The sequence below is a fragment of the Acomys russatus genome, chromosome X (genome assembly GCF_903995435.1).
Source record: "Acomys russatus chromosome X, mAcoRus1.1, whole genome shotgun sequence".
NCBI lineage: Eukaryota > Metazoa > Chordata > Mammalia > Rodentia > Muridae > Acomys > Acomys russatus.
The window spans coordinates 12563498-12635586 of record NC_067169.1 but is presented as its reverse complement, the minus strand read 5'-3'; the positions used below and the strand labels follow the sequence as shown (position 1 = coordinate 12635586).

General features: G+C 38.4%; 2 pseudogenes; one reads left to right on the top strand and one right to left on the bottom strand.

Moving 5' to 3' along the window:
- Positions 1–44466: 44466 nt before the first annotated feature.
- On the bottom strand, positions 44467–45430 carry LOC127184737 (stathmin-like; annotated as a pseudogene).
- A 10121-nt stretch (positions 45431–55551) lies between these two features.
- Positions 55552–55670, top strand: LOC127186077 (uncharacterized; annotated as a pseudogene).
- The last annotated feature ends 16419 nt before the right edge of the window (positions 55671–72089 follow it).

Sequence of the window (72089 nt, the reverse complement as noted above, 5' to 3'; positions counted from 1 at the left end):
TAATTACTTCTGGTTATATATAATTACATCTGACACTTCTGAGCTAGTATACACACTTTAGAGAAAAGACGTGGCATGAGTGTTTCAGTCTTGGAAGCCTCACTAAGTATAATGTTTCTAGATCTATCCATTTTTAAATTTCATGATATTGTTTTCTTTTACAGCTGAATAAAATTGCATAGTGTGCATAAACACCACATTTTAATTATTCATTTATCATTTGAAGGACATGTAGGTTGTTTCCATTTCCTAGTTATTGTGAATATAAAGGCAATGAACACAGCTGAGCAAGTATCTGTGGAATAGGATGATGAATCCATTGGGTACATATTAAGAAGTAGTATAGCTGGGTCATATGAGAGCTTTAGTTTTAGACTTTTGAGAATTTTCTACACTAATATCCACAGTAGCTGCACCAGTTTGCAATCCTGGCAGCAGTGAATGAGGGTTTCCCTTCCCCAACATCCTCTCCAGCACTTTTCAATTGTTTTCTTTGTTGTTGTTGTTAAGAATTATTTATTTTATGTGTATTAGTGCTTTGCCTACATATTTCGATTGCCCCATGTGCATGTCTAGTCCCTCTGGAGGTAAGAAGATGCAGTTGGATCATCTGAAGCTAGAATCACATATGTCATGAGCCATCATGAAGGTGGTAGGAAAATGGATCCCATGTCCTCTGCAAGAATGAGTGGTTTTAGTCACTGATTCCTCTCTCCAGACACACTAGTTGTGTTCTTGGTTTCAGTCATTCTGACTGGGATAAAATGAAATCTCAAAGCAGTTTTAACGTTTCTTTTTTTCTCATTGCTGAGAATGTTGAGCACTTTTTGATCTATTTCTTAGCCAATTTAATTTTTATTTTGAGAATTCTCTATTCAGACCCCAAGTCAATTTTTTGAATGTTTATTTGTTATCATTTAGGGTCTTTGTCTTCTGGAGGTCTTCAGTTGAACAATGCCAGAGTATTATTGTTAGATAGTTTTTCAGTTGTAAAACGGGATTCTTGTGAGATGACAGATGAACTTTCCCCCTCTGTTATCCTTACTGGTCATTCAAGAAGGAAAATGTCCTTTGGCACATCCTGTCTCACTTTGGGCAAACAGTTTCATGAATGAGAGATTGCAGGAGAGCTCCTCATGGTTCTTTCCCAAGACACTTACCCCACCCCTATGAAGAGTCACAGCCAGCTTTTTCTCTTGGCACACCCCTCAATTTCCTGTGGCACAGAGGCTGTGCCTTATTGTGTGTACTAATAAACACAGTTGTATCTGTTGAAAGTCTGACTCTGATCTCTTTTTGCTCTTCTGTCTCTTTACACTTCCTCAAAAGTCTAACATGGAGAAACACGGCCACCGTGGTGCTAGGGAATCTGACCACGACTTAAAGCCAAGTACTTTAGAAATGGGAAGACACCCCTCTGCCAGTCCTACAAGTCAGGGCCTTCAAGAAGACACAATTATGCCTCCTTTGTCTTGGATTGTGCCTCGCTGCACTGCCCTACAGGTGACCAACATATTTTAATCCTTATAGAAGGGGCCTGTCCTTTCTGGGTGGGAACAATGAATGATTATTTTTCAAGATAAAAGTCTGATATTCTAGAGTCATAAGTCTCTTAAAGGGACAGACTCCAAATCTAACAAATGCTATTTTTTAGGATAAGACTTTTTTTTTTTTTTAAGTGAATGCTTTATTTTCTGAGCTCAGGGAGGTGGCCAGTTTGGGATCTGAACTGAATCCTTGAGGGAAGTTGTATTGCACATTTTTTTCTTTTTTTTTATTATTAATTTATTCTTGTTACATCTCAATGTTTATCCCATCCCTTGTATCCTCCCATTCCTCCCCCCCCTCATTTTCCCATTATTCCCCTCCCCTATGACTGTTCCTGAGGGGGATTACCTCCCCCTATATATTCTCATAGGGTATCAAGTCTCTTCTTGGCTACCTGCTGTCCTTCCTCTGAGTGCCACCAGGTCTCCCCCTATTTTAAGAAAATTTTGGGTTCTATTGAACTGTTTAGGTCAACAGCCATTTGACAGGAAAGAATGCAGGCTCTTTCGAGCCAATCTAACAAATGCTATTTTTTAGAATAAGACTTTTTAGTTTAACAGCTATTTTAAGAAAATTTTGGGTTCTATTGAACTGTTTAGGTCAACAGCCATATGACAGGAAAGAATGCAGGCTCTTTCGAGCCACTGGGATTTCTTGAAAGGTTTGAAATAGACACAGGGGTTGATATCTCTTTTATGATTTATATATTCATAAAAATATGCACTCTTTATGTTTTTGATGCCCTTCATAGAGAATTAAGGTTCAGTAGTCTTGTAATGTTTTAGAGTGATTTCTAAGAACACAAAGGAACAACAACAGCAACAACAACAACAACAACAAAAAACCCCAAAAAACAAAAAACCCTAATCTCTGCCCCTGGAGTTCCTGAAGAAGAAACTCTAGTTCCATTCAGTGTTCATTTCTGTTTTCAATCTACTGTGTGCTAATAATTATGACTGCCCCACCATTAAAACATTCTTGAGTGTTTATGTATATGAATATGTTTACATCATTTTTATATATAAGCGCAATTGCTTTTGTGTGTATTCTATTTTTAAAAACTTATCTCATCCTGAGAACAGTTTTCCCTCCCTCCATTCCTCTCAGTCCCTTCTCTTGCATTTCCCTTCAGAAAAGAGCAGGCCTCCCAGGGATATCAAGTGAATACAACACAACAAGTTATAATAAGACAAAGGACAAACTCTCATATCAAGGCTAGACAAGGCAACTTAGTAGGAGGGAAAGTGTCTCCAGCACAGGCAAAAGAGTCTGAGACAGCCCTCCTCCCATTACTGGGAATCCCACAAGAACACCAAGCTACACAGCCATAAAATATATGCATAGAACCTAGCTCAGACCCATACATGCTCCATAATTATTGCTTCAGTAGTTGTCCCTATGAGCCCTAATTAGTTGATTCTGTGGGCCATGTTCTCCTAGTGTCCTCAACCACTCTGGCTTCTATAACCCTTCCTCTCTCTATCCCTTGGGATTGCACAAGCTATGACAAATGTTTGGCTGTGGATCTCTGTGTCTTTTCCCATCAGTAGCTGGACGAAGATTATGCTAGGCTGTGGTCTATGAGTATAGCAGAATATCATTAAAAATTGTTACATTGACTCATTTTTTGCCAGTCATGTTTGGTTCTATCCTAGAGTCTGGGCTATTCAGACTGTGGTTTCTGGCCATCTAGGCAGTGTCAAGCATGGGTTCCTTTTTTGGGCATGGGTCTCAAATTGGACGAGTAATTTGTTGGCCACTCCCACAAGGGCTGTGCTCCCTTTACCCCGATACATCTTAAAGGCAGGATGAATTATAGGTCGAAGGTTTTGTGATTGGGTTGATGTCCCAGTCTCACCACTGGAAACCTTGCCTGGTTACAGAAGATGGCCAGCCCAGACTCCGTATCCCCAATTACATACAATGAGCCCTTCATAGGGTCACCCTTATAGATTCCAAGGAGTGTCCATTGCACTAGGTTTTCACATCACCCCTCAAATGCCTCACAATTCCAGCCATCTCTCCACATACTCTCTCAATCCATCCCCTGCACCTGAACCCTTTAGTTCCCATCTGCACCTGCCCCAAGTCCACCTACAAAAATTACTCTATTTCACCTTCCGAGGGAGATCATTGCATCTGTCCTTTTTCCTTTTTACTTAGGCTCTGTAGGATTGTAGATGGTAGCATAATTATATTTTACTTTATAGCTAATATCCACTTATAAGCAAATATATGCCATGCCATCTTTCTGGGTCTGGATTTCCTCATTTGGATGATAATTTCTAGTTCCATTCATTGGCATGCAAGGTTCATGATGTCATTTTAACAATCAGATGAGTAATATTCTATTGAGTAAACATACCTTTTTTTAATTCTTTGGTTGAGGGACAACTAAGTTATTTCCCTAATTTATGGATGTTATGAATAAATCTGCTATGAACTTAACTGAGCAAGTATCCTTGTGATAGAATGGAATGTCCTTTGGGTATATGACCAGGAGTGGTATAGCTTGTTCTGAGGTACATTGATTTTCGATTTTCTAGGGAAACACCATATGCACTTCCAAAGTGGCTGTACAAGTTTTCACTCCCACCAGCAAGAGGACGAATGTTCCCATTGCTCCACATCTTCACCAGTATGAGCTCTCATTTTTGTTTTTAATCTTAGCCATTCTGTCAAGTGTAAGATGGATTCTAAAAGTCATTCGATCCACAGTTCTCTGATGGCTAAGGTTGTTGAACAGTTTTATATGTGCCTCAGCCATTTGAGATTCCTGTTGAGAATTCTGTTTAGTACTGTACCTCGTTTTAAGATTTGGATTATTTGGTTTGTTTGTGTCTAGTTTATTGAGTTCTGTATATATTTTCAATATTAGTCCTTTCTCAGATGTGGAGCTTGGAAAAATCTTTTTCCATTCTGTAAGCTACAGTTTTGTCCTTTTGACAGTGTTCCTTGCCTTACAGACGCTTTTCAGTTTCATGAGGTCCCATTTTGTTAGCTGTTGTTCTTAGTGCCTGCACCACTGGTGTTCTGCACAGGAATTTGCCTTCTGTGCTAATATGTTCAAAGCTGTTCCCTACATTTTCTTCTATCAAGTTCAGAGTATATGGTTTTATGTTGAGGTTTTTGATCTACCTGGATTTGAGTTTTGTGCAAGGTGATAAATATGGATCTATTTTTCAATCTTTTACATAAAGACATCCAGTTAGACTGGCACCATTTGCAGAAGATGCTTTCCTTATTCTGTTGTATAGTTCTGGATTGTTTATTAAAAAAGTTTCCATATGTGTTTGGATTTACCCCTGGGTCTTCAATTTAATTCTATTGATCATCCTGTCTGTTTTTATGCTAATATCATGTGGGTTTTTATTGCTGTAGTTCTGTAGTACAGGTTGAAATCAGGACTTTTGATGTATCCTAAAGTCCTTTTATAGTTCAAGAGTGTTTTAGCTATTCCAGGATTTTCGTTCTTCCATATTAAGTTGAATGTTGTGCGGTCAAGGTCTGTAAGAATTGTGTTGGAATTTTGTTGGGGATTGTGTTGAATCTTTAAATTGCTTTTGGTAAGATGTCCATTTTCACTATGTTATTCTTACCTATTAATGAGCATGGGGGCTCTTTCCATCTTCTGATATCTTCTTCAATTTTTTTCCATTAAAGACTTGGTTGGTTAGAGTTACCAAAGGTATTTTATATTATTTGTGACTATTGTGAAGGGTCTTATTTCTTGAATTCCTTTTCAGCCTGTTTATTGTTTGTATATGAGAGAGCTACTGATTTGTTTTTTGAGTTAAACCTATATCCAGTTACTTTGCTGAAGCTGTTTCTTGACTGTAGATGTTATCTATAGAATTTTTTGGATCACTCATATATACTGTCATGTCATCATCAAATAATGCTATTTTGACTTCTTTTTCAATTTGTATCCCCCTGATCTCCTTCAGTTGTTTTACTGCCACAACTAGACCTTCATGTAGTACTGGGGTCCAGCCACTAGTGCAGTCAGAGCCTTAAGAAGGGTGGATGTAAGAGCAATGAGGGAGGAATGAACCAGGCATGGTGATCAATTTTGCAGCCTGATTGACTGGAAGTCAGAGTGCTTTTTTATTTATATAGAACTCAGTAGGCATGGATAGATACACATTGTTCTAAAACATAGATCATATTATTTTTCCCCAGATTCATGTTTTAACTTCAACCTGGTCATAATTTTAGTCATCATTGATAAACCATGACAAAACAGAATTATCTTTTATAATCATTTTACCTCATCAACCTCAAAACACAAAGTTTAACACTCTTGTAGTTTCAAGGGGATAGTTTACCAAAGGATGACAGCCCATTCTCAGGCTGGTAGTTCTTGCTGTTTCAAGATCACTAGACAGAAAAAAAATCTCCAAGCCAGCCTGGGCGGATTTGTCATATCCCAAACAATTTATTATTACCTTTTAATAGTCAGAGTTGTCATTAGGCCTAAGAAAAATCATCAGGCCAATGTTGCTTCAGTTATTATGTAACTTATGTCACAATACAATGCTTATATTTTATATAATTGTAGAATTCATTTATATGTCTAATCTTGGTAATTTTTGTTCCTTGGTCATGCAACACTACAGTGGCCCTGTATGAGTTAATTATTTATAAGAAAGTGAGGTCTTGATCTTTTTATTTTTTTATTTTTTCATTGTTCACTTTACATCCCAATTGTAGCACCCTCCTTAGTCACATCCTTGTCTTATCCTCCCTCCCTCCCTCTCTCCTCTAGTCCTCAGAAAGAGGAGCCCTCCTCCCTTAACATCTGACCTCAGCCTACCAAGTCTCATCTGGACTGCCTGTATCCTTCTTCTGTGGCCTGGCAAGGCCACCCTGCCAAGGGGAAGTGATCAAACCTGTGGGAGCCAGAGTCTATGTCCTAAGTAGTCCCTGCACCACTTATTATGGGGCCCACAGGAGACTGTGCTGCCTATCTACTACTTCTGAGCAGAGGATCTAGCACCTCATTAGGCATGGTCCTTGGTTAATGCATCACTCTATTCAGTACCTCCCTCCTCTGCCAGGATTCATTAGCTCCATCAGTCTCCTTGTAGACCTCCTGACCTCTCCAGGTCCTTATAGTCCCAAACAGAAGGATCACTACCAAGATCATTCTATAAAGCCTCAATCACCTTGATACCTAAACCACACAAAGAGATAAGAAAAAAAGAGAATTTCAGACCAATATCCATTAAGAACAATGATGCAAAAATACTCTATAAAATACTTGCAAACAGAATCCAACAACACATTGAAAATATCATTCACCATGACCAAGTAGGCTTCATCCCAGGAATGCAGGGGTGGTTAAATATACAGAAAAACATCAATGCAATCCATCATACAAACAATCATGATCATTTCCTTAGAGGCTGAGAAAGCATTTGACAAAATCCAATAACAATTCATGATGAAAGTCTTGGAGAGATGAGGGATACAAGGCACATGTATAAACACAATAAAGGCAATATACAGCAGGCCCAGAACCAACATCAAACTAAATGGGGAGAAATATAAGTATAAATCAATTCTACTGAAATCAGAGACATGAAAAGGTTGTGCACTATGTCTGTATCTCTTAAGTATAGTACTTAAAATTCTAGCTTGAGCAATAAGACAACTGAGGGAGATCAAAAGGATACAAATTGGAAAAGAAGTCAAACTATCCCTATTTGCCAATGTTATCACAGCATATGTAAGTGACCCCAAGAATTCTACCAAGGAACTCCTACACCTGATAAACACCTTCAGCTAAGTGGCTGAATACAAAATCAATTACAAAAATCAGTAGCCTTCATTTATACAAAATACAAACAGGTTGAGAAAGGAATTAGGGAAACAGCACCGTTCACAACAGCCACAAAAACCATAAGGTATCTTGGTGTAATTCTTACCAAGCAAGTAAAAGACCTGTATGGAAAAAACTTCAAGTATCTGAAGAAAGAAATTGAAGAAGATATCAGAAATGGAATGCTCTCCCATGCTCATGGATGTTTAGAATTAACATAGTAAAAATGACTGTCTTACCAAAAGTAATCTATACGTTCACAAAAACTTTGATACAAAATTTACCCTGCCTATAAGGTGTGCAGGGATAAAGATAGAGCAGATAGAGCTGAGATTGAGACAATGTCCAACCAATGCCTGGCCCAACCCAAGACCCACACCACGGAAGAAATCTACCTCTGACACTATTAAAGATATTCTGATATTCTTGCAGACAGGAGCCTATCAGAGTTGTACTTTGTGATGCTCCACCCAACAGCACTTGAAACTGATGCTGAGATTCACAGCCAAACATTGTGTGAAGCATAGGTAGTCTAGTGGAAAAGTAGGAGGAAGGATAAAAAGACCCAGAAGCAAGAAGAGCTCCACAATGAGATCAACAGAGCCAACTAACCATGGCCCAGAGGGGCCTGTATAGTCTGAAGCACCAACCAAGAACCATGTATGGAGTTTATCTAGGTCCTCAACATAGATGTAATCAATGGACTGCTCAGGCTTCATGTGGGTCCACTAGTAAGGGTAGTGGGGGCCGTCTCTGACATGGACTCTGTTGCCTGCTTTTCTATCATTTCCTTCTGATGGTATTTCATTGCCAGGCCACAGAGAAAAAGGACAAATTAAATCCTGATGTGACCTGATGAGTTGGGGTGGGTGAGTAGAGGGTCTACCCCTTTTATGAGGGCTAGGGGAGAAGGGAGGTAGAAGGGAGGGTGGGACATGGAGGAGAGGAGGGAGCAGACTATTACTGGGATGTAAAGTGAGTAAATAATTAAATTAATAAAAAATAACCAAGGTAGAAGAATTAAAGAGAAATTACTTAAAGATAAGTAAAAAAAATATTTTATTACATTCTGAAAAAATGTTTTCCATACAAACATAAAATGTAAAATAAAAGATTAGTTTTGGGGCTGACCTGTATGCAGAGATTTTTGCTTTGGTCCATTTCAAAATATCCAAATGTTCACAATATTGAGGTGGGCTAACTTTTGCTTTGGTATTGTAACAGGTCTTGCAGAAATGAAGATATACTAAAGAGACATCTGTGTCTTTTCATCTGACTATCGGACAATGGAGAAATGGGAATTTCTCATGCTGGGAGAAGGTAAGGGCTTTAGCCAGAGAGGGAATTTTACTCCCCCCAAAAAATGATTTGACGCAGTTCTAATAGCTAATCAGACCACTTTATAGCATGTGAAGTCTAGATGACTGCAGGTCAATGGTGGGCAGAGTCACACCTTGAGGAGACGGTTTAGATGTGCATATCCCTCACCAGTTGTTGAATTTTACCTCATTTCAGGACTCTTTACATGGACTTGGCAGGTTCAATGGATTTCTTTGTCTCTCTATTATTCTTCTTTTACGTCTTGTTTTATTTTATTTATTCTTTCATATATTACATCCAGATTGCAGACTCATAATCTCCCAGTTCCCCCAACTCCTGTCTCCTCCTAATCCACTTCTCTATATCCCTTCAGAAAAAAGCAGGCCTCCAAAGACTATCAACCAAATATGACATATCGGGTTGCAGTAAGACTAGGCACCTCCCCTCATATTAAAGTTGGAAAAGACAACCTAGTGGGAGGAAATGGGTCCCAAAAGCAGGCAAAAGAGTCAAATACAAGCCCCACTCACACTATTAGGGAATTCCACAAGAATACTTAGCTATACAACTGTAACATATATGCGAAGGGCCTAGGTCAGATCCATGCATTTATTTATTTATGTATTTATTTGTTTGTTTATTTGTTTGTTTATTTGTTTGTTGAGACAGGGTTTCTCTGTGTTAGCCTTAGTTGTCTTGGACTTGATTTGTAGACCAGACTGGCCTCGAACTCATGGAGATCTGCCTGCCTCTGCCTCCTGAGTGCTGGGATTAAAGGCATGTGCCACAACACCTGGCAATTTTATAGGTTTTATTGTGGTGTCCTTGATTCTTCTGGCTCCAAAAATCCATTGTTCTCCTCTTCTACATAGTTGCCTGAGCTTCAGCTAATGTTTGGCTGTGAGTCTCTGAATCTAATTTCATCTGTTACTGGATGAAGCCTCTCTAATGACAATTGGGCTAGACATCAATCTATGAATATCATAGAATATCATTAGGAAACAATCCATTGACTTTTTTTTTTTGCCAGTCCTGTTTGGTTTTACCATAGGTCTCTGGGGCTATTGTTCCTCTGGTTCCTGGTCATCTAAGCAGTGTCAGGGATGGGCTCCTTCTCATAACATGGGTCTCAAATTGGACCAGTCATTGGTAAACCACTCCCACAATTTCTGTGCTGTCTTTACCTCTGTACATTTTGTAGGCAAGACAAATTGTAGACTCCCTATTTGTAGGGGGCCTAGGTTGAGACATGCTTTTTGTTTGGAGCATCAGTCTTTGAAAATCACCATGGGCCTTGGCTCTGTTCATCTTTTAGCCCCATCCTGGTCCTTCTATCCTTCCCCTGGTACTTCCACAAGACTCATTGAGCTCTGCCCAATGTTTGGCTGTGAGTCTTCTCATCTGTTTCAATCAATTGCTATTTGAAACCTCTCAAAGGACAGTTATGCTAGTCTCCTGTCTCTACAACCATAGCAGAGTACCATTAATGGTGTCAGAGGTTGTCTATCTTTCATGTTGTAGGTCTCAGGTAGGGCCAGGCATTGGGTGAACAAACCCTCAATCTCTGTTCTATCTTTAAGCCTGAAATTCTTGTTGTCAAGGTAAATTTGGGGTCAAAAGTTTTATGAGTAAATTCGTGTTCCCTTGCCTCCACTAGAAGTTCTACCTTCCTAGAAGGTGGGCATTTCATTTTCCATGTTGCCAATTCTAGGAGTTTCAGCTAGAGTCACCACAATATCCTCCTAGAAGCCTGCCATGTAACAGGCCTCCATCTTGAGTAAGAGATGCATACCCTCTTGGTTTCCCTTCTCTCTCCCAGGCCTCTCACCTCTTGCCCCAGCTTTATCCACATCTGATACCCACCTTCATTTCCCTCCCTATGCCATCTTCTACCCAGTTCCCTCTCTTCATCCACTTTTGATGTCTATTCTATTTCCTCTTCTGAGAGAGATTCAAACAACCTTCTTTAGGCTCACCTTGTTTCTTAGCTTCTTTGAGTCTGTATTTCCTGTTTTCTTCCCTAAGTGTTTCCTCTCCAAGATTCCTCAATTTGTGTTCTTTTTTATTGATTCTCTTTCTCTTTTCAGGTCTTGAACATTTTTATTCATTTCCCCCTATCTGTTTGTATGTATTTTCATGTATTTCTGTAAGAGATTTATTAGTTTCTTCTTTAAAGGCCTCTATCATCTTCATAAGAATAGACTTAAGGTAATTTTCTTGTGTTTCAGTTTTATTAGGATATTCAGGGCTTTCTGTAGTAGAGTAGCTGGGTTCTCGTGGTGCCATATTATCCTGCCTCTTGTTGATTATGTTCTTACATAGGCCTTTAGCCATCTGGTTGTCACTGGTATTGGCTGGTTGTTTCTGGTGCCTACTGGACTTCTTGGTAAAATGGGAAGAGTAGTAGGCTAGACGCTGGAGGCTGGATGTTCTTGGGAACTGGTAGCTCTCCTTGGGATTGTGGGTAGGGCCTTGGGCCATAAGCTGGATCTCATGGAATAGCTCACAACTCTCCTCTACTGATTATAACTCAGTTGGATCTACAGGCAGGTGGGGTAGGGTGGGGTGTCTAACATGTATGATCTTGAGGTCTGGCTATTCTCCACTGGAAGGCTGGTATATTTGTGGGCTGAAGGCTAGAACCACATATCAGTGGAGTCCTGTGTGTCTATATAGTACAGGAGGCCTTCTAGGGACATTGGGTAGTGCCGGGACAGGGGGGATCTGAAGGCTGGTACCACGTGTTCCTAGAACTTGGGAGCCATCTTCTGGATTCTGGGTAGTACCTGGGCCAGAGGCTAGTACTATGTGTCTGTAGAGACTGTGAGATCTCTTTGGGATGAGTGTAATGGAGGGGGGCTTCTTTCACTTTTTACTTGGTTCTTTTTAAAATTGTTTTTTAATTAATTAATTTATTTTTACATATACATTTACATAATTACACACATATACAATAAACAACATACAACAAGAAGAAGGATGAAACAATCAGGAAATATATAAATGTTACATTTATAGTGTTTTGGCTCTTTGTATTTGGCAACCTTGAAGAAAACATCTTTTCTATCTTGGTGAGTCTAAAATTCTGAATGTAAATAAAAATCTATCCTATCTAGTCTCTATCAACCTAAAACATCTATCAGACCTAAAATGTCTTAACCCCTACAAATTAAGCTTAATTGTAAAACTAAACTATCTGATACTCAAACTCATCAGAGACTTGAGATGTAATATAATTAATTACCTGAGTAAACAGAAGTGCCCTGCTATATACAAATGACAAATGGGCTCAGGACGAAATTAGGGAAACTACACCCTTCTTAATAGTCATAAATAATATAAAGTATCTTGGTGTAACTATAACCAAGCAAGTGAAAGACTTATATGAAAAAAACTTCAAGTCTCTAAAGAAAGAAATTGAAGAAAATATCAGAAGATGGAAAGATCTCCTATGCTCATGGCTTGGAGGATCAACATAGTAAAAATGGCCATCTTACCAAAGGGAATCTACAGAGTCAATGCAATTCCAATCAAAATTCCTACACAAGTTTTTACTGACCTTGAAAGATCAATTCTCAACTTCATATGAAAAAAAAAAAACAGAATACCTAAAATAATTCTGTACAATAAAAGATATCTTGGAGGAATCTCCATCCCGGATCTCAAGCTGTACTATAGAGCAACAGTAATAAAAACAGCATGGTACTTTCTTGCATAGGAATAGGCTGGTTGATCAGTGAAAATGAATTGAAGATCCAGAAATAAACCCACATACCTATGGACACTTGATTTTTGACAAAAAAACCAAATCCATACAATGGAAAAAAGTTAGCATCTTCAACAAATGGTGCTGGCCTAACTGGATGGCTACATGTAGAAAAATGCAAATAGATCCATATTCATCACCCTGCACAAAACTAAAGTCCAAGTGCATTAAAGACCTACTTGGCTCTTTTTAATTGGCATCCAGAGGATGAGTTTTGCCAGACCTCACTTGAAGCACAGAGTGTGACCCTGAAATCCAATAACAGAGTAGTTTCTAAGAATTAAAACATTGTGTTCTAGAGAATATATGTTACTAGAACTCTGTTTCCCTGGCTCTTATTGGATTTGTTGTGGAAATTTGGAAATTGGAAAGAAAGAAGTTTGAGGACCATTTAGTTTGAAAGAGGGACTAAGCAGGCTTGATACTGGGTCCTGGAAGACCTTCTACATATTGCCTCTATCCAAAAAATAAATCAGGAGATCGTAATTGCTAGAACAGATAGCTTTGTTCAAGTCTGGACTTGGAAAAATGGAATAGAAACCATATGCTTCACAGAAATACAGTCCTCATTTTCAAAGCTGAGAGGTGGCCTCAGGGACTTTGCACGGGTAATAGATGAAAAGTTTTATGATTATATAAGCCTTTTGTTGTCTTGTAGAAAATCTTTTTTTCGAGGGTATAGCTTTACTCTGGCACTTCTGGAGCCTTTCAGGCCTGGCAAAATCTTTCATTCATCTTAACATACTAATAATAGGTAGTGGTATGATGTCTCCAGAAAGAACACCAAGCGAAGAAGGATTATATGCAAGTAAATAATAGTGATCATTAAGCCAACAGGTAAGTCTGGACAGGTTGGTTTTTTAATTTGTATATAAGTGCTTATCTAAAAATAGCTACTTACTGTCTAAAAAGACATATCCTCTTCTTTATATATTTATTGTTTTTCTATACTTTTTAGACCATTTTGCTACCATAAAAACCATAACTTTGCCAAGTGTCAGGACCAACATTGGGATTTGAGGTATATCTATCTATCTATCTATCTATCTATCTATCTATCTATCTATCTATCTATCTATCTATCACCTATATGTACACATACATTTACTTTGATCCATTTAAAACATATATCTATTAAAGAGACAAGCTTAACAGAAAAGACCTGGTAAATAAATGTACCGAGGGAAAGAAGAAAACAGTTTGGTATACATGTACACATGTACACTGGAAAATAGTTAAGATAAAAATAGTACCACTCACAAAAAAGTAGTATTGTATTTAGTCTATATTCATTGGATTATTAAGCTTGATATTTACATATAAAGATAAAATATTCATATGATATATAGTTACATATAATTCTTACATAACTGATAATTTTAATTGTATCAGAGTCTAAGAAAGAATTTAAAAGAATAATGTATGCGTTGGCTGAGAATAAAGATTTCAGTGCTGGGCTGGAGAGATGGCTCAGAGGTTAAGAGCACTGGCTGCTCTTCCAGAGGTCCTGAGTTCAATTCCCAGCAACCACATGGTGGCTCACAACTATCTATAATGAGAACTGGTGCCCTCTTCTGGCCTGTGGGTGTACATGCAGACAGAGTATTGTATATATAATAATAAATAAAGTTCTTTAAAAAAAAAAAAAGATCTCAGTGCTGTGACAGGTGGAGTACAGACTAATCTGGCATGTTAAGGTAGTATAATTATACAAGTTTTCACCAATAGGAAGCTCCCAGGGAACACTGGAGGTGCAGAATTACTAAGGGGTAAATATCATAAGCATTTGGCTTATACAGAAAAATAATATTTATTATGTTTTGTGGGATTGAATAGCTATTGTTAGGGACCATTAATATTGTATAAAGGCATTGCAATAGTGATATGAAGCAAGTGTAATTAAAAGCCAAAAGTCAGATGGCTACATACAAAAAGGATTTTAGTAGCCACTGAGGATAGAAAGCTGAGACTGAGGTCTGTGACTTATAAGATACTATAATTTGGATGTAGGTTGTCTGTTCAAAAACATGTTAATTTTAGTTCCTATTATAAGTAACAACGTTGGGAGAGGTAACGTTAAGCAATTATGTCATTAATGTTTTTCTTGTGTGACTGGCTTCTCATTCTTGCAGAGTAGAATTAATCATCATAAAAGCTGCTTGTTATAATTCAACATAACTCCTTCTATTTTATCTCCTTCATGTGTGGGTGCTTGGTTCTCTACCCTTCCTCCACATTTTAATTCATTACAAGGTCCTTGCTGTGGGGACATCCAATCTCAGGTTTCTATGTGCTACAATTATGAACTGATCTTGTTTTCCGTTACAAACTGTCTAGTTTCTGGCATTCTGTGGTAGCAAGAGAAAATGAACTGAAACCAATTCTATAGGAAGTTAATTTCTGTAAAATCTATTGAAAGAGCCAAGGACAAAGGCAAGATTTAAACTATCATTTTTTAATATTCTCATGAATATAAGCTTTAGTTTTCTTATTTAATATTCTCTGGGTAAATAAACATAGATGCTAGAGTTATAAAAGTTAGAAATATTTGACTATGTTATTACAAAATTATTTTATAAAATAATCTTGATATTGAAAACAAAATAGCAAATCCAATCTAACTTTATCTTAACAGTTATCTTCATTTTCTTCTTTTTTTAAACATCCGGAAAATGTATTCAATTAAATTAACAAATCTGAGGTGCTATATGAAAGACAACAATTCAGGAAAACCTTTCAAAAGGATCAGAATAAAAAATATAATATAATATATTTTTTAATTCAGTGAAAATATAGTTCCCTGATGTTTTTCAATATTAAATTCTCAATTTACTGTAATGGAAAGCCTGAAAAATGAGAAAATTCATTTGCAGTATAAGTGCATATGAAAACTGAAGCAACAACATGGTATTGGGGACAGGAAATTAATATAAAATAAAAAGTGAAATAAAGTGTGTAGTCAACAAGGTTCTGGAATTTTATTACCAAGTCTGTTTCACAGGACACCAGCCGACATCGAAAGGAACAATTTCCTAGAAGTCAATATTGACAGAATAATAGAAAAAGATTGCTTTTACTTGCCTCATGAGTGCAATGCAAGACCTTTTTTGCAATCACACAGGGCAGGAAGATATTGCTTCTTAGTTTTCCATTGTCTTCCTTTTCCAAAATTAAACCAGAAATACAGAGATGTCAATAAAAACTAATATAGAGCATCCTTTGTGGACTTATATTTTTCTAAATGGTAAACTCTCAGAAGATGGCTTGAAAAGCAACCTCTAGGATTTTTGTCTGTAGTAAGACAGAAGGTCTCCTGTCACTTTTCTTCCTATTTTATACAACTCTAGGTATGGTGCTCATAATATAGAGAATTAGTTTTGCCCACGTAGAACTATACTCAAATAGCCACACAGCTTGTCATTTAAAAAAACAAAAATCAGGGCGTAGATAGATGAGTCAACAATGTAACTCCAGTTCCATGGGGTGCCCGGGCCTTCCTTTTGCAGGCACCAGGCATGCACCTGGAACATATACATAATTCAGGCAAAAAACTTATATAAACATATAAAATATAATTTTAAATCAGAAATTATATCTACTATTATATAACCAGGTTCTAATATTAAAAATTCCCACATCTGCTGATTTCTTTCTCTTCCCAATGAGGTTCTTTCATACTTTTCTGTCTTTATTTGTTGTTGTTGTTGTTGTTTTTACCCATATTTCCAAAAATATTCTTTTCACTGGTGATACAGTGTATGTGTATTTCAGATACACCCAGAGATTATAACCTTGAATTTGCTCTTAACTATTGTTACCAAAAGTCTCGTTCTATAAGTAGAAGATTCCAACAGACAGCTAACTTTTTCTCTAACCACTTGAAGATTAACCCAGATAATCAAAGGGCTGTATATCCAGTTGTTTGTTTGTTTGTTTGTTTTTCATTTACCCTCTCCCAAATCTCACTGGTTTTGATTACATTTCAATTTTATGTCTTTGACCAATAATGAGGGACATTAATGAAATGTTTAAAACAAATATTAGTTGTATTAATTTATTGAAATATCTCCTCTGTGTGTGATCTGGTGGAAAAAGTTTCTGTCTAGCTTTCAATGTACTAACACAAGATCCATTACTTTCAAACATTTTATTTTCCTGCTGTCATGAACAAAATACAGTTCTTCCCTCTTTGTGTTGATTTCTAAAAGCTGCGAGTCAAAACCATGTTCCTGTCTTGTGAGAGCTTTACATTACATATTTTGTTTTCTAAATTCACCTCTGGCTTCAATTTGCTTTTTCTCTCATATATTCTCCCTCCCTCATTCTCTCTTCCCCTTTCTCTATCTTCCTCTTCCTCTCTTTCCCCCTCTTCCTTTATCTCTCCCTCCGTACTGTCTCTCCATGTGTGTGTGTGTGTGTGTGTGTGTGTGTGTGTGTGTGTGTGTGTGTAAACTCACAGATATTTGTTTCTAAGTGTGAATTCACAACTTTTTCCTGCCTCCCAGTTTTCCCATAAATTGAGCTTAAAGACTGATATTGGTGGGAGTCCCCACCTGATTCTCATCTGTGGTGTTGGACATAGACTTCATGAAACATATTCAGGGCATTCTGTTTTCTTATTTGAGCAATCTCATTGATGCAAACTTGGTACACAATAAACTGAACGTGTTTACACCCTACAGTGCCTATATTTTGACTTATACATACATCCATGACATAACTACAACCAAGATAACTAGCATACCCATAATCTCTACCACCAAGAGTTCCTTCACATCCCTTCACACATTTTTTGTTATTGTTTGTTGTTTGTTTGGTTTGGTTTTGGTTTGGCTTGAGACAGGACCTCAGATGGTCTTCAAGCTGGCCTGAGAATACAGCTCAGGCTGGCTGCAGCGTCATTATTATCTTCCCTTACCTCCTATGTGCTATGACAAAGGCATGTGTCAGCATGCTTGTCACTTTTCATATTGCTTGTTAAACTTTTGTCATGTTTCTCTCAGACAGCATTCCATGGCTGTGCAAACTTCCTTTCCCTATTTGTATTTATCCAGATTTTTGTATAAATGGAATTGTATGCTCTTGTTTTAGTCTAGCTTCTTTGACTTGGCATAATTAGGTCAAGATTCATCCATGTTGTCATGTCAATAATTCCTTTCTTTGTATAGCTGAGTGATATTCCGCTATAAGAATGTATCCCAATGTGTTCATTCATTCACTTGTTAATGTACATTTGAGTTGTTTACAGTCTTAGGCTGTTACACATAAAATTTGCATGCACTCTTTTGTACAGATATATACTTTCATTTCCCTTGAGTAATTATTAGTTATACATTTTTATCAATTAAATATTTTTGCTTTTTACATATACATTTATATTATTACAGACATATACAATAAACTACCTATAGTAATAAGAACCATGACACAATCAAGAATTCTATAAACGTTACATTCTTAGTGTTTTGGCTATTTGTATTTGACAGCCTTGAAGAAAACATCTTTCCTTTCTTGCTGTGTCTAAAATTCTGAATGTAAATCAATCTCCATCACACCTTGTCATTATCAACTTGAAACACCTATCTAGACCTAAAAGCTTTTTAACCCCTAAACAACTAAGTTTCATTGTAAAACTAAGCTACCTGGTCTTCATCTCCATCAGAGACTTGAGAGGGAATAAATTTGATTACCTGAGTATGCTGGGAGTGTGAGTTAGTAGCTTTCCAAATGACCCTTGGGTAATTATTAATACAGCCACTCCAGCTGTGTTTTTTGGTAGTTTTAGAATGGCATATCTTTTTACTTATTTAACTTTCAACCTGGGTATGATTTTACACTTAAGTTTATTTCTTATAGGTATTATGTTGGCTAGTTTTATGTCAACCTGGGACAAAGTAGAGTCACTTTGGAAATAGGACTCTAAACTGACAAATGCTTCCATAACATTGCTCTGTAGGCAATTCTAAAGAGAGGACGCAGACTATTGTAGTTTGTGTAACTCCTGGGTTGATGGTTCTGGGTAGTATATGAAAAGAGGTGCCAGGCGTGGTGGCACACACCTTTAATTCCAGCACTCAGGAGGCAGAGGCAGGCAGATCTCTGTGAGTTTGAGGTCAGCCTGGTCTACAAAACGTAAGTCCAGGACAGCCAGGGCTGTTACACAGAGAAACCCTGTCTTAAAACAACAACAATAAAAAGCAGGCTGAGGATGCCTCTGCATCAATTCCTGCCTCCAAGTTCCTAATGTGAGTTCATGAACCTGATTCCCTCAATTTAAAAGCTTTAAGACAAAATAAACCCTTACCTCCTCATGCTGCATTTTGTTATCGTGTTTTATCACAGAAAAAGGAACAGTAACTAAGACAGTACCGTATAATGAAAATTATTTATATAATCTGACAATTTCTGCCTTTTGATTGGGATACTTAGATAATTTACATGTAATATGATTATTAATGTAGGCAGGTTTTTATCTACTACCTTGCTATTTGTTTTCTATTTGTCACATGTGTTTTCACTTCTACCCTTTATTCTCCTTTTATATTAGTTAATTTTATTAATTCCATTTTAGTTCCTTTTTAGATTATTATCTGTAACTGTTTCATTTTTTTAGTGGTTAGAGTTTATTGTATATACTTTTAATTTATCATGGTCTATATTTATTTACTATTACATCACTTCAAATAAAGTATAAGAACCTTAAACAGTATTTTACTACTAATATGTAACACATGTAAAAAATACGATAAAGGTCAGTTTTTATTTTGTGAAATTAGAAAAAGTTTTGGCTATCATTTCTTCCAACAATTTTCTTGGCTCTATCTACCCTTCCTATTGTTTAGGAATCCCAATTGTATGTAAATTAGGCATGTGATGTTGACCTATAGATAACTTGTAATGTGTTCATTACTTTTTTAGTCTTTTTATTCATCACAAATATTTACTATCACTGTGTCTTGAGGTGCATCAATTATTTCTTCCACAATCTCTACGCTGTCATTCATTTAGACTGGTGTAGTTTTCATCAAATCAATTATTGTTTTTTTCTCTCCAGTGTCACTTTGAGTCTTTTTAATATATACAGTGTCTCTATTTAACATGTCCAATATTTAGTTTTTTGCACATATAGAATACAATTTTATTATCTGTTTTAATATCATTGTCTGCCAATTCACAGATACATATCAGTTCCAGATCTGTTTGGGTTGGTTTGTGTTTCTCATTATGAGTTATGTTTTCTCCTTTTGCTTTCCTGAGAATCTTTAAAAAATAATTTTATTTTTTAAATTTACTTTTTATGTGTATTGGTATGAGAGTGTCAAATCCTCTGGAACCGGAGGTGCAAACAGCTGTGAGCTGCCATGTGGGTGCTGAGAACTGATCCCCAGGTCCTCTGGAAGAGCAGCCAGTGCTGAGACATCTCTCCAAGCCTTCCTGAGAATCTTTAACAGTATGGATGAGATTGAAAAATTTTATTTGCTGGATCCTGGAAATTTTTGTGTTCCTATTTACATATTCTTGAATGTATTCTTAGCTTATTCTAGAATGAATTTAAATTACTCAAAAACAGTTTGATGTTTTGGGGTCTTGATTTTAAGACCTGTTTGTCAGAAACAGTAGTATTCAGTCTAGGGCTAATTATTCTGCACCACTGAGGCAAGAATTTTTGATTATTCTATTTACAGTCCATGAAGGTTGAAGATTACATTTTGCCAGTGAGACTAGTTCTTACATTGAGGTTTTCTTTTTCACTCCTTTGTGATGTTACTTCCTGGCCCTCAAGTAATTTTCTTATGTGTAATGTGATGGGCAGTTTCTTTCAAAAATTGACATAGACCCAGTTTACATTTCCAGAATGTTTTCCTTGTGCAGCTCTCTTATTGCCATTACTGTTTTGTTCATTCAGACTTCCTAAAGCTATTGAGAAATTCATTATCTCAAGGTCTGGTGTATTCTATTTGGGTTCTTCAATATTATAGTGTCCTGGAAACGCTTTCAAATTAGCAAACTGGGGGATTCATAAACTTCAGTCCAGCTATTTAATAAGTTGTGTTTCACAGATTTTTATCTAGTAGTTTCTTTTGTTTCAGATGAGAAGGTAAATGCAGTTCTTTTTATTTTTTAATTTACTACTTTATTGATTGCCAGCCAAAAAAGCAACTACCCTACCTTTTAATAGCCTGTACATCAAGATCAGACCAACTAAATGCAGCCTTCCTTGCAGGTGGAATAATATGGATCTATGTCCCATGCTGAAGTCTCCATTATAAATTCAAGTTTCTTGATGAGACTCTACCCGCCTGTGGATTTTCTTTTTCTTTTTCTTCCTTTTCCTTTTTAAAAAATTAATTCATTCATATTACATCTCAATGGTTATCCTATCCTTGTATCCTCCCATTCCTCCCTCCCTCCTGCTTTCTTCCTACCCCTGTCCTCTATGACTGTGACTGAGGGGAACCTCCTCTCCCTGAATATGATCCTAGGGTATCAAGTCTCTTCTTAGTAGACTGCCACCCTTCCTCTGAGTGCCACCAGGCCTCCTCATCCAGGGGACGTGGTCAAATATGGGGCACCAGAGTTCGTGTGAAAGTCAAACCCCACTCTCCACTCAATTGTGGAGAATGTCCTTTCCATTGGCTAAATCTGGGTCGGGGTTCAAAGTTTACTGCCTATATTGTCCTTGGTTGGTGCCATAATTTGAGCAGGACCCCTGGGCCCAGATCTGCCCTTCATAATGGACCTCACACAGTCCCTGCAGGATCTCCCATGCGACAGGGTCCACCTAGCTCAATGAGAAAGTGCACAACCTGTCAGGTGGAACAGGCCCAAATTGGAGCCGGAATTAGGATACTGAGCCTGCAGATCCGAGCAGTTAGAACGCAGCTTGGACACTTCACACAGCCCCAGCAGGATCTCCCACACTCTCAGGGGAGGCTGGACACCCCTGAGGTGTCTATATGCTGGTAAATGCAGTTCTTGCCACTCCATCTTTGATGGAAGTTCCACATCAACTTTTCTTTGGTTTGTAACTGACTGACTCTCTTTGAATTGTTCCTTCCGGTTGAGAGTGATGGCCCACACCTATAATCACAGCACTCAGGAAATGCAGGGAGGAACATTATGATTTCAAGGACAGCCTGAGCTACAATGGTGAGACCTTGTAAAAGCAATTTGTCTTGAAGTATGTGGGCTGACATAAAAGGATAGGCACACTCATCTCTGAAGATAATAGGTATTTGTCTTGCTATTTCCTTGGATTTTTTTTTAACTCTTTATATACTATCACCTGAAATAATGCTGACACTGATGATAAGCTATTGTAGCTGGGAGCAATGGATCCAGGGACTGACCATGTCCTTTCTTCGAATTTGCCTCTTGTGATATTATCATTTGACAGGGGGTTTGGATATTCAGAATTTTAACCAACAGCTCTCCATTCTCTATGACTACTCTGGCAAATCTAGTTAGAAATATAGCGGAAAGAAAAATATCTTAAAAAACCATGACTATATTTCCAGTTATAGGTTGTTATATATGATTATGCTAAAGTTAACTATACTAAATTTCTCTCCTAGTGGAATACATTCATTATATCTCAATATCAAGGTCTTTCCATATAAAAAAATCTGTAGATTTGATGATAACAGCAGCTCAAATGAACAGAATAAGCAATTTACAAGTAAATTGAATCAAAATATGCACAATTTTATACCTTAGCATATAGCTACTTAGTACTTACGAAAATAAATATCAAGGATATTGAATATCTATATTTATTTTATTATACAAAATAATGGCTCTTAATATGACATTTTCATACACACACACACACACACACACACTTTTTTGTACCTTGTTCCAATTCACTGTTCTACCTGTTCCCTGTTATTGCTTCCCTTGTACCCCCTGTTGCTTTCATGTAACATGTATTCCATTACTCTTTCACCTCCTGATATTTCGGTAATACTTCTCTCTCATGTCTCCTTTGATAACTGTCAACACACACACACACACACACACACACACACACACACACACACGTCCAGATTTGAGTCTAGCTTATTTTGTTTTACACAATGAGCTCTAGTATTAGCTGCTGTCATACACATTTTTTTCTTTTCAGCAGAATAAAATTCCATTGTGTATATGAAACACATTTTTAATCAATCTGTGGATGGACATCTAGGCAGGTCCATTTTCTAGCTGTTGTAAATACTGCAGCACCACACATCAATATATAAGAGTTTCTGTGGGATGTTGACTTATATTCCTTTGGGCATATACTCAGTATGGTATAATTGGGCCATATGTTAAGTTTATTTTCAGATTTAAAGAAATTTACAACTGACTTCCGTAGTAGGTGCAGCACTTTGCATTCGTCCTAGCTGTGTCAAAGGGATCACTTTTTCTCTTGTGCTGACCACCAGCTATTGATATTTGCTCTTGTGATGATATCTGTTCTAACTGGGGTGAGATGGAGTGGGATGGAGTTTCAAAACAGTTTTCCTTTCATTTTCCTAATATCAAACTTGCATTCAACTAGTGTTGAGTCGTTGAAGATTTCCCTCTCCTCTGTAAGCAGCCACTTCATGCTAATGATTTCTTTTGCTGATCAGAAATATCTTAATTTTATGAAATCTTATTTGTTGATTCTTGGAATTAGTTCCTGTGTTACGGATGTCCTAGTCAGAAAATGCCGAAATCTTCACATGTCTTACCAATATTTTCCTTAACAGTTTCAAAAGTCAGGTTTTGCATTAAGGCCATCATTTCAAACTGACTTTCACTCAAGCTAAGAGACATGAGTCTAGCTTCATGTTTTACATGTGTAAATCTAGTTTCCCCAACACCATTTGTTGAAGAGGCTATCTTTTTTTTCCATTGTAAGTTTTTATGACACATTTATAAAAAAAAATTAGGTAAGAGGCTAGAAAAAATGTTTTAGTGGTCAAAAGTACCCGCTGCTCTTATTCAGGAGCTAAATTCAGTTCCCAGTAAGCACATTGTGTGGCTTTTAGCTGTATAACTCCAGTCCCCATGGTTCACTTATCCTTTACTGACTTACATCAGAGTGCACACATATATTTGTCTGTCTATCATTTATCTGTCTGTCTGTCTATGCAAAACACATAAACATAAATTTAAATTTAAAAATTGTCTGCAGTGGTGTAGATTTATTTCGTGGTCCTTGATTCTAGTTCATTATTCTACAGGTCTCTTTTTGTGCCACTAGTATGAAGGGTTTGATATTATGGTTCTATAATACACTCCGAGATCACGTTCTGTGATGTTTACAGCATTATATATATGTTAAAGATTGTTTTATATATTCAGGATCTTCCATATAAATATTATGCTTTATGTGAATTAGGATTTTTCTAGATTTGTGAAGTATGCAATGGAAATTTTATTGGAGATTATGTCTGATCTGTGTATCATTTTAATAAATATAATTACTTTTACAGTATTAATTATGGAATTTCATGAGCATGTGAGGCATTTCTATCTTCTAGAAGTTTTCCTTAATTTCTTTCTTCAGTATCTTAAAGTTTTAACTCTTTCACCTCCTTTATTAATTCCTATGCATTTTTGAAGCTATTATAAATAGGATTTTTTTCTTGGTTTCTTTCTTAACAAGTTTGTTATTGATTTACTGAAAAGCTCCTACTTTAATAATTTGATTTTTCTGTTCTGCTACTTTGCTGAGAGGTTTTATCAGCCTAAGGGTTTCCTAGTAGATTATTTATTTATTTCAGTTTGGTGCTCTGACTAAAACTTCAAGCACTTTATTAATGAGAGAAACATGTGTACCTTTGCCTCATTCCAAATTTTAGAGCAAATGTTTTCAGCTTTTCTATACTTAGGACAATGTTGTTACTGAACTTATTAAGATCAAAGCCTGCACCTTAACAGCATTGTCCATATGTCTTCAGGAGGCCAACTAAATAAACAAGTAGTAAAAAAAAAAAAGCAGGCTTATTTGTTATGGCCAAATTTGAAGGAAGAACAATAAGAAGGTCCAAAAACATATGGATTACACAGAAGTTTAGTAGAAAGACAGGCGTATGCATAACTAAGCAGTACTCATTAAGGTATGTTTCTGCCAATCATTGTTCCAGCACTGTCCAGTCTCTCCAGCAATGTTGTCTGACAATTGGTGGAACTGTGTGAAATCTCTTCCTCTAACTGACAACAAGGTCTCAACCTTTTCCTTCTCTCAGCATGAGATTATTTCTATATTCTGTGAGCCAAAGGGAGGGGGCATAGCTGCATTTCATTAAAATATCTTTGTTCCTGTCAGGATGTTTATGATATTGGTCATGGATTCTGTCATACTTCACTATAGTGAGGTACATTCTTTTTAGTCCTAGTTTCTCCAGTGCTTTTATCATGAGGAGATGTTGAAATTTGTTGAAGTCTTTTCTGCATAGATTGAGTTGACCATGTCATTTTTGCTTTTTATTACATCTATTTATATGTCTTCCTTCTTATACTTTTATATATGCTAATATAAAATTGTGTCCCTGGAATGGAACCAATTTGACCATGATGTATGATATCTTTAGTGAATTCTTGATTTCAGTTTGCCATAGCTTTATTGAAAACCATCATCCTGATTTGAACCATAAAGGAATTTCTTTTAAAACAAATCTTTGGTATACATAAAATTTTACGCTCTGTTAAAGATGAAAACAAATTAGCATACTAGTGATGTGCTTATTTACATTTTATCTGAAGAATCAAATCTTGGCTAAATATTTGATACTACAAGGTGAAAAAAATCAATGTTTTTAAGACTTGATTTTTCAGTTTCATAAGCACTGATGCTGAGTACTCTGTTCCTCACAAATATGTAGTATAAAAGAGTCATAGTAGTATATTTCATTCTGCTTCAGAAGTTGCTGCAAATTCTGCCCTAATCTCAACCCAAAATTTGTTTAATGATTCCTGCAATTAATTTTAAACTTCCATTGTACAGATTCATGCATGATATTGTGTTATATGAAGACATTTTCATGTATGTGTTTACTATTTGTAGAACAATGCTCCCTTATATATGTGTGTCATATATATATATGTATATATGTATATATGTGTGTGTGTATAATTTTATGTAGCTTATAAAATCTAGGAACAATGTATAAGGAAAAAACAATATTTGTCTTTCTGAGACTGGCTTGATTTGCTTAATATGATTATCTTCAGTCACATCCATTTCCTGCAATTTACATAGGTTTCTTCTTTACAGCTGAAAATAATTCTGTTGTGTATATTATCAACATTTTCTCCTTAAAATCTCTTGTTGATGGACACCTCAGTTGGTTCTGTAACTTAGGAGTAGTATATAGTGCTGCATAAGTATTGATGTGCCAGTGTCTCTGTGATATGTTGACTTGGGGTCCTTAGGGTAAATACCTAAGAGCTATATTGACTGAATCAAATGGTAGAGGTATTTGGGGGGGAACTGAACCTGGTTCTTCTCCAAGAACAAAAAGTACTGTTAACTACTGAGCCATCTCTCCAGGACTAGTTTTATTTTAAGTTTTGAAGAACTTCCACCCTGACTATACTAGTTTACATTTTACGTCCTCATCAGCATGTGTATTTTCATAGTACTGTCATCCTGACTAGAGATGGAAACTCATTGCAACTTTAATTTGCCTTTACAGCTAGTAGCATAGAATGCTGACCTTTAATTTACGTTTCTCGGATGACTGGTAGTATAGAATGCTGACCTCTGGGCATGAGATGGCAGTAACCATGATTATCTTCAGGAAACCTGCACAAGATTGGACCTCTCAGCTTTCTGGTATGGAGGGTGGAACAATAACCAGGACCCATCTATTACAAGGATGGCTGGGCCTGCTAAATGGAAAAATGTTTACATAATCAAAGACTCATAGCACAATAACTTATGACTTCACTCAGAAATGTCTAACTGCAAGAAAGCCCTGGATGAACGAATATTTCAGTTTAGTCTTAAGGTTTGAGTAGTAACTAGAGCCAATGGAGTCAGTGGGTGGAGCTTTTAGAAAAAAAATTAAATTTACAGTTTCTTCTCTGGCTATTTCTACAGCAGTGAAATTCAGGTAGCTGGCTCCAGAGATAATTCTGTCTTTGGCTTCAGGTTCAAGGCTATCAAACAGCAAGGCTATTCTTAGTTGATCACATTTTCTCCATTATGTAGATGGTGGAGTTAGTTTTCATTATGCAAAAGTGAAAAAAAACTGGTACTTCTTGACTTACTTTTATGTGACCTTCCCATTCCCCACAACTGCTTCCCAAGGCTACTCCTCACCATTGGGTACAGCAAACTAAGTTCAGGCACCCTGACTTGTAATTCCCCCCATCTTCTCAGGCCTTTAGAGTAGCTCAGTTTGGAAAATGCATTTTCCCTTAAGATGATACCTTCCCCTCCAAGTTAGATAGAGGGTCAGAGTGGGATTACTCTCTCCTGCTGACATGTCTGTGGAGGAATTCTTGTCTCACCAAAACCTGAAGTTGGTTTTGAGATTTGCAAGGGCTGTGGGGTTTTCCTGAGGATAGAATTGTTAGATCTCTTTTTGCCAGGGCTTTTTAGATTACCTTTGAGAAGCTGCTTTTGCTTCCATCTCACCCGCTAGGAGCCATGTGTCTGGAACTATGTTTGCCCCAGCACACTCCATTTTTGTGCATTACTTATCACGACTTGTGACTTTCCAAAGCTCTTCCTTTCTTCCTCTCTTTCTCATTTTGGAATCGAGTCTGTTTTCCTTACTCCCATTCTTCACCTTTACCAGCAGAGGCAGCTTTTAGTTCATCATCATAAGTGGAAATCCAAGCACCAAAATCTTACACTTAAAATTCCAGACTTTCTCATCTAACTATAATTAGCTTAATTCAGATAGTTTCACAGAAGTTTTCTCATTATAGTCATTCTTACCATTTAGGCAAGAATATTTTGAAGAATTAGTGTCCTAAAGGGGGAAAGATCAACTTTTTATGAGATTATTTCTTTAGGGTCAAATGACATATAATGGTTATTGTTGTCTCAAAAATTATCAATAACTGATAATGTGCAGTGCAAAAGGTATTCTTTAGGAAATAAGCAAATAGATACCATCAAATGCTTGGGGAAACACACTAGAAAACAGTGCACAAAAATTTTTTTCTTCACCTATTTTTCCTTGGAAAGAAAGGCAATCAAGTCATTTATGATCACTCTCTTGAGCATTATGATATAGTCTGGAAGACATAGGTAGGCAGAAGGGTACAGATGAACTACCCATAATTTCTGTATTTAAGCCCAGATGAGTCATAAAAACATGTGTGAGAAATGACTAAAGGCTGAATTACAGCACTTTTACATATCTGCTTTCCTGCCAAGAAATATGTTTCTCATTTACTAAATAGTTATAGCATAGGCAAATTCCAATTACTATGTATCATGAACCAAAAGGCATAAGGACAAAAGTGAATGAAAGAAGCTTCACGTAGAAGAGGCCTCAAGTTTGAGATAATGTAGTAAGTTACTTGACACAGCCTTTGTAATTCATATTTCTCCTTTGCAACATTAGTGGTAAGGAGAAAGCTATATCTTGCATGACCTTAACTATTATATAAAAAGTTATCAGCCTTTAGTTCTATATTGCATTCATCTTTCTTACAAATTAACAATCTCTCCAGAAATAGGACTCACATCTAAGATTTCTTCATTTCTCAATATTTTTCTCTCTGCCAGAACCATAGACAGATGACTGTATAAAGAACAGCTGTCCAGTGCCAAATAGGCAGCTCTGAAAACATACATACAAGTAATATTATACAAACTGAACAGGTTATATTTATAAACACATGCATATACACACATATATGCAGGCAATAACGATTAGTGAAAATAGAAGCCATGAATTTTGAAGAAGAGCAGGTAGACATGGATAGAAGGGTTTGAGAGAGGAAAGAGAAAGAAGAAATATTGTAATTATATTATCTCAAAAGTAAACAAAAGAATAGCAAGACAACCGTGTCATAGGCTTCAGTGAGTCAAGTTACTAAGATTCTCCTTCATGCCAGTAATATAAGTATCCTCTCTAGTTTTGAATGATTTTCTATAATCACTATCTGTCTTATAGTTAAATATTCTTAGCAACATAAAATCAAAAGCTCCCCCTATCTTTCAGAAGAACTTAAAACTGATTTCTAAGACTGTGACAGGTGGATACAATGAAATACTACTCATCAATAGAAACAGGTAGTTAATGATACATATTACACGACAAAGTTCCATTGTAAGTGAAGGAAGCTTAAAGAACTTAAAAAGATATATATATATATATATATATATATATATATATATATATATATATATATATATATACATTATAGTGTATTATGGGAATGCAAATATATGTGGGCAACCAATGTACAGACAATAAAATAGAAGGAGTATATACTTTAAAAAGATATAAGGAAAATTGGGGATCCATAGAAATATTTGGGGTAGTGGTTACTGAATATACTCATTAAAATATATAGAGCTATATAATAAAATGAATTGTTCTGTGTAAATTATACTCTAATTAAACACAGTAGGGCTTAAAGTTGTTTCAGTAAATGGCTAGTGTTCTTTAAGACTCCTCACCATGAATCTCTGTGTGAAAAAGCTGAGAATTGTAAATTTACATTGGTTTCAAACTTAGAGACAATATGTACTTCTATCATATTTCTTAATTTTCACCCAGTTACCAGTAAAAGGGGAAGTAATGGTGTATGTGTATCATGTCAGGACATTGAAGAAAAAGTATTGTTTGTAATTAAAATAAGTCTGAAATACACACACACACACATATATATATGTAATTCTATCATGCAGGTGGCCCAAGCTACAGGATTATTGCAAGTGTGAAGCCAATTTACTCTACATGGTGAGTGCTAGGTCTCTTGGGGCTACATGGAAAGACCCCTTCTCACAAGCAGAGATTAAAATGATGATGCTGGTGTATATAATGCACTTGTCTGAACACCTTACCTTTTATAAAGATTATTTAAAATTTACAGGAGCCTTATAGTAGGTGCTATTACCATCCCTGTTGTACAAAAGAGAAAACAGGTATGACAAAGACAACAAATTCCTAAAAAAAATTACACAATAAAGTGAGACTTAGATTCAAATCTAGGCAGTTTGGTTTCAGATGCCAGGTTCCTGTCCACTCCGCCCCACTGCCTTTGTAACCATTAGAGAATACTAGGGAGAACATTAGAAAATAATTGTTTCCATCTAGGATTTAAGTCAAGCTTAATTTGCAAGATCACTTCCAATAACAAAGTGCAATGTTCTGTGTGCTCAAATCTAGAGGGAGAAATCAGGCAAAATGTTCATAAAGTCATTAATTCCCAGCCATCTTATATCAAAATACACTAAGCTTCACTGTTGACAGGGGAGAGAGAGAAAACATTTTGGAGGAAGGAAATACTTTGGAAAAAGAGAAATGAGAGGCTATATCCCAATTCACTAGTAGTAATAGAACTGCTTTGACCTTAGAATTCAGTTTATTGTATAACTTTTTCATAGCTACCACTTAGGCCATTAGCTTCACACATTCTAATCTTACAGGCAATATTTAGAAAAGTACAATCTAGAACTGGAGACATTGTTCAGTGGTAGAGTACATTGTAGACAGGATGCCTTACATCCAATGCTCAACCATATAAAAACAAACAAGCAAATCATAAGCAACAGCAAAAATAATGTAACACAAGCAAAAGCCTTGGGGATGTTTCTCTCTTTGGACTTGTTTTAATCAAAATATATTGGAAAATAAAATACTTGTGTATTGTTTATTTATATTTTGTTTCAAAAAATACATGAGATGTGGCATTTCTCTTGAAAAGGCCATAAACATGCACATTAGTAATACATACCTGGAATCTCACCATAGACTAGATTCTGACCAAATATGCTATACGTAGAATTCATATTGGATATGACATCTATTTTCAGGATGTAGTTTTATTACATTTTTCTTTGTCAAAGACTTTTTGTAACTGGTATGCTAAAATTAATGGATTTTAATGTGAGCCACAGGTTATCAAAAATGAAAATGTTATAGAAACAGAATGCACACTTCAAAAAATGGAGCTGCATGTAGAAATGGTATTTATTAAGTGCCATTAAGTGGCAGAAGTTTATACTATCTAGCCCATAGTCTGCTGCAGATAGCTTTGGTAGCCAGTAATAGAAATATTTCCCAGTTATTTTTTCTGAGTTTTAAGAGAGTGTGAAAGTAAGAATACTCAGTCAAGAGACATCAAGAAAATAAATATAGGCTGTTTCTTGGATCCTTGTATGTCTCAGCAGAAGAAAAAAGTGGGTCTGTTGTGGGAGGGCCCTTCTGTGTCTTCATTGCTGTGTATTGCTTTCATGTATTATCCATTAGTATTCCTAAGCTTGTCAAAGTTAGCTACATGAACAGTGAAAACCCCCTACCTAGCTGAGAATTCTCTCTCAAATGGGGCTTGTTGTGCTTAGTTTGCTCTGGGGAATAACCTTGCATACTTAAGGAAAGAGTTACTGATGGGACAGCTCCTGTATAACTGCATCACTAAGGGGTGTTTTATCGATTATTGCTCTCTGACTGCAACTCTGAATTGAATATTGCCACAATTTGACTTTATTCTATTAGAAAGGAACAAACAGCAGTTTGGATAGAACATGCACCACTTGGCTTTTATAGCCTACATTTTTTTTTATTACTTTATTCTTGTTACATCTCAATGGTTATCCCATCCTTTGTGTCCTCCCATTCTTCCCTCCCTCCCATTTTCCCCTTATTCCCCTCCCCTATGACTGTTCCTGAGGGGGATTACCTCCCGATGTATATGCTCATAGGGTATCAAGTCTCTTCTTGGCAACCTGCTGTCCTTCCTCTGAGTGCCATCAGGTCTCCCCCTCCAGGGGACATGGACAAATGTGAGGCACCAGAGTACGTGAGAAAGTCATATCCCACACTCCACTCAACTGTGGAGAATGTTCTGACCATTGGCTAGAATTGGGGAGGGGTTTAAAATTTACCGCCTGTTTTGTCCTTGGCTGGTGACTTAGTTTGAGCGGGACCCCTGGGCCCAAATCTGCCTATCATAATGTTCTACTTGTAGGTTTCTAGGACCCTCTGGATCATTGTACTTTGCTATTCTCCCATGCTTCTCTCATCTAGAGTGCCAATAGGATGTCCTCCCCTCTGTCCCAGTTTCCTGGTAAGTGAAGGCTTTCGTGGGACATGCCCCTTGGGCTAGTATGCAGATATAAGTGAGTATATACCATTTGAGTCTTTCTGCTTCTGGGTTAACCCACCCATTATGATCATTTCTAGCTCAATCCATTTGTCCACAAATTTCGGGAATTCCTTGTTCTAATAGCTGAGTAGTATTCCATAGTGTATATGTACCACAGTTTCTTTATCTATCCATTCTTTTACTGAGGGACACATAGGCTGTTTCCATGTTCTGGCTATTATGAATAAGGCTGCTATGACATGGTTGAGCAAATTTTCTTGTTGTGTGCTGGAGCATCTTCTGGGTATATTCCAAGGAGTGGAATAGCTGGGTCTTGAGGAAGCCCTATTCCCATTTTTCTGAGATAGCACCAGATAGATTTCCAAAGTGGCTGTACTAGTTTGCATTCCCACTAGCAATGAAGGAGTGTTCCTCTCTCCTCACATCCTCACCAGCATGTGGTGCCGCTTGAATTTTTGATCTTAGCCATTCTGATGGGTGTAAGATGGACTCTCAGAGTTGCTTTGATTTGCATTTCCCTGATGACTAAGGAGGTTGAGCATTTCTTTAAGTGTTTCTCAGCCATTTGATATTCCTCTGTTGAGAATTCTCTGTTTAGTTCCAAGCCCCATTTCTCAATTGGGTTATTTGGTTTGGTGGTGCTTAATTTCTTGAGTCCTTTATATATTTTGGATATTAGACCTTTGTCAGATGTAGGGTTGGTGAAGATCTTTTCCCAGTCTGTAGGCTGTCGCTTTGGTTCTCTTGACAGTGTCCCCTGCCTTACAGAAGCTTCTCAGCCTCATGAGGTCCCATTTATTAATGGTTGACATTAAGGCCTGGGCTGTTGGTGTTCTGTTCAAGAAGTTGTCTCCTGTGCCAATATGTTCCAGGCTCTTCCCCACTTTTTCTTCTAAGTGACTTAGTGTGTCTGGTTTTATGTTGAGGTCTTTAATCCACTTGGATTGGAGTTTTGTGCAAGGTGACAAATATGGGTCCAGTTGCATTTTTTACACATAGACATCCAGTTAGACCAGCACCATTTTTTGAAGATGCTATCCTTTTTCCATTGAATGGATTTGGCTTCTTTGTCAAAGATCAAGCGACCATATGTGTGTGGATTCATATCTGGGTCTTCTATTTGATTCCACTGATCAACCAGCCTGTTGCTATGCCAGTGCCATGCTGTTTTAATTACTATTGCTTTATATTACAATGTGAGATCGGGTATGGAGATTCCTCCGGAGCACCTTTTATTGTACAAGATTGTTTTAGCTATTCTGGGTTTTTTGTTTTTCCATATGAAGTTCAGAACGGAACTTTTAATGTCTTTTAAAAAATGTGTAGGTATTTTGATAGGGATTGCATTGAATCTGTAGATTGCTTTTGGTAGGATGGCCATTTTTACTATGTTAATTCTCCCGATCCATGAGCAAGGAAGATCATTCCATCTTCTCGTGTCATCTTCAATCTCTTTCTTCAGAGTTTTGAAATTTTTTTCAAACAAGTCCTTCACTTGCTTAGTTAGAGTAACTCCTAGATATTTTATATTGCTTGTGGCTAATGTAAAGGGTGTGGTTTTCCTAATTTCTTCCTCTGCAAGCTTGTCATTTGTGTATAGGAAGGCTACAGACTTTTTTGAGTTAATTTTGTATCCAGCCAATTTGCTGAAGGTGTTTATCAGCTTTAGGAGTTCTCTGGTGGAGTTTTGAGGGTCACTTATGTACACTATCATATCATCTGCAAAGAGGGATAATTTGACTTCCTCCTTTCCCATTTGGATACCCTTGATCTCCTTTTGTTGTCTTATTGCTCTGGCTAGAACTTTGAGTACTATATTAAAGAGATATGGAGAGAGTGGGCAGCCTTGCCTTGTTCCCGATTTTAGAGGAATTTCCTTGATTATCTCACCACTTACTTTGATATTGGCTATTGGCTTGCTGTATATAGCCTTTATTATGTTGAGGAAAGTGCCTTGTATCCCCGATCTCTCTAAAACTTTAAACATGAATGGGTGTTGGATTTTATCAAATGCTTTCTCTGCATCTAAAGAGATGATCATGCTATTTTTATTTTCAGTTCGTTTATATGGTGGATTACATTAATGGATTAAACCATCCCTGCATGCCTGGAATGAAGCCTACTTGGTCATGATGAATGATATCTTTGATGTGCTCCTGTATTCGATTTGCAAGTATTTTATTTAGTATTTTTGCATCAATGTTCATAAGAGAAATTGGTCTGAAATTCTCTTTCTTTGTTGAGTCTTTGTAAGGTTTAGGTATCAATGAGACTATGGCCTCATAGAATGAATTTGGTAATGTTCCATCCATTTCTATCTTTTGGAGTAGCTTGAATAGTATCGGTATTAGCTCGCCCTTGAAGGTCTGGTAGAATTCTGCACTGAAACCATCTGGCCCTGTGCTTTTTTGGTCGGGAGACTATCAATGATTACTTCTATTTCTGTAGAGGAAATGGGACTATTTAGCTTGTTTATCTGTTCTTCACTCAACTTTGGCAAGTGAAATTGATCAAGAAAATCGTGCATTTCCCTTAGATTTTCAAATTTTGTGGCATATATGCCTTCAAAGTAGGATCTTATGATTCTTTGTATTTCTTCAGTGTCTGTTGTTATGTCTCCCTTTTCATTTCTGATTTTGTTGATTTCAATACTGTCTCTCTGCCTTTTAGTTAGTTTGGCTAAAGGTCTGTCTATCTTGTTGATTTTCTCAAAGAACCAGCTCTTGGTTTTTTTGATTCTTTGGACTGTTTTCTTAGTTTCTAATTTGTTAATTTCAGCCCTGAGTTTGATTATTTCCAGATGTCTACCCCTTTTGAGTGTTTCTGCTTCTTTTTTTTCTAGGGCTTCCAGTTGTGTCGTTAAGATGCTTATATGCGATGTTTCCAAATTCTTTTTAAAGGCACTTAGTGCTATGAAGTTTCCTCTTAGCACTGCTTTCAATGTATCTCACAAATTTGGGTACGTTGTTCTTTCATTTTCATTGAATTTCAGAAACTCCTTGATTTCTTTCTTTATTTCTTCCCTGACCTAGGTGTCATTTAGCAGAGAGTTGTTTAGTTTCCATGTAGGTGTAGGCTTTTTGTTATTTCTGTTGTTGTTGAATTGCAGCCTAAGAGCATGGTGATATGATAGGATACAAGGTATTATTTCAATCCTCTTGTATCTATTGAAGCTTGCTTTGTGACCTACGATGTGATCAATTTTGGAGAAGGTTCCATGGTGTGCAGAGAAGAAGGTATATTCTTTCTTGTTTGGGTGAAAGGTTCTATAGATATCTGTTAGATCCATTTGACCCATGGCATTGGTTAATGATGTAATTTCTTGGCTTAGTTTCTGTTTCAATGACTTATCCTTCAGTGAGAGTGGGGTGTTGAAGTCTCCCACTGTTATTGTGCAAGGATCGATGTGTGGTTTAAGCCTTTTTAACAGGTCTTTTACAAATGTGGGTGCCCTTGTATTGGGAGCATAGATGTTCAGAATTGTTATGTCATCTTGGTTGACTTTACCTTTGATGAGTATGAAGTGTCCTTCCTCATCCCTTTTGATTAATTTTGGTTGAAAGTCTATTTTGTTCGATATTAAAATGGCTACGCCTGCTTGCTTCTTGTGACCATTTGCTTGGAATATGTTTTTGCAACCTTTTACCCTGAGGTAATGCCTTTCATTATGGGTGAGATGTGTTTCTTGAATGCAGAAGAATGTTGGATCTTGTTTATGCACCCATTCAGTTAGTCTGTGTCTTTTTATTGGAGAATTGAGACCATTGATGTTGAGAGATATTAATGACCAGTGACTGTTAAGAGTCTTAATTTTGATGTTGTTTCCAGTCGAGCATTTGTGTAGTTGTAGTTTTGTCATGGGATAGTTATCTAGTTCCTGAGTAGTTTTGGTTGTAGCTTGACCCTTTGGGATAGAGTTTTCTTTCTAGTACCTTCTGTAAAGCTGGATTTGTGGCTAGGTACTGCTTGAATTTGTTTTTGTCATGGAATTTTTCTTTCTCCATCAATGGTTATTGATAGTTTTGCTGGATAAAGCAGTCTAGCCTGGCATCTGTGTTCTCTTAGGGTTTGCAGGATTGTTGTTCAGGCGCTTCTGGCTTTTATGGTCTCCGCTGAGAAGTCGGGTGTAATTCTGGTAGGTTTTCCATTAAATGTTATTTGGCCCTTTTCCCTTGCAGCTTTTAATATTTTTTCTTTGTTCTGCATGTTTTGTGTTTTGATTATTATGTGATGGGCAGTTTTTCTTTTCTGGTCAATTCTATTTTGTGTTCTGTAGGCCTCTTGTATGTTTATAGGCATCTCTTTCTTTAGATTGGGGAAATTTTCTAATATTTTGTTGAGTATAGTTTCTGGGCCTTGGAGTCTGATATCTTCTCTTTCTTCAATGCTTAGTATCCTCAGATTTCTTCTTTTCATGGTGTCCTTAATCTCTTGGATGTTTTGTGTCAGGAGTTTTCCAGATTTGGCATTTTCTTTAATGGTTGCTTCAAGATCTGTGATTGTATCTTCTAGACCTGAGATTCGTTCTTCCATCTCTTGGATTCTGTTAGAAAAGCTCACCTCTGTGTTGCTCACCTTCTTCTCTGCAGTCTCACATTCTCGTTTTTCTTCAGTTTGTGTGTTTATCATGGAATCCATTTTCATTTTCAGATCTTGAACTGATTTTTTTATTTCTTTCATCTGCTTGTTTGTATATTACTGAGTTTCTTCCATTGCCTCTTTATAGGGCTTCAGAGCTTGAACCGTTTTATTTATTTCTTTCATCTGGTTGTTTGCATTTTCCTGAAATTTTTCCAGTTCAACTCTGTGCTTCTTTTATGTCTCTCACCTGTTGGTTGCATCTTCCTGCATTTGATTATGAATTTTGTTTGTTTCCTCCATTATCATCCTCATTACTAAGGATTTGTGTTCATTTTCTTGTATTTCCCTTGTATTTGAGCTCTCTGGGTTGTTTTCTTTGGGATAGCTGGAAACTGGAGATGCTATGTTGTTTTGGGGTTGGTTTTTTTTTTTTTTTTTTTTTTTTTTTTTGCGTATGCTTTTATGCTGTCCTTTAGACATCTTGCCATCTTTGTTTTTGTTTTTGTTTTTGTTTTTGTTTTTGGTAGCTTCCAGAGTTGGATGAAGGGAGTGTGATGATAGATTCACTTGTTTTCTCACGATTTCCCTAGGCTGGAAGCTCTAATGCTTCACTGGTGTGGATGGTAGGAGGTTTGCCCTGTTGCTTTGGACTTTCACAGCCAGTTATCCTCAGCTCTCCTGTGCTGTGGGTCCTGCAGTCGTTCTGGGTCTCTGATTGAGCTTTGGGTCAGGCCAAGATATTCACAGCCTTCTGTGTCCCATGCCAAGTCCAGCCAGGAACACTGGCCCGAACCACAGGCCGAACTCAGCTAGATTCTCAGGGCCTGAACCATCTGCCGAACTCAGCTAGGGATTCTGGGCCCAAAATGCACACAGGGTCCAGCCAGAAATTTTGGGCTGGGACTGTGCACCAAGCTCCGCTAGGGACTTTTGGCCCAAAGTGCATGCTGTGGTCAGTTATTGACTCAGGGCCCGAACTGTCCGCCAAGCTCAGCCAGGAATTCTGGATTCAAACTGCACACTGTGCCCAACCAGAGTCTTAGAGCCGGGACTGTGCCTAAAGCTCAGCCAGAGTCAGTGGGCCCAATCTGTCTGCCAAGCACAGTTAGGGACTCTGGCCCCAAACTGCACGCCGAGCTCCACCTGAGTCCCTGGGGTGTAATTGTGCCCTGAGCTCAGCCAGGAACTCTGGACTCACACTGCGCATTGAGATCAGCCCGGGATTCAGGGTCAAATCTGCGTGGATAATCCAGCAAGAGTCTTAGGGCCGCCGACCCTGTGCGCACAGCTCAGCTAGAGTCTCTGGGCCTAAACTGCCCGGCACGTCCAGCCAGGGTCTCTGGGCTGAATCTGTGTGCTGACCTCAGCCTGAGTCAGCACCCCAGAACTGCCCGCCGAGCTGAGCTAGTGTCTCAGGCAGAACTGCTTGCTGAGCCGAGCCAGCGCCTCCATTGGAACTGAGTGCTCTGCCCAGCCTGCGTCACAGCAGGAGAACTGAGGCTGAGCTGAGCTGGTGCCTAGGGTGGGACTGAGCGCTCTGCCCAGCCTGTGTCATAGCAGGGGAGCTGTGGCTGAGCTGAGCTAGTGCCTCAGGCAGAATTGCTTGCTGAGCTGAGCCAGTGTCTCCATGGCACTGCGCACTGAGCTGAACCCGGGACTCTGGGGCCGAACTGTCTGCCAAGTCCAGTCTGGGTCCCAAGGCACCACGCGACCCAAATCCTGCCCAGAGTCCCCTGTCCCGCAGCAACTCTCACCGGCCACCACACCAATTGCCTCCACTGGAAGGCTATGAGCTGCAAACCTCAGCCACTGCCACTGCTGCCGCTGGTGCCGCTGCTGCCTCTGCTGCTGCTGCTCCAATCTGAGAAAATCTGCACTTCTCCTGTGTGCAGGGGCATGCAGGTCTTCCGCACCCTGATCCCTCCGAACTGTGGAGCACTCCCGCTGCCGTGGTGTGGGGACCTCGGTGTTCCTGGCTCAGAAATCTGTGCAATTCCCTGAATTGTTCACTGGAGCCTCCAAACACGGTCCACACTGCTCACTGCCATCTTGGATCTCCAGCCTACATTTTTCATGCTGTAAATCCCGACACTTTACAATCATTAAGAATATATAAGAAGACTTGCCTCTAAAATGTCTCTCCAGAGCTCAACCTGGGCTATAAAACAAGTCACCACAAAAGCCATACACTCAGGCTCACTTCTCTATGAATTCAAATTGACCATTCTAAATAAGTCATATCAGGTAGGAAAGTCATAGGCCAAGTGTTTGAAATGTTTTGTTCCTTTGATCCACATGGCTATTGCTTTCTCCTTGCTCATTTTCTCCAAATTTCAGTGTGCCCTCTTTCTCAGCTCATTAATAATGTAGCCTCTGGTAAGTGGATAGGACTCAAGTGAGATGGTTCCATTGCAGTTGCTAGGATCCAGCTAGATTCTACACTGTGAGTATGGAAGCCTGTACCAAGGTAGACTTTCCCCTCCCAGCTTAAATCTGGAAGGCATTAGTCTGAGGAAATTTGAGAGGACTGTGATAAGCTTCCCCTAACTTCCCTGCAGTTGTCATGGGACCCTTTTACTCCCATCCTGTATCCCGCGCACATGGCTCCTTGTGTATGAGAGCAGTGACAATTACACATAGAACTTTTAGGGCTGGACAGATAGGAGGAAAGCTAATAGGCTCATATTTAATTTTCACACTTGAAAGTGCAACTTTCTTCAAGATATAGGACTGGCCCTCTGGAGAAAAATGAAACCAAGATAGATAGGGCTCTAGCCACACACCTTCCAACGTTATGGATTCTGTTCTTGAAGTAGGACAAATCAACCTTCTTTTCTCCTGACCCTTGGGAGCATCTCTGAGAACACAGCCATGATCAGAAGAAACTATAATTGCTGTAGATTGGGCCACATTCGATTTTATTGAATACTGGTGGGTTTACTGGGTCTTGACTACATGTCTGTATATTGTGCTTCGTGTCATCTTTTGGTTCATTTCATTTCTCCAACAGCCCTTTGAAGTAAGAAATATTCTTGGAGTGGCTCATCAATTATTTTTCTTGAACCCAAGTTCTTTTCAAGGCTGGTTCTCTTTCCTGTCAAACACAGAAAGAAAGAAAAAAGCCTAAATTATGGTTTTCCTTTTCCATCTATCACTCTTAATTCTATGTAACTTTTAGGCAAGAATACTCCAGTTTATTCTTGATATTGTTTCTTTAATATGACTATTAAACCACTATTTCATGATATTATATTTCAATTTAATTCAGAAGTCTATATACCATAGGTAGAAGTCAGCATTTTTTTCTGTAGAAACCATATAGTCATAATTTAAGGGATTACAATCTATATGGACCTGCTCTCAATGACTCAAATCTTCTGTTACAATGTTAATATACAAAAGCCACATAGACAATACATACATAAATGAGTGTGTTTATGCTCTAGTTAAACTTTATTTGTAGAAACAAAATGGTCAGACCCACACAGGGTATGTGATTGTCACTTCAGTCTCTGTGAGCCCCTGTAAGCCTGCTTTAGTTGATTCTGTGGAGCATGTTCTTGTGGTGTCCTTGAACCTCCCCCTGACTCCTATATAATCCATAACACTTTAACCCATACCCTTTGAATTTCTTGTCCTCAAGAAATGTTATATCACATGTTATATACATGTTAATATCACATGTATAAATGAATAAAGCATAGCATACCTTTAAATGTCCCAATGCCTTTAAAACTTTCAATGCTTTAAAAAATAAGGTCTGTTTAAAATTTCAGTTTCTTAATTCCTTTACTGAAAATGCTTCCACTCAGGTGTCTAAGTTTGTGTCAAACTGACAAAAATTACCTATGACACTGATTACTCATTTTAAGCACATTATTAAATAATGATATTATAGTCATAGACAAAAACCTTATTTAATTTACTACCACCCAGGTATTCAAGGACCATTAGTTTCACCTCAAAGAATAAAGAATAAAAAAAGTTATACTGGGTTGACCTTGAAAGATAAGTGAGTCTTTCTTCTTTCTTTCTTTCTTTCTTTCTTTCTTTCTTTCTTTCTTTCTTTCAAGCAAACAGAAGACATTCTAAGTTTCAAGAGCTGGGAGTAAAGAAATAAAACTTGTGTAAAATAAAGTAGATTGCTACTGTCAATTATCCTTCTTTATTCAAAGAGATATGATTTTGTATAATCAAGAATATATATCCAACTAAAATAACCCCATCCTTCAATTTTCTTTATAGTGACAGATGAACAGTTTCAAACAATGAGCTCTAGGAAGATGCTTATAGGAAGAATCTACAAGTAAATAGAAACAACTGTAAGAAAGAAGGCTCTTTTTTGATCTGAAACATATCTGTATCACTTGGAGATTTATAAACTTATTTTCAGCCATGAACATGACATGAACATATTGTCAGTACCACTGCAGGTGAGCTACGGGGCATGATACAAACAACATGACCAAAAAACCTATGTTCTCCTTGGCTTTACTGAACTACCATACCAGCCCAAATTATACTTTTCCATACTTTAGTTATATATATATATAAAAAATGGTAGTCCTTTTACTGGCTTAAACCCTTGTGCATACGTTTTCCATTGTATGAATGAATGATCAACTGACAAACTTTTGTCAAAGGCTTTTGAAGTAATAAAGAATACACTGAATAAAACAGATTAGATTCATATTTTTAAGAGGCCAAACAGAGTGCAAGTTGAATAATCCCTAAAACAAAAGTCTGAAACCTGAAATCTGCTCTCAAATGTGAAACATTTTGATCACTGACTTGTTGGCACAAGTGGAAATTTCCTAACCCGACATTTTCTGATTTATCATGGTAGAAATATAGTCATGCCAAAAATATTGTATATTCTTGTATATACATTACTTGTACGCAGGTGCATTTTATGTCCAGCTGTATGTAAATGTAAATATAAAACTTTATTATTTTTTCCTTTTTTACATATACATTTATATTATTATACATATATACAACAAACTTTATATTACAGCAACAAGAACCACAAAACAATCATTCATAGTTGCATTCATAGTGATTTGTTTCTTTGTATTGGGCAACCTTGAAGAAAACATCTTTCCTATCTTGGTGAGTCTAAAATTCTGAAAGTAAATCAATATCTATCATATCTCATCTCTATCAACTTAAATCATCTATCTAGACCTAAAAACATTTTAACCCCTAAACAACTAAGCTTCATTGTAAAACTAGACTCTCTGGCCTCCAACCCCATCAGAGACTTGGAAAGGAATAAAAATTAATTACCCGAGTGAACTAGAAGTGCAGGTAAGGAGCTTCTGAAATGAAAAAATGACAAAGACAGTTTACTGCCTCAACAGTCACCCAACACTCTCTATAATGTTGGAGATCATCTTCAGCCTACTGGCCCAATATATCTGACAGACATATTTGTGAGGCAGGAACTACTGAGGACTTGCTTACCCTGTCTTGGCAGAGTTTGGTTGTTAACTCTGCCTAGATCCCAGCTTGTTGATTTTTAGGCAGAATTCTGTCTATGGCCAAAACAAGGACATTTTGCCCAGTGGCTGGTTTGCCACATTTGAAGCCATCTCTATAAGGAGGTTCTTTGATGTTCATCATCCTCTTTGAGATATGCTGTGTGTTGCCAGGAGTTAACCTGTCTTATTGTCAAAGAATCTTTAAAATAATAAAAATATCTTTAAATGCTATATTCTGTAGGTCTCTGGGGCTTTTGAAGGCCTTATCTAACGATTTTACCTTATATATCTATAGAATCATATCTATCTATAAAACATAGGATGTATATTCTTGTGCTAAAAATAGACTAGTAATTGATATGACCATGATTTGATCAATTAACAATTAACTTGCATTACTCGATTATTTTAAAAAGCCTGCAATAGCACTTTCAATGTATTGGAAGAAAATATGTTATAATTGAGTTTTTTTGGGTGCAATACCTCATATTAGAGTAGAAATATATGTAATGTGTGAAGAATAATTTGAAATTTGAATTCTATACCAATGTATCAAAATTAAACTTACTCTGTAGCAATATACAAAATTCTATACCAATGAATTAAAAATAACCTTATTTGTGAGTAACAATTGAGGCCTTAGCCGGGCGTGATGGAGCACGCCTTTAATCCCAGCACTCGGGAGGCAGAGGCAGGCAGATCGCTGTGAGTTCGAGGCCAGCCTGGTCTACAAAGTGAGTCCAGGACAGCCAAGGCTACACAGAGAAACCCTGTCTTAAAAAACAAACAAACAAAACAAACAAAAACCATTAAGGCCTTACGTTGAGGAGTATATTCAATAACATACTTTTTGTTCTATCATCCCTATGTAGTTATATATTGCTCATTTTTTCTTTACAACCGCTATCTCCATACCTCTGAAAGGAAGAAAAAGGAACAAGTCAAATTATCATTTTTTCGTGGATGAAGAGATAGTATACATAAGTGATGCTACAAATTCTCATAAGGAATTCTTGCAGCTGATAAATACCTTCAGCAAAGTGGCTGGATACAAAATCAACTCAAAAAATTCACTAGCCCTCCTGTATAGTAATGATAAATGGCCCAAGAAAGAAATTGGAGAAACTACACCCATCCAAATAGCCACAAATAATATAAAGTATCTTGGTGTTAACCAAACAAGTGAAAGACCTGTATGAAAAAACTTCAAGTCTTTAAAGAAAGAAATTGAAGACGATATCAGAAGATGGAATACAGAAATATATAAGGAAGATAGAACAAAAAGTAGACTAGTGAATCTACCCCTCAACTTAATGCCTCAATCATCACTCACAGGGTTATTTTTAATTCACTGGTATAGAATTTTATATATAGATGATAAATAAGTTTAATTCTAGATACAGTGGCATAGAATTCAAAAGTTTATTCTTCACACACTATATATGTATATATACAATATATTTCTACTCTGTTGTACCCATATAGCTCAATTATAATACAAGCTCTACTTCCAATACTTTTAAAGTGCTATTGCAGGCTGTCTAGGATAAATAAGTTATACGAGTTAATTTTTAGTTGATCAAATCATGGTCATGTCAATTACTGGTCTACTTTTATCACAAGAATATATATCTTAGGTGTGGCAGATAGATATGATTCTATAGAAAGATAAGGTAGGATAGTTAGATAAGGTCTTCAAATCCTCAGAGACGTGCAGAATATAGCAATTAAAAATGTTTTTATTATTTTAAAGATTCATTGACAATAAGACAGGTTAACTCCTGGCATCACCCAGCCTACCTCAAAGAGGATGATGAGCATCTAAAACCTCCTTATGGAGGTGGCTTCAAATATGCTAAACAAGCCTCTGGGCAAAATGTCCTCATTTCCACAACAGAAAGAATTCTGCCTATAAAAGGGCAAGCTTGGATGCAGGCAGAGTTTACATCCAAACTCTGCCAAGACAGGGTAAGCAAGTCCTCAATATTTCCTGCCTTACAATTTTGTTTGTCAGATATATTGGGTTAGAAGACTAAAGAAGATGCTCCAACATTATAGAGAGTTTTGGGTGACTGTTTAGATACCAAACTGTCTCTGTCATCTTCTCATTTGGAAAGCTACTAATGTGCACTCCCAGTATACTCAGGTAATCAACTTTATTCCTTCTCAGTCTCTGATGGGGGTTGAAGACACGTAGCTTAGTTTTACAATGAAACTCAGTTGTTTAGGGGTTAAAATGTTTTTAGGTCTAGATGTTTTAAGTTGATAGTGACAAGACATAATGGAGTTTGATTTACATTCAGAATTTTAGACACACCAAGATAGGAAAGATGTTTTCTTCAAGGCTGTCAAATACAAATAGCCAAAACACTAAGAATGTAACATTTATATAATTTCTGATTGTGTCATGGTTCTTCTTGCTATAGGTAGTTTATTGTATACATGTGTAATAATATTAATGTATATGTAAAAATAAAAAATGTTTAATTAATAAAAAAATTTAATATGTTTTACTATTCAACAATTAATACCTTTCTTAGAAAATAGAAGGCATGGAAGTAACATCGTGTATGTATGTGTTTTCTATGTATGTATCTAAGTTGTTGCTTTTCTAGCACGTTGGTGGTTGCTAGTACATGATTAGATTCCAATTTGTATTTTTTTTTCACTAACAGCACTGTGCAGTTTATTAATCATTCAAGTACAATAGCATCTGGTGAGATTGGGACAGAATTGGGATGGCAAAGTAAACAGACATTCAACATCTAACAGGTTGGAAGAAGCCACTACGTACTTGTCACAAACGTCTTCCACAGTCAATACAGTACTAGCCATTAACCCAGCCCCGAGGGTGCTGAAGTGGGAAAGATGCAATGAGAAAAATAGCTACGTAAGAAAGACCAACACTTTAGAAAAGAGTAAAACACTTTCAGTTTCTCCCCTTGAGCCCCTAAAACATCTCACGGTCTGGATCTACCTATATAGTCCTACATCAGCTTCTAGAATAGTTGTTAGGAGGGAAAAAGGAAATGACACTGGCCAGTACAGTCTTTGGATATTTAGGAAGGGGTCGGGGAGAAAGTCAGTTCTCGGAATGCATTAGTCAGCCTCAGTCTCATCCGCAGGGTCTTTGGATTCTTTGTTCTTCCGTACCTCTTCCACGTGCTTGTCCTTCTCCCGCAAACGCTCCAGCTTAGCAGTCATTTGCGCCTCCCGGTTCTCTTTGTTGGCCTCCATTTTGTGGGTCAGCTTCTCCTCTGTCATCTTGCTGAAATTGTTATTCTCCTCAATGGCTTTCTGGAGCACTTCTTTTTCATGCTCCTGCTTCTCAGCGAGCTGCTTCAAGACTTCCGCTTCATGAGACTTGCGTCTTTCTTCTGCAGCTTCTTATTTCTTCTGGATTTCCTCCAGGGAAAGGTCTTTTTCCTTTGGGAGGGGACAGGAGGAAGTCGGGGACAGCCTCCTTTGACCGCGGGCTGAGGATCAGCTCAAAGGCTTGGCCTGAGGCCCACTTCTCCAGCTCCTTTACCTGGAATGTCAGAAGATGCCATGATGGACAGAAGACAAGAGACTGGCTGTGCACTCTACACAATCCAATGGCAAAGAAAGCCCTGTTCGGTCCCAGCAGCCTGGCCACACTCTCCCAATTTGTATTTTCATATGAAATAATGCATTTTAATTTCATGTCTGACTGACATTCTGAATGTGTCACAAATAAAGTTTCTCATGTAATAAAAGAAAAAAAAATGTTTCTCCATGTTTTCTGTCTCAGTTCTTGTCTCCAATTTCCTGACTTGAGCTCCCACCCTAACGTCATTTGATGGTGAATTGTGATATGGAAGTGTAAGTGAAATAAACCCTTTCCTCCTCAAGTTAGCTCATATGTTTTTATTGATCATAATGCTCATAATGATTTTTATTACAGTAGTAGAAATCCTAACTAAAGTATGTGTTTACATATGTTGTGTTACAAGTTGAAGCTTTGTGGTAAACTTTCAGGAAACAAGTCTACCTATACCGTTTTCAAGTATAAATGACCATTAGCATTGTTCAGTAACAATGTAATTTTAAAATAATATTTTATACTTATTCTTTGAAAATGACATATATGTATACAATATATCATGAGTATACTCTCCCATATTTCCTCTTCCATCTTCCCCCAGGACCCTCTCATTTTATCTGTGTCCCAATTTTATTACTTCCAACAAAAATAATTTTGGGTGAAGGCTTCTGAACTATTTAGAGGTAATGATATGACACATTTAAATTATAGCCAAAGTATACACACAAACTTTTTTCAAGAAGATTTTTTTCAGTTGAAGTGTAAGTTTAATTTTTTGTTTGTTTTTGTTTTTGGTTTTGTTTTGTTTTGTTTTTTTCTGAGGCAGGGTTTCTCTGTGTAGCTTTGGCTGTCCTGGAACTCACTTTGTAGACTAGGCTGGCCTCAAACTCAGGGATCTGCCTGCCTCTGCCTCCCTGAGTGTTTGGACTAAAGGTTTACATGACTAACATCCAGAAAAGAGTAAATGCTTAGTGGTGTAAGAATTTTTAGAATGGTTATTTCAATAATTAATACGTAATTTAACTTTGCATGATTTTTATGTGATTATCTGTAAACTATTGATTTCATTTAAATATTTTTATTAATTCTTTGAACACTTCATAATACATGCAATGCATTTCGATGATATTAACTCCTCTACTAACTCTTCTCTCGGGTGCCTCCCAGATTCACCACCCTTTTCACTCCCAACTTCATGTCCCCTAGAATTATGGATGATTAAAAAAAGTCATAAAGAAACCAACTTTTTAATAAACATTATACATTATGTATATAATTGTATATACAAATCTCATGAAAAGCACCTATATACGTATATATAAAATTGATGTGGGATACTTCTTCTTCAGTTGGCAGGAATGTCCCAGAGATCCACAGACAATGTAGTGCATTCTATTGCCATTTTTCTTCCTTGTCCATCATAACTTGACATGGCTCTGTTGCTGAAGACAACATACAATTTAGTTGCAAGAAATGGAACAATAAAGCGGGTACTGAGCTGGAGGTATCCGCTATATTGGCTAGCTTTCCTAGTACCAGAACATGCTTTGCAGGCTTGTAAGGGAGAAAAGTCATCAATAGTCTTATTTAACTGTGAACCCTATAAGCCACATTAACCAATGCCTTAGCAGTAAATGCCCAGATTACAATAATGATATGGACATTACAGGAGTAACCAATTACTTTCTCATTGGACTTAAGCCTCACTTCACAAGAGGAAACATACACTTGGTACTGTAAATCTGGCCAAGAACCCATGACTGGGGAGCTCATAGGCCCCAAGGGCAAACCAGTTAGTATTATTCTGCTAAATGAACATATTCTCAAACTGCCCTCTAAATACCTAAATAGGTCAGTGTGGCTTCCAGACCATATCAGAGAGTTTTCTTTGTTCAATGGATAGCAGTTATGTGGCAACTCACAACTGGTCAAAATGCAGAGATCAAATGCTAGTGGAATGCTCAGCCATAAATAGGATATCTATATCCAATCCCTTCCATGCAAAGGGTCAGGGAACATCTCAGAAAAGAAGACAGAAGATGTCAACATTTATAGGTCATAAAGAACCAGCACCAAAATATTTTCAGGACATGACAGGGTCGTGGTTCTCATAGCAGCTTTGGTTTCTTGTACAAGATCAAACTATTTAACAATTAAGCATAGAGGAGCTCATCAGCTCCCATCCTTAGCTGAGGAGCTATTGGCAATTAGTTGCTGTTGGGGGAAGGAGAGTCAGTTATCTTTAAGGGTATTCTCCTGGTGGGTCAATTACATTCCAGAGGGTGGCCACACACCCATATGTATACAGGCAGCAAAAATTGGAATCAGTGGGCTATAAAAAATATGCACAGGTAAGCCAAAAACCCTTGTGTGACATACTTTATGATATTGCCTTATCATAATGATCTTGAATAGAACTCAGAATATTTCTGAGGTGTGCCTATTTTACATAGAATAATGCCTTATGAAACAAACAGGTAGTTTCACGAAAGAGTAATCAGGGTGGCCAACTTTAGATATGGCAAGAAGGCTTCTTTGGGAAGAAACAATTGAATTGAGGTCTAAAAGATAAAATGAAATTGGTTATGCAAATGCCATAATAGCACTTTAAGCAGATGGGCCAGTGTTTGTAAAGTCTCTGAAGCAGAAAAATGTTTAGCATCCTATAGGAACTTTAAATAGCAAACTGTGAAGTAGCATATTACACCAGCTGGAAGACCAAGGTGTGAAATGTTGTTGGAACTGGGCCGGCCTTCTAAGGCTGTGGCATAGAGTTGCAAATGATATAGGAAGTTATTGAGCAAGTAATATATCCTAGATCATATTTTCATTGTTTAAATTTAAATTTATGAGCTTATATCTTACCATGGAGCTTTAGCTAGCTTTGAACTTATGATCTTCCTGTCTCTGCCTGCTGTCCCAGTATGGTCTACTGAGTGTTAAGAGTACAGGTACATGCCACCAAGCCTAACTCAATATTGTGTTTTAGATATATACTACCAGATTGGACACAGTGCTGTAGTCTTGGAGAGAGATGTTATCGTACCGTAAGGTGGATTTATTGGGGCACTATTAATTAGTTTCCTTGTTTCAATGACAGAATATCTGATAGAAATAACTAATGTACAGATGATGTATTTTGTTCATTCACTTCTAGCAAACACATCCAACTTTTGACATATTAACAAGATGTTGTCCACAAAGTTTATGCTCAAGAGTTGCCCAATCAAAATACAATTTTACTTTCATAACCAACCTCATGATTGTTTAAGTAACTTTACAGTTTTATGTTGGACCCTAGTCAAAGCTATGCTTGGGCACTTGTGGCCTAAGGGGGACAGGAGGGACAGACCTTGTAGGGGATACAGTCTATCAACATAGAGAAGTTGGACGGAACGGATAGATCTGTGGTGTCAGGAGCTTGTAACATCTTGGAAGACTAGGATGCAGAGAGCACAGTCTGAAGTGACTGCAAGCCAAAAGTCTAAAGCTTGTCCTTATGTTATGCATTTGTCACCTAAGCCCTAGGTTGAATATCTCTCCATAACCTCCAAAACCAGTACCACTTGCTGAGTGTTTGAACACATATGCCTGTGGAGGACATTTCATATTAAAACCATGATAGGGATAAAGAAATGGAGACACTTAAGGTACATCAATAGGAGTGGCTTTTTAGATTGGCTATAAGTGGTTGGGGAAAGGAGGAATCAAGGTGACTATTTCTAAACTGATTTTCTGGGTGAGAAGTGATAGCACTTATAAATAAACAAGAAAGACAGGTAGGAGAAGATATATTTTGGTTAGGAAATTAAGTGTTCCACTTTAAACATATCAATTTTGTGATGAAAACATAAAAAGACTTTAGATATATATGAGTTGTATATATTTACAGAATTCCACTGGCTGATGATAAAATTATTACTTATCACCAAAATGACAGTATTTTAATCTAAGGGACTACATGAGGTCATTTAGGAATAGTATATATGGAGTGACTAATGAAGTCAGTTTGGGACAGATAAGTGAAAATTAGGTAGAAGAAAAGACAAATAAGATAAATCTATGAGGAACCCCCACATAAATTAGAATGTGGGGGCTAGAGAGAAGGCAAAGAAGTTAAGAGATCTATCTAGGTGTCCTTGAGAACCTTGATTTTGTCCCAGCACCTATGTCCAGTGCTCACAACTACCTCTAACTCTACCCTGAGAGGATCTAATGCTTTCTTCCAGCCTCCAGGAGCACTTGCATATGTGTGAGCATATAGACACACATATAAATATAAATAAAAGTGTGTGTGTGTGTGTGTGTGTGTGTGTGTGTGTGTGTGTGTGTGTGTGTGAAATTAGATTACAGGGATGAGGAAGTTGAAGTCAAAGGCAGATGGAAGCCCCTTCCCCGAAATTCTTTGTTTAACTGAATTCTGATGGTCTCAGTCGGTATGAAGTTTTGCTTTTAAAGATGTCTCCATCTTTATCTAAACCTGAGCCAAGTACTCAGCAATAGTGTATAGCTGCTCTGAAAGTGGTGGTAAGGTATGCAGCATTCAAAAATCATCATGAGTGTTTTAGAGAGCTTTCAGATGCCTATGAAGCTCCATATGAACGTCAAGTAAACTTATGCCTAATGAAATCCTTGTTCCATGTTGGCTAGGTGAACGCCAACAAACTGTTACTGTGGGGAACTTGGAGGAGCCCTGAAGACTTATGAGGGCTTACTTGTTTTTTTTTTCTCTTCTGTTTCATTCCACCATATTCATAGAAAAATTTACATTTCTAACTGTTACCCATTGACTTCCTTTGCAGACCATATCACTGGCTTACTGTTTAAATTGTGCTGCTATAAAGTCCTTGGACCCAAGTAGCCCTGGTGAACAAAAAGAACTATGGGCCACCAGGCCTCCCCATGCAGGGGATGTGGTCAAATATGGGGCACCAGAGTTCATGTGAAAGTCATACCCCACTCTCCACTCAACTGTGGAGAATGTCCTGTCCATTGGCTAGATCTGGGTAGGGGTTCAAAATTTACTGCACTTATTGTCCTTGGCTGGTGCCGTAGTTTGCGCCAGATACCTGGGCCCAGATCTGCCTATCTTAATATTCTTCTTATAGGTTCCTAGAACCTTCTGGATCCTTCTATTTCCCATTCTCCCATGCTTCTCTCACCTAGGAAGGATAGCAGGCTACCAAGAAGAGACTTGATACCCTATGAACATATACAGGGGGAGGAAGTCCCCTCAGTCACAGTCATAGGGGAGGGGAGTAAGGGGAAAATGGGAGGGAGGGAGAAATGGGAGGATACAAGGGATGGGATAGCAATTGAGGTGTAATATGAGTAAATTAATAAAATATATTTAAAAATAAAATAAAATAATTAAGCAATTTGGCAAAAAAAAAAAGAGAACCATGAGCACGGTAAATGTCATGTTGTAGGATGCTAAGGTAACAAGAGGGACAACCTTATTGTTTAAAAATGGCTAGAGGGGCTACAGTCACTAGGAATGCTGGCTACTCTTACAAAACACCTGGATTTAATTTCCACCACTCACATGGGAGGTCACAGCCATCCATAACGCCAGTTCCTGGGTATTCTGACCTCTGTGAGCATCAGGTGTGTGTGTGGTTCACAGACATGTGAAAGCAAAGGAAATACATACATAAAATAACAAAAATTCTAATATTTAAAAAAAAAAGCATCAGTAAGAATGAGAGATGAAGTGCTTCTCTGAAGTATGCCAATCGGCGCCTTGCGCTCACACAGTTTGATGTCCTGGATGGGATAGTAGAAACTGTCACAGTTATAATATCCTGATTGCTCCTGCTGCTTCAAGCATGAGAGTCAAAGAAACCTGAGGACTTATAGAAAAAAATGAAATTACATAGCTGAGTCTGAGCAGTGCCAGAAGTTGAGACTAGAGCTGTTTCTTAGCAGAAATTGGGTGTATCAGGCATTTTAGATGTGAGCAGGGGCAAGTTAAAATGAAAATGAAAAATCTTTTGTCTCTATATTAGGTATTTCCAGAAGCAGTATATTTTTATAACTAAAAGAAATTAAGAACTTCAAAACTTTAAATGTGGGAGAAAGTGGTGTTGATAATGATAAAATTAAGTGAGGCTCAGTCTTCACTGATTTTACCTGAGAAGTGGGTAATGGAGAACAGAATCCACATCAGAGATTTTATAGTGCCTATGTTTTAACTTTTGTTTACTAAACCCTTTCCTTTGCTATCATCTCTGACCTTAGATCTCTGAGATTTAATTAATGCAAATTGGGTTTTTTTAAAAATTAATTCAGAAATAGCCAACCACTTAAAACTAATTTTCTCATTGAACCACATATTTTTCAAGTAGAAATCAAACATGTGTTGGTGACTTACAAGCCATGCACTGATTAAAAGGCACAGGAAAAAAATTAAATGTCTACTTGAAAAGTATATGCTTGGTTTCTTATAGGCCTGACATGACATCTTTAATTGCTTAAATATGATTTAGAATAAACAGCTATTTGCTATTATTTACAAGGTAACTCACAGTTTCTCAGTATGGTTGTTCCTCAGCTCAATGTCCTTGCAAGAGACATTGGTTCCAGGATTGACTCATTGATACTGAAATCTGTTAATGCTCAAATTCCTTATGTAGAAAGCATGGTATATTTTCACAGAGCCTATCTTCATCCTAATGTTCCTTATGTCATCTCTCAAGTACATATAATATACAATGCAACATAGAGAATTGTTCTTATATTGTATTACTTAGAGAAAAATAATAAATTGTACATGGTCAGTGTAAATGCAATTCCCCCTTTTTATGAATATTTGGCATCCCCACTTAGTTGAATTCACGGATTAAATATCTGTCAGTACAGAAGACTGAGTGAATACTGGCTGAAATGACATGACAATGCAATCCAAATGGTGAGCAATTGATTTTAAAATTGTGGATACAGATTTTCATAAAAGAAAATCCCAACTTCCTAAACTAAGATAAAATAAGCCTCCCAAATTTGGACTGTCAGCTTGGGACATGTATGATTTCCACAGTCTCAGAGCTAGGAAACAGGAAGAATTTTGAAAAATATACTCTCCTTGAACTATTAGCAAGAGATATAAAAGTACTGTAATATGTGTTTTTAAGTGGTACAGGGTAATAATGGTTTAAAAGATTAAAAGAATACTAGTCAGAAAAATGAGTATTAAGGTAACATCTAGAGAATCAGGTACTCGTGTAAGGGAGATTATTTAAGACTGCCGAGATGCTGGGACTAAATACTATACATGTACTGGTTAAAGGATCAGATTTGTTCTTCCCCACCTCATGGTTCTGGAGGCTAAAAGTGCAGGATCAAAGATCTCACTGTTTGTGTTTCTCCTGGGGGGAGGGTTATTCTGGGTAGTCCTGGGAATGATCTACAATGGTTACAGTTTTGTTTTTTAATGAGACTGTATATTACATGTATAGAAACTCAATGTGAAAGCATAAATTGCAAGCAGTAGGTAGATAAGTAACAAATAACATCAAATTGAGTGTTTAAGATACCCAGCAGAACTAGAGGAGCCCCATTGCAGCCACAGCCTTTGACTAGACTTTCTGGCAGAGACCTAAGCAGAGTACAGTGTCCCTTCAGGTGACGCTTCCAAGGAAAAGAACAAATGACAGCTGGAAAGTAATATCATCAAATTAGGACTTAAAAACATCCAGCAGAACCCAACTGAGGAAACTGAGGCAGTCAAATAGGTCCCAATTGACCTTCTCTTCATGATGAGTTTCCGCGGGGCTGAGATTTCACCTGGTCTCTCCCACTGTAGGCACATTTACTCATTAAAAAAAAAAACTTCCGTATGTGCATGTTTTGCCTAAATGAATGCCTGTACACCCTGTTTGCCTGTTGCACATTGAAGCAGGAAGAGAATGTTGGCTTCTCTGAAACTGGAGTGACAGATGACTGTGAGCTGATATGTGGGTCCTGGGAACTGGAACTGAGTCCTCTGCAAGAGAAGCCAGTACTCTTTACTGCTGAGCCATCTCTCTTCTCTCACCACAAATACACTATAGGCCTTATCATGCCCTGGTAGACAGCACTAACCGCTGGTTCACCTTCTAAGAAACAATGTTGGTCCTTTTAGACTGCTTTCCTCCTTGTCTAGAGTCAGGAGGACACGCCCTTCTCCAGACAAGGGGCCTTGGAGGAGACTCTGAAGCAAATGTCCTTGGATCTGTAATGAGGAGAAGGCAGTCCTGATTCCAGAGCCAAATTACCAGTGTGATCAAAGAGCATTTGGAAATTTACCAGGATAATGTACATTGTACCTTTTTTCCTGGCTTGTATACTGCTGCCTTCTCCCCATGTCCTCTCACAGCCTTTCCTTGAGTGCACCTAGGGAGAGAAAGTGAGCCCTTTGGTGGAACTTCTTATAAAGACTAGTACTAGCCAATCTGGGTTCTTCCCTTATGACTCATTTAAACTTAATTACTTCTATAATGGTCCTATTTTGCAATACAGTCACACGGGGGTTAGCCCTTCAATATTTGCATCTGGATACGATCTGGACATTCAGTGCACAACATGGTCCAAAAAAGGAGTGGACAGAGGAGCAACTTCATTGTGCGATGCTGGGGACAGGCTGTGGTGAGGTGTCCTAGTTCTTTTTGGATCCAACTGGAGCTCTTCAGGTCAAGGGAAACAATTTTCCTTCCCTATGCCCCACTGGCAAAGGAAGCTTGAGCATGGGGGAACAAGCAGCCCATACTTAAATAAGTACATGCTGTGAGGACAAACTGTAGCTGAGCTCGCCCCTATCCCTTGCCAGAGATAAATGAGCCAGAGACCATGGGGTCAAGCATCACCAACTTGGAGACTGGCGCCACTCTAAAAAGTGACAAGGAAAATGTCATGACTATCCCTTAGATAACGCTTAGAGAGGACATTTCTCATTCTTTAAGGGATGAGTCCAGAAGTAAGAAAACTGCAAACCAGTACAACTTCCAGTTTCCTGGAAGGGCTTGAGTGGCAAAAGTCTGGAATGTTATAGAGGCCATTTTAAGATATTGCCTACTGGTAGAGCACGCAAAGATACAAGAGATCATAAATGTAGAAGTTGTTGTTTATTTGATTTTTTTTAAAATCTTACTTCCCAGCACTTTTTAGCCATGAGTCTCTTCTTTTACTACTTATCCTATTTTTTTTCCTTTGCTGTGATAACTAAGACCAAAAGCACCTGAAAGAGAAAGGGTTTATTTCAGCTTACAAGCTATAGTTCACAATGAAGGGAACTCAGGGCAGGAACTCAAGCCAGGATTCTGGAGACAGAGACAGAAGTAAAGATCATAGAGAAATGCTATTTACTGGTTTTTCTCCTATGGCTTACTCAGCTTGCTTACTTATAGCAACCAAGACCACCCTTCCAGGAGTGGCATTGCCCACAGTGGGCTGGGCCTTTCCCCATCCAACACTGATCAAGAAGTGCTCTACAGATTTGCCTATGTGAGAATCTGATGGAGAAATTTTCTCAGCTGAGATTCTCTCTTCTTTGATGATGACTCTAACTGTGTCAAGTTGCTTTAAAACAAAACAAAAGAAAACAAAACAGCAAATCTAACCAGTATTCCACTGTTCACTTGAAGGAGAAAATTCTATTATTAAGGCTGAGAGTGGCATTTGTCCATGGATATCTGACAAAAATATTTAGAATGATTCATGAATCTAGTAAAGGGACTATTAAGGAAGAGTGGATAGTTGATAGAGGTGAGAGGAGAGAAGAAAATGAGGTTAGGGCAGAGAGTTACCCCCACATACTTCTATGAAGCTGTCAAAGAACAAAATTAATCCAAAAAAAGATAATTTATAAACCACAGATATTTGACCTGGAGAGTTTTTTTTTCCCCCTGTGGGGATGACCTGAGGACAAGGGACTACTTTACAACATCGCTGACTTCTATTCATTAGATGACTGTAATGTTGCTACCCAATTGTGACTACCAACACATAACTGGTATTGTTGAGGATTGATGGCTGCTAGTCCTAATAGAGACTGTGCCTAGATAAGATAGCAATAATTCCTATAGTTAATTGGAGCATTAAATAAAGCTCCAATACTAGGCTAGAGCTAAAAAAGAAATGTAATATAATATGCCACAGGAAAATGTCAAACCAATGTGAGTCAGTTTCTCACTAAAAAAGAGGATTAAAAATATTGTTTCCTGCCCATAGAGGTGTTGCAGATGTGACTTCTCATCAGTAGGTGGCAGAGAGGAGAGAGACTATGTCTCTGCGTTCTGACTTGTGAATATCTGAATGATTCATCAATAGCCTAACATTCCCTGACAAAAGTTAGCCTGATATCACTTAGTCCAGCTTCAGGGGGCCTGGACAGGGAGCAGCCTGAGAAGACCATCAGTCTGGCACCAGGCAGGCCCTGATGGGCACGCAGAATGGAATGCAGGCCAGAGATTAGTAGAATCCCACTTGGGACCATGAGCCCAGGACAGGAGTGAGCCTAAGACAGATGGCCACTCCTGCGGGCTGGGTGAGAAGCAAGCCTGAGAGGACCACCAGACCTGAGCCATGTGGTCCAAACAAGGTGCTAGCCTGAGATAAACATGAGTAGGGTACCAGGGGGCAGCGGGGGTGCAGGTGCGGGCAGCTGGGGGGCCAGCGAGAGCAGGCCATGCTCTAGATGATCCCTGCCAGGCACCATAATAAAGGAGTGACAGGGGCATAGCACTCCTGAGACCATTCCTGAGACGACCCCAGACACTCAGAGACCCTGAGCACCACTAAAATGAGCAAGTAAGTGATGGAGAAATGGAAAAGAATGAGAAACAGAATGATGTAGGCACAGTGAAGAGAGGTAGAACTGAAGACCTGAGGGTATGGAGGAACTGACTGATGTGAGTAGTCAGTGATGCCATCTGGGACCATGACAGGGTTCTGGCATGTGCTGCCACTGGGGTACATGTCTGGGTCTGTAGCCCTACAGCAATATGGATCTGTTATGATCAAAGACCAGGGTGATGTCTCTAGTCTGGGATGCCACCCTGAGACATGTTGATGCCTTAGGGCTATACAAGAGTGGCCCCACCCTTCACCTGGCCTTCATAAGACAGCAGACCTTACAAGCATGAGGGCAAAAGGGCTGACCCCACCCTTAGCCAGCATCAGTACTTGGGAGAGAGAAACCCCCGCACTGCACATTTTGCAAGTTGTTGTTGACTGGCCCTGAGAATGGGAGCATGGGAGAGCTGGCCCTACCCCTCCTTTCCCTGTAGTGACTTGGACAATGAAGAGATACTCTCCTCCACCTTTACCCCTCACTACCTTCAGGTGGGAGACCTGGCCCTGGGATCATGAGAGCAGGAGAGTTGTCCCTGCCTGCCACATTCTTTGGCTCTTGGGAGAACAGGCCCTGTACTTCACCTGAGCAGCATAGTAGAGCTGACCCTGATGCAAATAGTGGCAGTAAGTTGGCCCAGAGGGTATGCGCACAGAACTGGCTCTGCCTCATGTCTGTTGTGTAGCAGTGTGGGACCAGGTAGAGATGCTCTTTTCCACCCTGGCCCCTTGCCACCTATGGCAGGTGGGAGAGCTGGCCATGGAGTCATGAGACCAGGAGAGCCATCCCTGCCTCCACTTTCTAAAGCACTCTGGAAAGCCAATCCTGCATGTTGCCTGGGCAACACCTTAGAGCTGGCCCTAGATGTGGAGGTTGCAGGTGAGCCAGCAGGGAGCAGGGCATGAGCCCAGGAGAGTTGGCCCTGCCTCTTGTCTGCTGGGAAGGGGCACAAGGGAGGGAGAGACAGCCTCTCCTCCCTTGCCTTGTCCCTCACCATCTATGAGAGTAGGAGAACTGGCCATGTCCCTCACCAGCTGCGACACTTGGAAGAGCAGGCCTGGCACCTCTCCTGGGCAGCAAGGTAGAACTGTCCCTGGCTTGGCGTGTTGTTGGTGGGCCTGTACCAAGGGTGTGAGAGCCTGTGGCTGACCAGCTCAGATACTTTTCAAGGCCAGATCCAGGGCTTTGGATTGGCCCAGCCAAATTTTTAGCCCATCAATGAGCCACTGGAGTACACAAAGGGGCTTGTCCTGCAGATCCAAAACTACAGGATCTCCATGACACAGGGCAAGACAGGATATCCTAGAGGAGTCCCAATGAGGTTCCAGTATTGGTAGTGTAGCAGAAGCCAGATGCCTCAAACTAGACCGAGTCATTGCAATGAACATTTGTAAGCAAAGAAGTGTGGGAAAAGGGTATGGTATACTGTGGGACATACTGTGTCACACTACAGCTTCTATAAGAATTTTTTCCTCTGTTGTGAGGGAGGTTGCAAGGCTGGAGGGGTAGGTATGAAAGAAGCGGGCGATGAGTGAGATTGGGGTGCATGATGTGAAATTCACAAAGAACCAATAAAAAGTTCGAAAAATACTGTTCAACTAAAAAAAACCTACAATTAACTCATTACTGAATTTTGAAATACTGTCATCTGGTCAGATGGTTTAAGATATAATTGCAGTCTGCTTAAAGTGTCATATAATCATGTATGCTTATAAATGTCCCAATTTTGCTGTAATAAACTAAATTTTGGGCTAGGGTGATGGCAAGTAAATAAGAGCACTTGCACAAATATGAGAATTTATCACAAATGTAACTCAAGCACTTTGAGAGGGTAGATACACAAGGTTTTCTTTATGTAAGCCTAGCTTCAGATTCAGTGAGAGACACTGTCTCAAAGAAATAAGGTAGAGCTGGTGGAGAAATGTCTCAGTGGTTCAGATGGCACTCACATACTGACTTTTAGCCATCTGCAGCTCCTGTTTGAGGGAATCCAGTGCCCTCTTCTGACCTCTACAGGCACCAGGCACACACATGGTACACATGCACACTTGCACACGTTCAGGTAAGCACTAATATATATTCATTAAATAAACATTTAAAATATGACTTAAAAAGGTAAACTATTCCTTTTATGCACACACACACACACACACACACACACACACACACACACATTAACTATTAGGTAAGTTTATAGATTAAAGAATACCACTCAAACAAACCTAAGACCTGAGTCTTCTATGGAATTGACTTGGGAAATTGACTATTGTCTTCTTGGTTTTTGCTGTGAACACTCAAATATATGTTGGTACTTTTCCATAATTCTTCATATCTGAAAGTAGTCACAGCATCAAAAATGAATCAGTAAGAGGTCAAGAGAGTGAAAACTTAGGCCAAGCAGGATTCTCATGCTATGTCTCCTCAGTTCTATGTATCCATGAAGACTGGTAAGACATAGAAACTATTCTGCTTCCCATGGGGAGCATGCTGGACTGACTGTGGTCTCTACAGGTGTCCTTGTTATCTCTCTGTGTGTTTGTTAATTGTAGAAACTTTTGACCTTTATTAATGACAATGTCTGTTGGTGTCTTTCTGTCAATCATACCACTGTCTTGTGGTGATTGTGCAGGTGCCTTTTGAATTGTCTATATATGCCTCATCCAAATCTTTCAGTGTTGTGTATTAGGCATTAGGCAATGTAAAACTGAAACAAATTAGCGGCAGGCTCTCATGTTTGCCTTTTTTATCTTTTAGGTGCTTCAAAGTACCCCTTTGTAGTCACAGCACTTTCCTTAGAGTCCCCACACCCCACCCCACTTTCAAACTCTATTCTAATTTCACACTACATCTAAGAATTTGTAGAGGTGCTCATATTTTTGAACACCTTTTATAAATTCGTGAGATAAGAAGTGCATTCTAGTTGCCTTTTAAAGAATATAACTAAGGGGCTTCAGAGATGGCTCAGTGGGTTAAAGTAATTCCAAAGCAAGTTTGACCGCCTGGTTTTGATATTAAGAAAGATCTAGATGTCGTGGAATACATATGTAATCCTAACATTCTTAAAGTGAGATAGAAGCCATAGAATGGCTGCCCTGTGGTATGTACTAGAGCAGCGGAAATAATGAGAAACCTTGCTTCAAAAATCAAGATAAAAGGAAAGAACTAGCCTACTCTTTTTATTTACACACACACACACATGCACACGCACACACCCATGCACACGCATGCACACATACAGATACATACACATACACACATACGCATAGAGATACACACACATACACAATGCCATATGCATGGCAACACATAAACACACACTCATTCACGCACAAGGGAATAGAACTCTAAGGTACCTTACTTTTAACTATATATAGTTTTGCTTTTATTTTATTATATGTGTATGGATGTTTCACATGCACATGTGTATATGCACCTACTGTGTGTATTGTGCCCTCAGAGGCAGAAGAGGTCACCAGATTTCCTGGAATTGGAGTTACAGATGGTTGTGAGCTGTCACGTGGGAATCAAACCCAGGTCTCCTACAAGAGCTTCAGGTGTTCTTACGCACTGATTCATCACTCCAGCCCCAAGTGTACTATTATTTTTAATTGGATAAATTGCATTTTAGAAACTCTAGAACATCACTTACTTCTCGAATTCCTGTCACATCCATTTTTAAGAATGCTGTTGTCTTTCAGTCTGGAGAAATGGCTTGGTGGTTAAGAGTTCACACTGTTCTTTAAAAGCTTTGCTCTTTAGAGAACTGGAGTTTGGTTCTTAGCATCCAGGATGGGTGGTTCACAACTGCCTGTAACTCCACCTCAGTGATATTTAACATCCTTTTCTGTCCTCCATTAGTACTCATATATACATGGCACATGACTCCACACAAATACATGTAAATAAAGCTGAAAATGATAGAGAAAATAATTCTATTGTTCTTGCTGGTAGAATTAAATGCAGAGTAAGCATGCAGCTGGGTATTTCCTCTGCATGTGAGATGATAGCAGTCCGCACAGCAGGAATGTTTGAAATATTTAATAGAATTAAACTCTCATACATACACATACCTTGCCTCTAAACCAGATTATAGAACTCATACTAGGAAGTTACAGGTGACTGATGAAATTGCAATTTCCCAAGATGCTTTTCATTCTATTCTAAGTCTATATATCAATATATTTATAGGCCTCTAGAAAAGTCTCCCAGGCTAACACAATGAGTGCCCGCGAACCCTTTATCTAATGCAACATTTAAAAAACAATTCAGAATATTTTTCTTGTATATGCAAATAATTTTAAAGGAAAGCCTAGTCACACATATAGGATGCTTCCACGATATGCAAAATAGGACCTCACATATTGTCCCTGTATCCGCACAAACTAGTACAAGAGTATCACATTCTTACATAAGGTTGCATGCTTCTGTCTTTCTCACTAGATACATCCCTAGCACTCTGGAGAGCAGTAACAGTCTATTATTTATTTCTCCATCCCTTGCCTGCTATTCAGTGCCCAGCATATTGTAAATGTGCTCAGTGGGTGTGGAATAAATTTTCCCTTTTATGGGATTCAGTTTGCTATTGTGTCGTTGCTTTAGTACGGGTCTGTTTCTGAAATAGATGCTCCTTTTGGATGCATAAGTTCTTCCAGTAAATACAGACTGGGAGAGGTATAAAGTTGTAGCTGAGATGTTTAGGCCTAGGTTCTGTGAGGATGGTGCTGGAAAATATGTGGGCACAGGAAACAGTTCTTATTTAAGACAGAAAAGGCGTTTGGTGTTCTAAAGGAAGCTTTTATTCCCTGGGCCTGGTGGTGCAATGTTTGATGTCCCAGATACTAGGGAAGCAGAGACAGGAGGATTACAAATTAAAGAACTGCCAGGGTACATCACAACTTCAAGGACAAGCTGGCAATTGTTGCAAAAAAAAAAATTAGAAAAGTCTAAGACTGTTCATCAGTGGTAGAGCACTTATTTACGATGTGTATAGCCCTAGGGTGACTCTCCAGCATTGTCAAGACTGTGATGTAAATATCAGATTTTTAGTGTGTATTAACTGTGAAAAACATACTTTTCATCATGATGTGTGAGTGTGTATGTGCTCTCGAGTGTATATTTGTTGAGGTCAGAGTACAACCTAAGGTGTTGTCCGTCAGTAAACACTTAGTTTTTCGAGACACTATTTCTTTTTACTAAATTTTACTTATTCACTTTACATCCTGGGAGTAGGCCCCTACCTCCACCCTCCCCTATTCCACACAAAAGGGAGCCCCCATTATCCACCCACCTGAGCTCTTTCAAGTCACATCAGGACTGAGTTAATTCCCCTTCCCCTGTGGCCTGGCAAGACAGTCCCATTGGGGGAAGTGATCAAAAAGCAGCCAACACAGTCCATGTCAAAGACAGCCTCTGCTACCCTTACCAGTGGGCCCACATGAAACCTGAGATGCCCACCTATTATATCTATGTAGAGAACCTAGGTCTAATCTATGCATTGTCCATAGGCCCCTGTGGGCCCTGGTTATTTGGTTCTGTTGGTCTTCTTGTGGATCTCTTATCACCTCTTGGTCCTTTTATCCTTTCCTTCACTTATCCACTAGACATCCTATGCTTCATCCAATCTTTGGCTGTGAGTCTCAGCATCTGTTTCGAACCACTTCTCAGTGGAGCATCTCAGAGGACAACTCTGTTAGGCTCCCGTCTGCAAGCATAGAAGAGTATCACTAATAGTGTCAGGGGTTAGCTCTCTTCTATGGGGTGGGTCTTGAGTTGGGCTAGGCATTGGTTAAACATTTTTTCAATCTCTGTTTTTTCTTTATCCCTGCACATCTTGTAGGCAGAGTAAGTTTTGGATCAATGTTTTTGTGGGTTGGTTGGTGTTCCCCTCCCTCCACTAGGAGTCTTGCCTAGATAGAGGATGTCCTCTTCAATTTTCATGGCCCCTGATATTAGGAGTCTCAGCTATGTTTCCTCTTCATATCCTCTCAGAGGTCTATTCTGACCTAGGTCAAGACACTCTTTCTTACTGGCCTCAGGTTCACTGAGTGTGCTAGGTTGATTTTTCAGTAAACCTCGGGGATTCACCTGCATTTGCCTCCCCTGTGTTGGAATTCCAAACATGCACCACCTGGCATAGATTTTTCCATGGGTTCCTGGGATTGAATGGAGACCCTGGTGTTTAGGTAGCATGCACATTATGAACAGAGGCATCTCCCCAGACTTCATCATGGTACTTTGTAAAATAATCAGTTTTTAAAAAGGTAATCAATACAGAACATTAAAGATTAAAGATGTTTTTTAGAAATGTAAGACACTGTCAACAGAACAAAATGACACGTGACCCAGGAATCAAACTTGGATTATCAGTATTTCATGGAAAGTTCTTTATTTGCTGAGACATCTTATTGTCCCAAGGTTAAATTATATTTTTAATTGTTTTTCAAATTCATATGTGAGTCCTGTTTTTACATCATTTCCACTCTTCTTTCTCCCTCCTCCAATGCCTCCATGTCCTCTCCTCACTCCTATATATTTTTTTCTAAAATGTGTGCTTCTTTAATTATTTAGTGGTTCTCAACTTTCCTAATGCTGTGACCCTTAATCCTCATGTTGTGGTGACCCCCACAACCATAAAATTATTTTCCTTACTACTTCGTAACTGTAACCTTGTTACTGTTGTGAATCATAATGTTTTCTGATGCTCTTTTGGGGTGGGGATCAAGACACACTTGTTGAGAATAGCTGTATTATACACTACACACACACACACACACACACACACACACACACACACACACACAGAGTACTGGATTATTTTAGTGTTACTCATATATGCATGTGTTTAGATGTTTAGCACTGTCCATTTGGGATTGGATAACCTGTCAGTGATTCTCCTTTGTTGGCAACCATAACTTTCTGTACCTCTTTGCCTAGAAATGGGGCTTTGTGATATTCCCAAGGTTAATTTATTGGTGCAGAAATAGCATATTTGGCTGGTAGCAGTCTTAATGTGTGGTAGGATCAAATTCTTAGCTTTTAGAGTTTAGCTTGGCATAGGGACAGTGTAAGTACTTTTTCTTTAGGTAGTAGAATACGATCTTGACATTCATATGGGAAAGGATTATTTGACTTGCCTAATACCTATAAATTTACTTTCCAGTCAGGACATCCAAAGTAGATTCTATTGCTTGTAACTCTCCTGTGCAATCCTAAAGATATTCTCCATTAAATTTATTTAGAATGCAAGAATTCAACCATTGACTTTAAAACTATTAAGAAACAGGGAGAATAAGTACAGAATTAAATTAAAAAAAAAAAAAACAAGATGAGCATGGATGGTGGTTCACTATATTTGAAAATTGAAGCCAGGCACAATGAAATCCCAGAACTTGGAAGGCTGAGTCAGGAGGATCATGCTGAGTTTAAGGACAGAGTGGGCTACATAGTGAGTTTCAGACCAGTATGAATTACCAAGTGAGAGTCTGTTTCATTCTATCACTCAAAAAACAAATAAATGTGAATGGGCGAATAGTGTCTTTAAAGTAGATTTCCCATGGAATGAATACAGAACACTTACAGTGGTTTTTTAGTTCTGTTCAAACTCTATCACTTTTCAGTGATTTTGATTTTTAAAAGAATTTCAACAATAACCAGATAAATTGTGAAAATGAACACAGAAATTGATGTCTCCTCTCCTTTTTTCTGCACATGGCATGGAATGGGGAGAAAAAAAAATGGCTACTACAAAAATACCCTGAAGCAGCTCTGGAATGGTGTGCTTCCTCTGAATGTTCTTGGCATTTCTCCCCATTATTTAAAGGTTCCATTCTAATGGGCTTGCCCATCACAGCTCCCCAGAAGAGCAGGCTTTGATCCTTTATAGGATCCAGAGAGTATCTCTTTTTCCTAGAACTGTCTGCCCCTATGTTTTCATTAGTAGAAATGAAAAGAAATGGACTCCCTAGTTGCCCTAGGCAGAAGAGATGCTGCCTGCAGACTTTTGAGTTCACACAGAAAGATAAGGCTGTGTCTGTCATGGATCCCCCTTCAGGGGCTTGGGCACATTAATTTGAATTATTTCAGAAGCTTAGTCTTCTGGCCAATCAAAGTGAATTATCCTTAGCTTATTTTTAGCCAAATGATGGCTTTGTAGGTTTAGTGTCTCCTCAAGATCTCACCATTTCCAGGACACTTGTCTCCCAGCCTGAATGTAGCTCCCATGTTCCCATAATGTCATATCCCTGTTACTGTCTTTAGAATTTGCATGAACAAAAGATCCCATAAATAGCTGCAGTTAATTGTTGGAATTTGTGTTTGCCCAAGTTCCTTGCCTGTTTTGCAAACTCAGGCTCAGCTCTGCAGCCCTGTAAAGCTGCGTCCCCTCAGCAGATGTTCTCTCTGTCTGTCACTGTCACTGGGATCTGTGCGCTCATCTGTATCACCCTGCTATCCTCTCCCACAACACAGCCTAGATATGTGATTTCTCCTGCTTCTTGCACACATAGTCCTGCCTACTGGCAACTCAGCATTGCTCCACTCCACATACTATAGCTACCAGGTTCTTATAGTCTTATAATCTGTAGCTGTGGGGAACAGAAAGATGGGATAATAGAGCCTATATCTTCACTTATTTACTGCAGTGTTGTGGTTTAAGTGTGTCCCCTAAAGCTTCCCACATTGCCATCTATTGTAGTTATTTCTGATTCCGTGGCTCTTCACAGTTGGACATTAAAAGCAGCAAGGACTAAAGCCTTCATTTTTTTCCTTCCTGACACCATGTCCCTGTGCTTAAGCTCTTCTGTCACAGTAGGAGACAGTATCACGAGAAAAATTCCGCCAGCCAACACAGATGTATTTGAGTAATATTAGACCCTTTCTTCTCTTCCTTACCTTTTGTGGATAATCACTACCTGCTGCTGCAATGCGTTTCACTCTAATCCAGGCTCTATGACACCATCCTCACTGGTCAGCACATCCCATAAATGTGGGGTCTTCACTGTTCCAAAAGTGTTTTTCAGCTGTGAGAAAAGATTTGAGGGACTACGAGTTACATTCCTGATAGGCATCTAGGACCACAATAGAAAGAAGGACCACAAACTTCTGGCTTCTTTTTCAGTCACTGGAGACAAAGGCAGCTTGAAACAAAGGCCTGGTCCAACAAATTCAAGGCCAGAACCAGGAGGATATGCTTATTCAAAGCTGTAGGCCTATCAGCTTCCTGTCTTTGTTCAAACTAAATCAGGAAGAAAAACCTCTCAAAGACCCTTACAACTCCAGGAGAGGCCAGAATTTGGCTTCCTGTGTCCCTCTGCTCTGCAAAGCAGATTTTTTTTCTGTGTGTTCCCTGTGTATCTGTTTACTCATGTCAAATAAAAGTCTTTCTTCATTGCTTAATTCTGTCTGTTGTGCCTAGAATTGCCCTGATGCTGCCCATGAGCTCAATAGTTTCCCTGTTTTTAATTCTCTTTAACTAACACAGGAAATGAGCCCTGTCAAAACCTGTACTTAACAGCAGAGTCAGAAATGCTTCTGAGTATACATTCCTGTGTCCATGTTCTCTGGCGTGTAGTTTGATTGTTTTACAAGGAATAATCCCTTTCATGTTTCTCCTTTAAAAGGTTGTGTGACTAGACTCCTCTTCCTTAGAGGAGTCAATATTAGGTTTAAAAATGAGAATCGTGCAAAGAGAATTATGTAAGACAAGTCACAGTTCTTGGATCTGCGTGTCAGGTGACTACATTATTTACTGGTGATAATGTGTTGTAAATCAAATGTTATCCTTGGCTAAAAAATTTAAAGTCTGTACCCATGTACCATGTTTGAGCATATGTGGTACAATGAGATGTGAATATGAAGCATCTTTCTGTCTTCATTTACTGCAAGTTTGAATATGTCCCTGAAAGGTCATGTCTCAAAAACTTTATCCCTGTCAGTTTGTGCTATGAGATAGGGTACACTGAGAGATGTTTCATTACAGGTTTAGAGCCCCTAAATGGATAATTTTATTCTTGGTATATTTAACCTGTGGCCCATAAGACACATACATCTAAAGGTAGTTACATATGCAGGCCAACAAGCCTATTTACCAATAGAATGTCATACAGCAATTTCAGAACATTGGCCATCCTTGCTAGTGGGATCTAATTAGTGACAGTATAATTGTTTAAATCCAATGCATAATCTGCATTCTTTTCTTTTGGATGTGCCTACACCCTTACCTCTTTGGTCCATTAGTTGAAGCAATATGAGGTTCTCATCAAATGTAGCTGATTTGTACTGCTTATCATGGTCACCATAACTATGAACCAGATAACCTCTTTTCTTGGCAACTGTTCAGTTTTCACTATTGTATTATAGCAATAGAAAATGGTCTGTTCCTTGGGAATGCTGTGCTCTCTGTATTCTCCATCACTGGTGTAGTTTGAATGAATGAGTAGAGTTCAGAGGTCTTCGTGTTCACATTTAAAACTAAATAAATGACCTCATTCTTTTGAGCTTGAATTCATTTTCAATTTTATTTTATACAACATGTAGACAGTTCCCTGTTCTCTGCATTTAGAAGTATACACAGTACAACTCTGTTAATTCTGTAAGTAATTTTTATAATTATGATGTAACTATCCTTCCTCAAAACATCCAAAATAAACCCTTTATGTGCAAAAAAAAAATGGACTAAAACATATGTAAACATATGTTGACCTCTGCTTCCCTATGCACATCTGTGTTTTTAAGACCTGGGACACCAAGACCTGAAAAAATAGGCAAATTTCAGTCTAATGTTGTAGACAACTTTATTTCAGTTTCAGTTTACTTTTATGCATGAATGTAATGAAGAAAGCAATGATATAAGGAAGGTTGTTTGAGTTCAGAAAAACATGATCAAGAAAACATGATCAGTGTTGTTTCCATAGTGTAGTGGTTATCACGTTCACCTCACAAGAAAACATGATCAGAAAAACATGTAAATAAACACCAGTAAGCACATAGTAAATATTAACAGAGACACCATTCTCCAGAACGTTTTTAAGACAGCACAATTTAAAAATAATTGCCTGGCATGTATTACAGATTATATCTGGAAAAATCATAAAAGCAAGGAAGAAGGCCATATCCAGATTCCAAGTACTCTAAGCAGATTGGGTTCTGGAGGTATAACAGCTTTTTATAAATCGACAACTTTTCTAAAAATTTAGTTAATATATAAATACTAACCAAATAAGCTTAGATATTATCCTACACAGTGATGCTTCTCTTAACTCCCCTGTTGATTCCAACTTAATGTTGGATGAGATTCAAGCACCATTGGTGCTTCTGGCCTTGCAAGTCAAGATGATGATTGATAGCTTGTTTCATCTCACCTGCTTTTGTTTTTCTTGACTCTTAGAAGTACACACATATTGATGGGCCACACATCTTGGCTCAGGCTCAGCTGATTTCCTCAGTCAAATCTGAGCAGATTGAATGATCCAGTTTATTTGAGAGGGAGGACAGGGTGAGATTAAAGTATTTAATGTGCCTCATTCAGACTTAGGACAATGTCTAGTACAGCCAGCCAGACCTGTGTATCAGTAGATATACTCAAATGTAAATACAATTTTTTAAAAATATATGTATAGGAGTAGTGGACTCTGCTGAATAAGGTTGAAGTCTGACTTCTCTGGATAGTCATTTGTCTATGTTGGTGGACCCCCTTTTCTCAGCAGGGTTCTCACTCCATCTGATCTTGTAAGCCCAGATTTTGTAAGGAGTGTCAACATAGCTCTCAAGGAAAATTACAGACTAGACCATTTCCCCATAAGGAACTTCTTCAACAAGCACAAGGAATGCCTGGAAGTACCCCACTCTATACTGAGGAGATCTTAACTTCCAGCAAATGACCTTTAATTGTATCTAGAAGTCATCCCTTCACACATAGGATAATTAAGTACTGTTTTCTACTTCTTGTGATAGGGCTCCTTGTTACTGACTGTAAGTGAGGCACTGTACCACTGTATGTAGATTAAGTATCCTGGCATCATTAGCCCTAGTGAATCAGACACATTCACGCACAAAACCCCTCCCCACTGACCAAGGTTTATAAATAAAGGCTGGCTGGCATGCTCTGTACTCACTGTCTTGTTCGCCATTCCTCCACCATGACCATTTGAGCCTCCATTTAGTCTGAGGGAGGAAACCACTGCTGGACACCTGGTGGCCAGGCAGCAATGGCAGAAGTACCTTTGTAGCCACTGAGACCTGTTCTACCACTGCCACTAGCTCAGTGCTGACCCAGGGTAAATTTACCGGGGTAAACAGCCTGTGCCTCACTGGACCTTCCTGCCAGCAGGTTTCAGATGTCTGACTGCTTCCTCTGGTGTGAGTAGCACAGCAGCTGAAACAAAGAGCTTTTGGTATCAACATTGGATTTTTGGAGCTCTCGAGTCTCCACTGCCTTCTCAAAACCGCCATCTCATTCTAGATAGAAACTTTAACACTCCCAGGAAAACTCATTTTTTACCTCCCCTGGAGAGACCTGGAACCTGGTTTAGTGCCCCAGGCCACTAGGCTTATCTTAAAGCACTCTAGCCTTCCCTGAGTGAGAAACAGGACCTTTGACCTCCAGGACCTTAGCACCTTTGACCTCCAGATCCCTTTGTTATGATGGAGAATCAAGCAGCTCCTAGACCCAGCCAGCTGGATGTGGGACCCAGGCCACACACCGCTGAATGCTAAAGGACAGTACAGGTATGACAGGTATGTAGTTTTGTTTTGTTTTGTTTTGTTTTTCGATAAGATCTGCTTTATAAAATTCTTTTATTATTGCTTATATCATGATCATAGCCCTCTTCCTCATCTCTTCTCAGTCTCATCTTCTTTCCTCTCCCTAATTCCAACATGCATGCTTATGCAAGAGTGTACATGTATGTACACACACAGTATACACCACAACACACACACACACACACACACACACACACACACACTACACTGAGGCTGAAAATGGAGGTGGAACAGCTTCATAGCCACTTCTAGCCTGCAAGATAGCCTCTGCCTTCCTAGTTTGTGCCTTGTAGTCCTTAGCCAAGAAAGCACTGCACACTTCAATGTTTGGGAAGTGGTGGTGAAGGACCCTAACCAAGCGTGTTTGGTTCTGAAATTTCTGTGAGATTCTTCCCTGCACAAAACTGAGGCTGGGAGGTTCTTTTAATGCAGGTAGACTGGCTCATAATCTCTGCTGGATACCCTTACTTGCCCTCAAGCATCTGACTCCTCTGGGTCTCTTGGGCTAAAAGAAGAGCCTTCGCGGTCCCTCACACTTGGCTGAGAAGAGAGGACCACTCTTATGCTTGGGCCTGCTTCTCACCTTTCTCAGGGACTATCATTGGGAGGGAGCAAAGCAGGCAGTGAGCAACTAGTTGGGTAGGAGAATAGGTGTCCTGAACATAGGTATTGAAAGAAGACCCAAATGGCCCCTTGTATGGGCTACCATTGTCAACCTTTGCCCAGAAGCTGCTCATAACCTCTTTAGGGATGGCTGTCAGACACATGCAGACACACACACACACACACACACACACACACACACACACACAAACACACAGACATACCACACAGACACACACCACACAGTGATGGGGAGAGACAGACAGACATACAGAGACACAGACTGAGAGAGACAGAGAGACATAGAGAGACAGACAGAGAGAGGAGATAATTTGAAGTCACCTAATGCTAACAAGTGTCTGTGTGTGTGTGTGTGTGTGTGTGTGTGTGTGTGTGTGTGATGTCTTTCTGTTGTTTTAAATGACTAATCTGCTTTTTACTTTGATTTCTGCTTTATTCAGCCCTTTCGTGACTATCAAAACATTCCCATCTGCTCCACCTATTGAAACATATTGTATTTTGTAGAATGAAGTGTTCCCCAGTTCTAAAGTTGAAATTATAGATCACTGAGATCTGTAAATTCAGTTGTTGTAATTTTGCCTTTTAACAGAACTAATTGGTAAGAAGTGAAACTATGAACTTATTTTTTTGTGTAGTTTTCTATCTGTCTTCTGAGGTTCTGTTTATACCATCTTTTAGTATTACCTATCTAGAAATGAGTATCCTCATTGAGCCACTATTCATTTTCTACAGTAGAGTATATAATTATATATTTAGAGTATAGAATTATATTTCAGTCTAAATGCAAGAGGAAGTCATGGTAAAGATGTATGAAGTATAGTGTTTTACGGACTATAAGTCTGTTACCATGACAAATGCCATGTTCAAGCTGTAGACTGTTTTGTTTATAGATGAACAAAAACAGGTTTTTGACCAACTTGCCAAAAACGTCAAAAGGAAATATCTTATTTTACAAAAGGAATATAGAAAATGGCCACCCATGGACCCTGCTACTAAAGAGTGTCAAGTACCCATCAATTAAAAGGATATTATTAAAAATAAATTTAGTCACTCAAAAGACTCGAAGTGATTATCTTTATGCTCATATGCACTTGCTTGCTCAGTGATATGGGCATTTTATTTAAAAATAAGCGCCATCTTCATTATGATTCCTCACTTGTCATCCCATCATGAATCCAGCTCTTCTGTCCACTAGCCTAGCACTTCTTTCTGTATGCCTCAGATCTTTTTGAATGGAGTATTAAAATAGTGTATGCCCTGGGAATTTATAAGAGTAAATGACAGAACACATATAAAGTGCTCATGTGTGTCCTTAGTACTTCTTGTTCTGGTGGCAGCCATTTCTTGAATCATTGTAATTATTCTCATTGTTTCTTTCATATTAATTCACATATGGAGCTTAATTTAGCTATTATTACCCTAATTTTCTAAGAGAAAGAAATGAATCACAGAGAAGGTCACCAGTTCTCCATGTAATCCATCAGATACCTGGGAACACCTATCTGAACAACTGTGTTACCAACTATAACCTCATTTCCTCATTTGAATGTCACTAGTGTGGGGTTAGGGGACAACCGTTCTTTTGTTTGTTTGTTTGTTTTATTTTGTTTTTAATATTTTATTAATTTATTCATATTACATCTCAATTGTTATCCCATTCCTTGTATCCTCCCATTTCTACCTACCTCCCATTTTCCCATTATTCCCCTCCCCTATGACTGTGACTGAGGGGGATTACCTCCCCCTGTATATGCTCATAGGGTATCAAGTCTCTTCTCGGTGACCTGTTATCCTTCCTCTGAGTGCCACCAGGCCTCCCCATCCAGGGAACATGAACAAAAATGGGGCACCAGAGGGACAACTGTTTTAACTATGTTGCGAATAGGCTTTTTGGTGTATTTATTTATACATTAGCATTGAATTTGAAAAAGGGCTTCTTTGGCACTGTGTGTTTGTTTCCCATTCTCCCATCCCACGTTCTCTCCACAACAATTATAGGTTGTAGAATGAAAGAGAAGAGTGAGGGTGGCAAGACAGCAGCAGGCAGAACCAGGCTGGCAGATGGTACCCATAATCTTTGTTCATTTAGCTTTAGTCTCAGCACTCAAATGGTCACCTCAGCTACAGCAGCAATTCATCTCATAAATCAATTTGGCAAGGCATTGGCTTTAAAAATCCATTATGTTGAACCAGGACTAGAGTTAACAGCTAATATGCCAACAGGGTGCTCTTACAGGGCTGTGACCTTTTAAGCTGGCATAAACCAATGTTATTGCTCAGCTCTACTTTCTTCCAATACCACTGAGTCAGTTATGTTTCAGATGTTAGTTCTTAAAGGAAAAAGGGCATACATGTTGACTCAGATTCTTCTTAGGAAAATAAATATTAGAATAAATGACACTGTTTTATAATCTGGATGATCTCTTCAACTTCTACTAACCATAACAGCTGCCATTAAATTGCTTCTTTTGAAAGGAAGAAGTCTGATATCATTTTTTAACTGTACACTCATTTAGCCATTA